The 70,254-nt window shown below is 48.2% G+C and overlaps 2 protein-coding genes across 4 annotated transcripts; one reads left to right on the top strand and one right to left on the bottom strand.

Moving 5' to 3' along the window:
- The first annotated feature begins 10,748 nt into the window (after positions 1-10,748).
- Positions 10,749-35,308, top strand: RAC1 (Rac family small GTPase 1). 2 transcript variants are annotated; one of them, XM_059414386.1, is made up of 7 exons: positions 10,749-11,038; positions 20,188-20,259; positions 24,241-24,358; positions 30,933-30,989; positions 32,488-32,550; positions 33,203-33,362; positions 33,681-35,308. In XM_059414386.1, the coding sequence occupies exons 1-7, from the start codon at positions 11,004-11,006 to the stop codon at positions 33,809-33,811; spliced, it is 636 nt and encodes a 211-aa protein (XP_059270369.1). In that variant the 5' UTR covers positions 10,749-11,003; the 3' UTR covers positions 33,812-35,308. The 2 variants fall into 2 exon arrangements, with proteins under 2 accessions (XP_059270369.1, XP_059270370.1); XM_059414387.1 differs by lacking the exon at positions 30,933-30,989 and having other exon boundaries at positions 10,754-11,038.
- A 2,756-nt stretch (positions 35,309-38,064) lies between these two features.
- On the bottom strand, positions 38,065-69,245 carry DAGLB (diacylglycerol lipase beta). 2 transcript variants are annotated; one of them, XM_059414384.1, is made up of 15 exons: positions 69,049-69,245; positions 67,044-67,195; positions 61,087-61,258; positions 59,733-59,991; positions 57,977-58,099; positions 57,186-57,313; positions 56,098-56,224; positions 55,783-55,866; positions 53,157-53,234; positions 50,256-50,336; positions 50,041-50,168; positions 40,334-40,402; positions 40,178-40,250; positions 38,999-39,249; positions 38,065-38,886 (listed from the first exon to the last, which is right to left on the bottom strand). In XM_059414384.1, exons 1-15 carry the CDS (start codon positions 69,141-69,143, stop codon positions 38,691-38,693), a joined length of 2,016 nt encoding a protein of 671 aa, XP_059270367.1. In that variant the 5' UTR covers positions 69,144-69,245; the 3' UTR covers positions 38,065-38,690. The 2 variants fall into 2 exon arrangements, with proteins under 2 accessions (XP_059270367.1, XP_059270368.1); XM_059414385.1 differs by lacking the exons at positions 61,087-61,258; positions 69,049-69,245 and having other exon boundaries at positions 67,044-67,168.
- Between the last annotated feature and the right edge of the window lie 1,009 nt (positions 69,246-70,254).

Here is a 70,254-nt window from a genome sequence, read left to right as displayed (position 1 = left end):
CCATGGGAAGCCCCCATAACTCTCCGACTGCCCAGGCCCAGACCCTACCGGCCCCACTGAACCTCTGGAGTTATCTTCATCTTACCTAGAAGAATCCAGAGGTAGTAGGTAGACCAGAGAAGAGAGGGGCAGTATTTGATTTAAAGTTTCAGTGGTGGGGCCCCTGGGTGGCTCATTCGTGAAGCTTCTGCCTTCAGCTTGGGTTGTAGTCCCAGGGTCCTGGGATCGAGCCCTGTGTCAGGCTCCCGCTCAGTGGGAAGCTGCTGTTTCCTCACTTGCTGTCTCTCTCTCTCAAATAAATAATTATAATCTTTACCAAAAAAAATAAGGAAAGAAAGAAAGAAAGAAAGAAAAAAGAAACAGCTGGGGATGCCCAGGTGGCTCAGTTTGTTAGGCATCTGCCTTCAGCTCAGATCGTGATCCCAGCGTTCTGGGACTGGGTCCCATATCGGGCTCCTTGCTCAATGCAGAGCCTGCTTCTCCCTCTCCCTATGTCCCTCCCCACTGCTCGTGCTCTCTCTCTCAAATAAATAAAATATTTAAAAAAAAAAAAAACCAGCTGATACAAAGACACTCAGATCTTTCTCTGTCACCCTGATACCATGAAACAAATCTCCCGTATGAAAAATCCCTTCCCTATAATAAGAAGTAAGAAGACATCCTCTATTACCAGAGAGAGGAACATCAAAGCAGAGGGAGCTCTAGAAACAAACCTTGTTACTTTTCTTCTAATCTACTACCTCAGCTTAGAATTCTGCTTAGAATTTCCTATTAATGGGCACCTGGGTAGCTCAGTCAGTTGGGCGACTGACTTTTGGTTTCCACTTGAGTTGTGATCTTGGGGTCCTGATCTTGGTGGAGCCCCCAGGCCAGCTCGGTCTCTCTCTCTCTCTCTCTCAAATAAATAAATAAAATCTTTTCAAAAAACTCCCTACCAATTAAAGCCTCCAAACACCCACTTTCATCATGCTGTCACTCCCTCGACAATTTATTGTCTGTCTAAAATGTACAAAAACTGCCTTCCCTGGTCATTTATGTAGGTCTCCATTTCAATACTGGGCCTCCATGCACGCATAACAAAATGTGGGGTTTTTTTTTCCCCCTCCTGTTTACCCATCTCCTGTAAATTTAATTCTTAGTCCAGCTGGAAGACCCCAAGGGGTAGAGGGAGAATTTTTTCTTTCCTACAGAGCAGGGAAAAGTCTCTCTCAAATCCCTTTCCCCACATAGTCAGGGCCCTCTCCAAAGCCGGCACCATTACCAACTGCTTGTGTCTCCTTGCAGAGAGAGTTTATGCCTCGATAAACATGTATACATAAAAATCATTTATGTATAAATGTCTTATTTGGACATACTTGTGGGTTTTTTCTGCATCATAGGCCACAAATGTCAGCAGACTCTTGCCACATTGTTAGTTAAAAGAGGGCGCTGTGGGAAGTATGCACATGTTAGCCACCAGGGAAATGCAAATTAGAGAAAGCACTAGAAACCCACCAGAATGACTAAAATCTAAAAGCCTGATTTTTTAAAAAAGACTTTATTTATTTACTTGACAGAGAGAGAGAGATCACAAGTAGGCAGAGAGGCAGGCAGGGAGAGGGGGGAAGCAGGCTCCCCGCTGAGCAGAGAGCCTGATGCAGAGCTCTATCTCAGAACCCTGGGATCACGACCTGAGCTGAAGGCAGAGGCCCTAACCCACTGTGCCACTTAGGCGCCCCTGATTTTTTTTAAGATTTTGACAGAGAGAGAGAGAGAGCACAAGAAGGAGGAGCAGCAGATGGGCGCCTGAGTGGCCCAGTGGGTTAAAGCCTCTGCCTTCAGCTTAGGTCATGATCTCAGTGTCCTGGGATCGAGCCCTGCATTGGGCTCTCTGCTCAGCAGGGAGCCTGCTTCCTCCTCTCTCTGCCTGACTCTCTGTCTACTTGTGATCTCTGTCTGTCAAATAAATAAATAAAGTCTTAAAAAAAAAAAAAAGAAGGAGGAACAGCAGAAGGAAAGGAAGAAGCAGGCTCTCTGCTGAGCCGGGAGCCTAATGCAGGGCTTGATCCTGGGACCCTGGGACAGTGACCTGAGAGCTGAAGGCACACACCTGACTGACTGAGCCCCTCAAGGACCAGAAAAAGACTGATTAGAATAAAAACTGAGGGGCCCGGGGCGCCTGGGTGGCTCAGTGGGTTAAAGCCTCTCCCTTCAGCTCAGATCATGATTCTGGGGTCCTGGGATTGAGCCCCACATCAGGCGCTCTGCTCAGCAGGGAGCCTGCTTCCCCCCTCTCTCTCTACCTGCCTTTCTGCCTGCTTGTAATCTCTATCAAATAAATAAATAAAATCTTTAGGGAAAAAAAAAAAAAAAAACAACAACTGAGGGATCCCTGGGTGGCTCAGTGGGTTAAGCCTCTGCCTTCAGCTCAGGTCATGATCTCAGGGTCCTGGAATCGAGCCGCCCATTGAGCTCTCTGCTCAGCTGGGAGGCTGCTTCCCCCTCTCTCTCTCTCTGCCTCTCTGCCTACTTGTGATCTCTCGCTGTCAAATAAATAAATAAAATCTTAAAAAAAAAAATAAATAAAAACTGATAATGCCAAGTATTCGCGGGGATACAGTGTGATGGGAACATGAAATGAGACAGTGAGTTTGGAAAAAAGTCTCAGTTTCTAATAAAATGAAACCCAGCTCTCTATGACCCAGCAATTCTACTTCTGGGTACTTACCCTCAAGTAAGTGAAAATGCATGTCTAAAGAGAAGATTGGGGGGGGGGGCGTCTGGGTAGCCAAATCAGTTAAGGGTCGAATTGTTGATCTCAGCTGAGGTCTCAATCTCAGGGTCATGAGTTTGGGCCCCACAGTGAGAAGGCTACTTAAAACAGTAATAAATAAATAATAAAAGAAAGATCTGGATAAGAATATTCTTTTTTTTAAATTTTTTAAAAGATTTTATTTATTGGGGCACCTGGGTGACTCAGTGGGTTAAGGCCTCTGCCTTCAGCTTGGGTCATGATCCCAGGGTTCTGGGATCGAGCCCCACGTCGGGCTCTCTGCTCAGCGGGGAGCCTGCTTCCTCCTCTGTCTATCTCTCTCTGCCTGCCTCGCTGTCTACTTGTGAACTCTGTTAAATAAATAAATAAAATCTTTGAAAAAAAAAGATTTTATTTATTTATTTGACAGAGAGAGATTACAAGTAGGCAGAGAGGCAGGCAGAGAGAGAGGAGGAAGCAGGCTCCCTGCTGAGCAGAGAGCCCAATGTGGGGCTCCATCCCAGGACTCTGAGATCATGACCTGAGCCAAAGGCAGAGTCTTTAACCCACTGAGCCACCCAGGTGCCCCTGGATGAGAATGTTCTTAGCTCTATCTATCTATCTATTTTTTTAAAAGATTTTATTTATTTATTTGACAGACAGACATCACAGGTAGGCAGAGAGAGACAGGCAGAGAGAGAGGGAAGCAGGCTCCCTGCTAAGCAGAGAGACTGATGCAGGGCTCTATGCAGGACTCCATTCCAGGACCCCGAGATCATGACCTGAGCCAAAGACAGAGGCTCAACCCACTGAGCCACCCAGACGCCCCGATCTATCTATTTATTTTAAGTAAGCTCCATGCCCAGCATGGGCCTTGAACTCACAACCCTGAGGTCGAGAGTCCCATGCTCTACTGACTGAGCCAGTCAGGTGCCCGAAGACTGTATGATTCCTTTTGCATGAAGTTCTAGAAGAGGCAACAGGGACTTGTGAGAAAGATCACAACAGAGATGACTTTGGGGGTGACGGTGGAGACCAAGAAGGAGCACGAGGAATTCCTTTGGGGGACGTAAGACTTTATATATATATATATATTTTTTTTTTTTGCCTTCCTTTATTTTTTTATTTTTTATTTTTTTTTAATTTATTTTCAGTGTAAGATTTTATATCTTGATGGCATTTTGCATCACTGTATATATTTGTCAAATCTCAGGGAATGGTGGGGCGCCTGGGTGGCTCAGTGGGTTAAGCCGCTGCCTTCGGCTCAGGTCATGATCTCAGGGTCCTGGGGTCGAGTCCCGCATCGGGCTCTCTGCTCAGCGGGGAGCCTGCTTCCCTCTCTCTCTCTCTGCCTGCCTCTCTGTCTACTTGTGATTTCTCTCTGTCAAATAAATACATAAAATCTTTAAAAAAAAAAAAATCTCAGGGAGTGGTAAACTTAAGATTTGTACATGTTATTGTCTGCAGTTTTACCTAAGGGGAAAAAAAGGATAATTCGTTTTATGCATGTTGAAGTGTTTGGTGGGGGGTAACTGTTCTGATTTCTGCAACTCCTTTTGAAAGGCAGCCAGAAATTTGATGGTTAAATGGATAAGTAGATACGTGATGAAGCACGTCTAGGAAAATGCTAATTGTAGCATTTAGATGGATATATGAATGTTCACAGCATATTCCTTTCAACTTCTCTGTGCCAAAATTTTTATCATAACATGTGGGAGGAAAGCAAAGAGAAAAAGAGAAGCATAGGGGAGGAGTGTAATGATTCCTTTTTATTACGTCCTTGCTCTGTTACCAGAGCTGAGCTGCTCAAAAGCAGTGCTGGTTTGTCTTTCACTGTCTCTGGCTCTCCACGCTGGAGGAAAGTAGGGAGAAGTGGGCAGGGAAACAGTGTGTGGTTTATTGGCTGCAAAGTTTCCCTGCTCTGAAGTGGGCTGGTCATAAAACAGTCACCATCCCCAGGGTGGGGGTGGGGGACCCTTCTCCCCTCTGCTGTGTCTCATCTCTGGTTTCTGCCTTTCGGTTACTTTGGAATACATGTTCCAGAAGCTTCCTGGGTGTGTGGGAGATAAAATTTTTTTTGAGCACTGACTTGTCTGAAAATGTTCTCATTTCACCCACCCACTTGATCAATAGTTTGGCTGTGAGTGGAAAATCATCTTCCTTGAGCATCTGGAAGGCATATGGCTCACCACTGCAACTGTTGGGAAATCTGACCCATTCTATTTCCTGTTTCCTCAAGACTTGTGTTTTCTCTTTGGAAGCTTGTAGAATCTTATCTGCTCCCATTGTTCTCAAGTTTTCATGGTGATGAACTCAAGGGTGAATCTATTTTCATTCATTGGGCTGGCCCTTTCTGTTTCTAAACTCGAGTCCTTCAGGTCTGCGAAATTTCCCTGAAAATTTTCGTGGTATTTTCCTCCTTTGCTTTGTCTTTGTTTTCCTTTTTTTTTTCTTTTTTAAAAGAATTTTATTTATTTACTTGACCGACAGAGATCACAAGAGGCAGAGAGGCAGGCAGGGGGGGAGGGGGGAGCAGGCTCCCTGCTGAGCAGAGAGCCTGATGCAGGGCTCGATTCCAGGACCCTGAGACCATGACCTGAGCTGAAGGCAGAGGCTTTAACCCTCTAAGCCACCGAGGTGCCCCTGTTCTTTATTTTCTATGACGGGGTATTATTAGGATGATTGGACCTCCCAAGCTTGTTCCCGAATATCCCCATGGTTTCCTGCTTTCTAACTCTCCATGTCTTTAGGGTCCTCTGAGAGGTATTCTCAATTTGGTGGTCCAAACTTTCTGTTGAGTTTTTCCTGCTTGTTTGTTTTTAGTTTGATTTTTTTTTTTTTTTTTTTGGTGGTTTTTTTTTTTTTAAGTCATCTGAATGTTCCTTTTTTTTTTAACAGCACTTCCTTTTTACTCATGGGTGAATTGGCTTTTTTTTTTTTTTTTAATCTGAAGATACTGATAGCCTTTAAAAATTTTTTTCTTTTTTCCTGTCCTGTTTTTGTTTTCCCCGCATTTATTTAGTTTGTTTTGATATCTAGCTTCCACTCTGCAAGTTTTCCTCAAATATCTTTTTTTAAGATTTTTTTTTTTTTTTTAATTTGACAGACAGAGATCACAAGTAGGCAGAAAGGCAGGCAGAGAGAGAGAGGGGGGAAGCAGGCTCCCCACCGAGCAGAGAGCCCAATTCGGGGCTCTATCCCAAGACCCTGGGATCATGACCTGAGCCGAAGGCAGAGGCTTTAACCCACTGAGCCATGCAGGTGCCCCTCAAATATCTTTTTTTAAAAAATATATTTTATTTATTTAGTTGACAGAGGGAGAGCACACATGCGGGGGGGGCAGCAGAGGGAGGAGGAAGAAGCAGGCTCCCCGCTGAGCAGGGAACTCCTAAGAGCGGCTCCATCCCAGGACCCCAGGATCACAACTGGAGCGGAAGGCAAACACTTAAGGGACTGAGTCACCCAGGCGCTCCTCCTCAAATATCTTTTAATCCTCCTGGGCAGGACAGGTTGCCCAGAGAAGAGCTCTCCACTCTCTACCACCCCACCCGAACCCCACTCCCCACCTCACACCCCTCACCCCCCTGAACCCACAACTCTGAAGTAAACTGCCAGCAGCAGCCATGGAGGAGGGGGTCAGGGAGTTTCAGGATTCTGCCCAGACTACCAACCCTTTTGTTGATACTCCCTGGAGAGGAGCCTCTAGTCTTTTATAGGGGAAGCGGAGGTGGCCATCTTGCCTAGTGCAAGATGAAAAGTGATGGAGACTGTCCCTGGCTTCTTCTCAGCTTTCAGGCCATGCTACTCTCCCTCCACCCCAGTTCCTAGCACTTTGATGATCCTCTGGTGTTAATCTGGAGTCCATCAATTTTCCCACTGCTAGTCTAAGTGATTAAACCAGTTTCAACCAGTCAAATCTGTTACAACCAGGCTGTCCCCACATCCCCACCTCCCACATCTCCTTTCTTTTCCATACTGGCTGTTCTAGGATTATGTCTTTTTTTTTTTTTTTTTAATCTCTCTTCTGAAGTTCTAGTGGGGTTGTGGGTCAAAATTAAATTAGGTACTTGTAATTAATCTATCCTGTTAATCTGGAAATGAATACAATATGTTCATTTGCTCATATAAGCATCTCCCCGACCAGGAGGTAGGTTTCCTCATGGCTGGGATCTGTTTGGCTCATTTCACAACAGAATAACTGATCGACCTTGAAAAAAGGAGATATGATTGTTAACCTTAAAAATGAAATGGCCAGGGGGTACCTGACCGGCTCAGTTGTTAGAATACGTGATTCTTGAGCTCTGGGCTGTGAGTTCGAGCTCCATGTTGGGTGTGAAGATCACTTAAAAACGAAATCTTTAGAACACACACACACAATAAAACTGCCAGTTATTTTACTAGTAAAAATGGATTTATTTGGGAATAGAAGTGAATTGCAAATGAGGACACCTAGGCTACAGCAAAACCACAGGAAAGTCCAATAAATGAAGGAGAGGAACACTATAAAAGGAGGAGGAAGTTAGAAGGGGTTGTTTTGAATAAAAGTCCATTAGAGAGAAGCAAGAGTGCAGGGTGTTGATGGCTTTCCATTGACTGAGTTGCAGCACTGGTTGATTTCTTGTAGGAGACGCAACATACACATTTTCTGGTTGGGGTTCTTAATGACTGATTCTTTTCTGTTGCAATTCTTCATTAGGTGTCTGTAATCGACAATTTTTCCTGTTATTGACATTGAGGGATAGGGCTCCCCCTACCATCTGGAGGCCACTTTAGTCAAATTTCCCTTATTAATTTTCATAAATGCATATATACTGGCCATTTGAGAAATAACCATGTAGCTCATGCACAAACACACATGGTGTGATATCTGCTTATTTAGGTTTAATTTTAGCTTTTCTGGCCTGTTTGTTGCCATGGAGTACATTATAAACAGACACTCAAGGTCAAACTTGGAGAAGTTTTAAACTGAGTGTTAAACAAACTCAGTTTTTTTTTTTTTAATTTTTTTTAATTTTTTTAAAAGATTTTATTTATTTATTTGACAGACAGAGATCACAAGTAGGCAGAGAGGCAGGCAGAGAGAGAGGAGGAAGCAGGCTCCCCGCTGAGCAGAGAGCCCGACGTGGGACTCGATCCCAGGACCCTGAGATCATGACCCGAGCTGAAGGCAGCGGCCTAACCCACTGAGCCACCCAGGCGCCCAACAAACTCAGTTTTTACTCAGTATTTATTTATTTATTTCAAATAGGCTTCTTGCCCAATATTGGATTTGAACTCATGACCCTGAGATCTAGAGTTGCCTGCTATACCAACTGATCCAGCCAGGACCCCCAATTCAATTTCAAATCAAAGTTTCTTTTCTTTCTTTCTTTTTTTTTTAGTATTTTATTTATTCATTTGAGAGAGAGAGAACATGAGAGGGGAGAGGTCAAAGGGAGAAGCAGACTCTTCACTGAGCAGGGAGCCTGATGTGGGCCTCGATTCTGGGACCCCAGGATCATGATCTGAGCTGAAAGCAATTGCCCAAGCAACTGAGCCACACAGGAGCCCTCAAAGTTAATTTTCATATGTGAGTTGTATGTTTTGTTGCTGTATAGTCCTTGTATAGTCCTTGTCCAATCTCTTGGACAGTGGACTTTCACCTTACTGATCTAGAGAAATAATGATCTGAATGTGGTTTATGTCATATGTTGGCTCAGAGCAAAGTCCATACCCAAGGCAGCCCGTCATCACATCTCTGGATTCTAGACCTGGTGCAGCTCTAAGACATAGCTCCCTCCAAGACACATCTCAGGGTGGCCCCAAGCCTCTAACTCCCAGGACTTTGTTCTCCCTGTGGAAAACTCTTTTCTTCTCATTCCATCAAGACCTATCAAATATCTTACCCAAAGCCATGTTTCCATTCTCATCTTCTTGATAAAAGACTTTTTAAATTAGTGTGAGTAGAGTTCTTGCTCCCCGATTAGCAGTATATTTGTACCCCACTTACAGCACTGAAAACAGTGGGCGTGGTATCCTGGCAACTATATCCCTATCTGGTTCATTGGCTATCAGTCCATTATGCAACAGCGGTACTCAAATGTTTGTTCAATTGAATTATTGACCTGAGGCCCCACCTGTTTATTTGCTCCCAGTCTAGAAACATGGAGGTAATTATACCAAGTCTTTTATGTTTGTCATAGATTCACTGGAAATTTTTAGGAAAGATTTTATTATTTATTTGAGAGAGAGCACGAGTGGGGGTGAAGGGCAGAGCGAGAGGCGGAGGGAGAAGGAGACTCTCTGCTGAGCAGAGAGCCAATGCGGGGCTAGATCCCAGAACCTTGAGATTATGACCTGAGCCAAAGACTGACACTCAACCCACCTCACCACCCAGGTGCCCCGATTCACTGGAAATTTTTATCAGCAAAGACGACACTGTTGCTCTACACCCTTGAAAATTCAATTCCTCTTCAAGGGAGATCTTTATGAACAGAGCAAAAAGGAGATGTCCTTTGCCCTGGGAACATATTTATTTTAAAATAACTGGAAGACAAAGATGCTTTAAAAACAAAATCAGGGACACCTGGTGGCTCAGTGGGTTAAAGCCTCTGCCTTGGGCTCAGGTTATGATCCCAGGGTGCTGGAATCAAGCCCCACATTCGGCTCTCTGCTTAGCAGAGACCCTGCTTCCCCTCCTGCCCCTCCTCGCCACCGCTCCTCTGCCTACTTGGGATCTCTGTCAAATAAATAAATAAAATATTTTAAAAAAAGAAACAAAACAAAACAAAAACAAAAACAAAAGAACAACCAAATCTGTGTAGAGAACGTCTGATTTCAGAACACTATTACCATACTGAGCAGCAGAGCGAATTCCAGGAACAGAACCCTTATGGGATGAAAATGTCATTGGAAATCAACTCCCCTGGCGGGTCTACTCTAGGAGCTGATGGGCGTGTGAAGCAGTAATTACCTTGGAGGAGGGTAATGCCGGAACAGGTACCAAAGCTTTAAAAAGTGCTCACCCCTGCGACCTCCCTAACTCCATTTTAGGGCGGGTGGTCTAAAGAAATCAAGCGGTAAAGATTCTGGGATAAAGATGCTCAGCCCAACATTGTTTCTCAAATAGGAACAACTCCAATAACACAATAACACAAATATTGGTTAAGGGCCACCGGCATAATGGGAGTGAATAGTAAGTGACCATTAAAAACGTTCTACGCGGCGTGCCCGGGTGGCTCAGTGGGTTAAACCTTGGGCTGGGGTCATGATCTCAGGGTCCTGGGATGGACCCCAACGTGGGGCTCTCTGCTCAGCGGGGAGCCTGCTTCCCCCCACCCCTGCCTACTTGGGATCTCTCTCTCTGTTAAATAAATGAAATCCTAAGGGAAAAAAACAAAAAAGCAAAAAAATGTTCTACGCATGTATTTCTCTCTCTCTCTCTCTTTTTTTTTAATTTGTCGTTACATACATATATAACCAAAAAGTTATATATGATTCGCTCCCACCCCCGAGCATGTGACTCCTGATCTCAGGGTTGTGAGTTCAAGCCCCAGGGTGGGCACGGAGCCAACTTAAACAAACAAAAAAAAAACAGGAAATATACCAAAATATTGGCACCTTAATGGTGTACTAACAGAGCATCATCTCCAGAACTTGGTACAAAGCGCAGGACTAGTAAATGTTCAACGCAGGGGAAACAAAATGCATACGTAAGAGAAGAAATCTCAGTACATTCTTGGCCTAACGAACAGACGTTATCTTTGAAACACGGTACAGTGTGTGGTATTTCCTTCTTTCGAGTTTCAGGTTTCGAATATTCTGGAAGAAACTCATCTTCCTATCACGGAAGCAGGCTAATCTTCGGCCCTTCGCCAGGTGGCACAAAGATGGCGGCCGGCCCGCCCCCGCGCCCCGCCCCACGAGCCGAGCCCTCCCGAGCGCTCCCGAGCGCTCCCGAGCGACCCCGAAGCCAGCAGGAAGCCCGGGAGCCGCGCGGGCAGGAGCGGCCCCGCCCCAAAGCCTGGGAGCGGCGCGCCGGCGCGGGGGAGGGGAGACCGGATGTGAGTGGAGCGGCCATTTCCTGTTTCTCCGCAGTTTTCCCCCAGCTTTGGGTGGTGGCCGCTGCTGGGCTCCGGCTTCCCGTCGGCGGAGGGCGAGGCGGCGTGGACAGCGGCCCCGGCACCCCGCGCCCTGCCGCCCGCAGTCGCGCGCCTGCCCGTCCGCTGCGCCCCGAGTCCGCCGCTTCTCGCGTCAGCGTCCGGCCGCCGCCGCGGCCCAGCGAGCGGCCCAGATGCAGGCCATCAAGTGTGTGGTGGTGGGAGACGGGTGAGTGCGCGGCCCGAGGCTGGGGCCCGGGCTGGGGCCCGGGCTGGGGTCGGGGCTGGGGCCGGGGGCCCGGGCGGGGGCCGGGGCCGGGGCCGGAGCCGGGCGCGCTGGCGCGGGCCGGGAGCTGGCTTCTCCGCGGCGCGGGGCGTGGGGCGCGGGCCGCCACTCACTTCCCTGCGGGACTAGACGGCACGGGCCTGGTTCCGGCTTTTTTTTCCCTTTCTTTCTTTTTCAAATTTTTGCTGGGGGAGGGAGTTGCCGACCGGCCACCGAAGGGAAAAGTGAACTCCACCCTCCCGCCTTCTCTCGGGCCCGCTGCACGCCGGGCGGGGACCCCACCAGCCACCCTCGGTCGTCTGCCCCTCCATCGGTGGGCTTGCAGTTGCCTTTCGTAAGAAAAAAAAGAAAAAAAAAATGGAAAAAAAAAAAAAGGACCGTTTCTGGGCTTTTTACATCACCCTCTCGAGCCCGGTTAAGCGCTTCCGTGTGTCCCGGCGGTCAGGTCCGTAGGACTTGACGAATATATGCCTGGGCTGGTTTGGTGACCCTAAACTGATTGACCACGGGGTATCTTCCGCTGTATTTCGCTGCTTTAAAAAAACATTTTTTTGGGGGGGGGTGTGTGTGTGATCATTTTTGCTCTTTCCGTGGAGAAACTTTTGAGATTCTAACTGCGAGGAGCTGGGTGTGATGAAGACTGTTGTTTTCTCTGCAAGTGGTGTGGTCATTATTTAAAAAAAAAAAAAAAAAAAAATTGGCTTTCGCTTCTTGCATTAGGTATGGGATGTAGCAGAACAGGCTCCCTGAGCGGAGCTGCCCTGTGACTCAAGGCATTTCTTTTCATTACTGTCTGTGGTGGTTACAGGCCCTAGAGGAAGACAAGACTTGGCTTATACAGTTTTTTTTTTTTTTTTTTCTCTCCCAGAAACAAAAATCTCAGTGTAATGCGAGCAAAATCCTGTATCTCAGCAGGGCTCGAGTAGTGTTGAGGGGTAACAAGGAAGCTCCAAGAATTACTATCAATTTCATCAAACTCAGGATGCAACTGATACATTTCTCAGGTCTTGTAAAGTCGAAGGAAGAGTTTTGGCATGGCTCTTCCTTTTCATTAATATTCCCCAAACTTGTCATTAGGGCTGATGTGGCTTTTTTTGCCTCCCATGTTGTGAATTAGCTTATTTAGACGGTCGTAAATTAGACATTCGAAATTGTTTCTGCCGCTAATTCAGATTCAAGGACAGTTGAGCTGATTTTTAAAAGGTGCCCATCTGTATGATTTGTCAGAATCATTGTATGAAACGTTAACACTTAATGGTTCTGTGTGTATAGCTAAAAATAACAACTTTCGCCTATTTAGGAATAGGTATGTTTTTTTTTTTTTTCTTGTCTTTTAAACTCTTCAGAAGAAAGCTTTACTTCCAGTTGGGGCAAAAAATATTCAGCTAGTTAGTTTAATAGGGAAATCAGTAAATTGGCTTAAATGAAGCTTGATTCTTTCGTGTAATGAATTAACGTCTGTCACCTTGTCTTAGGAATGCTCTCACTGAATTTCCTTTAAAAATAAAAAATGCAGAAGCAGTATGCTTAGAGTATGAAATAATACTTTTTTTTTTAAAGTCAGCTTGCTGCCAATTTAGTATCTAACATAGTATGTAATATTGTTAATTGAAAATTTCTGAAACTAAAACATAAGCGTAGCAGATATATTTAATGCTTACAGATTAGGGACTTCTGCTATTCGTATTAGCTTCTTTATCTTAGTCACATACTTGTTGAATGTCTGCTGTGGGATCTGGATCCCTCCTTCAAATCAGGAAACCCTGGGCATATCACTCATCCGCCAGGACAGGGGCCTGAAGTTGAAGTTGGGAGGATTAAACAAGATGCTGGATACTAACTGCCTCGGACGTGCTTGGTCCCAGCTATGTGCGTGCCCACAGCCAGCCTCATACTGTTGCTGTTTCTCTTCCTCTGAGGCACTGCTGGGCTCTCTGGGGAGTGCAAGGCATAAAAAACAATTCTCTAAGTTTTCAGCTTTTTTCGTACTGTGTTTGACATCGATGTAGACTGGGGCTAAGCTCTGTTAGAAGTGGAATAAACAATTTAAGTTCTATTTATTTTTTTAAAGATTTACTCATTTAAGTAATCTCTGCATCCAGTGTGGGGGTCAAACTCGTGACCCCGAGATCACGAGGCACAAGCTCCACCACTGAGCTAGCCAGGTACCCCCTCTAATACTTTCTTTTTTTAATTTTAATTTTATTTACTTAAGTGGGCTTTACGCCTAGCGTGGGGCTTGAATTCATGACCCTGAGATCAGGACCTGAGCTGAAATCCAAGAGTCAGATGCTTAATGGACTGAGGCACCCTGCGCCCCCTCTATTTAAATAAGGGATTGCATATAGCAAACATGACTTCAGTCAGAAATTTAAATACATAATATTACATAATATTCCGTACCAAAAATATTACTCTACTTTTATCCAAACAAAGCATGCTTGTTGATATAGCTGGAATGTTCTTTTAATGAAAAATTGTGATAGCTGTAAATGTGGGTCTGAATTTTGTGGGGCACAGAACTCGGTGCTATGGAATTTGAGACTGTTAAGGGCAGTTTAAACAATAAAGGCAAATTGATTGAAGTTGAATAAATTGCAAGCTTGCTTACCTAAAATACATTCTCGGAAAGTACAGTTAAGAGCTATGTTATAGCTGTATTATAAGTAGGATCAATTAGCTTATATTCTCTATAGATTTTTTCTATGTAGCAGTTAAGTTGGCATTGAGTATAAAATATGAAATGAAATTTTGATACTTTTTAATTCTGCAGATCCTTCTGTTGGTCCTAATTCTGCTAGCCCTTCCTGAACACAGGGTCTGTCACTTTTATTTGGGGGATCTCTACCCCCAAGATTTTCTCCCAGCTTTACTTAGTTAAGACAGCATCTCACATTCAGATATTTCTAAACCATTTTTAGTAGTGTTTGACTTTCGTTGACTGGGAGTGAGTGACTTGAAGCCCCCCTATGTTCACCCCTGATTGGGCTAGTGGTCTCCAGCCCAGTGTCTAATTTAGACATTGCTCTCCAGGAATTTTTTTAGTTGAGTGTGAGAAATACCTTCCACAATGATGTCATCTTTTTAGGAATGTACACCACTTACTTACTCCCCACTCACTTCGATTGAATAATCAGTGAAGGTATGAACCATGAATTAACTGCTTCATGAATTATCTTTGTATTTTTGTCTTGAGGGATGGGGTTCCATATTTTTGACCTGTTGTAAAGGTGTTTGAATTCTACACAGGCTTCTAAATTTGGTTTGTTATTTGACTCTGATCTTGATGGTTAAAATTATACTTAATGTCTTTTTTTTTTTTTTAACATTTTATTTACTTATTTGACAGAGATCACAAGTAAGCAGAGAGGCAGGCAGAGAGAGAGGGAAGCAGGCTCCCCATCCCAGGACCCTGGGATCATGACTTGAGCTGAAGGCAGAGGCTCAACCCACTGAGCTACCCAGGTGCTCCCCCCCTCCTCCATTTTTTTGTTTTTTGTTTTTTTTTAACCTTAAAATGATAATCCTAGTAAAAGTTTGAGGTTGGGTTCAGTAGAGGAGTAACAGTAATTTTTAGAAATCTTAAAGCCACTTTTTATAATCTTTTGCATTAATCATGGAATGTATTAGTACTTAACTACTTTTTTACCTCAGCATCACCCACCAGGTAGTTCTTGTGATTTTAGTCTTACTAAAAAGGAGATGTTTTACCAGGAATCCTGCTACCAAGGCAGTTACCACATGTCATCAGAGGAATATTTTTCCTCCCACATCTTAATATGAAAAGTTTCCCACATACAGAAAAGTTGAAAGAATTACGCAGTGAACACCTGCTACTTAGATTTTGTATATTTTGCTCTATTTCCTTATCCCATATCTTCCCCATTATCAGAGCTTTTTTTTTTTTAAAGGTTTTATTCATTTAACAGAGGGAGAGAACACATACGGGAATGGCAGGGAGAGGGAGAAGCAGGCTCCCCGCTGGTTCCCAGGACCAGGGGATCATGACCTGAGCCAAAGGCAGACCCATAAATGACTGAGCCACCTAGGGGGCTTATTTTAAGAGGATTTGATTTTGAAGGAGAATGGGGGTGATACGTAGTTAGATAAAAATTCTTGTTTTTGAACTCTATATTCTGCAGATCCAAATAGCAAGTACTCCAGGATTAGGCTTGGTGGTTATAGAAGGCAGCAGGCTAAAGACTAAAGGCTACTTCAGAATTGAACTTTTAGAGCTAGCATCTTCAGCCTTGGGGGGTTTTGAAACTATATAGGTTTTTAATTTTTATTGAAGCCTGCGATGGTGATAATGGTTTTCTATAAGTTGATTGTGGTGTCCCCTGTTAGTGACAGAGTATCAGAATTTCAGATTAGAGTTTGTGGTTTTGTAGCACTAAACTACTCTGTTCATGCATTTTCTGAATTTATTCTCTACGTGATTATGCATTTATTGAAGGCCCTGCAGTTGGAGGGTTCCCAAACCCCATTTCACAGGGTAAATTGAGGACTTTGATTTAGGGTCTTTCATTTATGCAGTAAATATGAATATGTATTTAATACATAGAATTCACATTTCACTACATTCTGTTAATAGATCTTTAAGATCTCGGTACTTTCTGAAAAAGTTTTATTTATTTTAGGGTGTGAGAGGCAGAGAGTGAGAGCAAGGGCAGGAGTGGGAGGAGGGGAAGAGGGAGAGACAGAATCTCCAGCAGACTAGCCCTGAGCCCAGAGTCTGAGATCGTGACATGAGTGAAACCAAGAGTTGGATGCTGAACCATCTGAGCCACCCAGATGACCCAAGATCTAGGTACTTTAGACAGTAATATGGGTTTCTTATTTCCTGATTGGAGAAATCTGGTCTTTCAGTCCTGTTAATAAAATCAGTGTATCTTTTTAAATTTTATTTTATTTTTAAAAAAGATTTTACTTGGTGCGCCTGGGTAGCTCAATTGGTTAAGCGCTGCCTTCAGCTCAGGTCATGATTCCAGGGTCCTGGGATCGAACCCTGCACCTGGCTCTCTGCTCAGCAGAGCCTACTTTTCTCTCTCCCTCTGCCTGCCGCTCTCCTTACTTGTGCTATCTCTGTCAAGTAAGTAAATCCTTAAAAATTATTTTATTTTATTTTAGGGAGAGAGCAAGTGTGAGGGAGAGGGTCTCAAGTGGATTCCTGCTCTTAGTGCAGAGCCTGACGTGGGCTTCGATTTTATGACCCTGAGATGGACCTGAGCTAAAACCAGGGGTTAGGCCCTTAACTGACTGAGACACCCAGGCACCCCCTCATCCTCCCCCCGTGTATCTTTTTTAAATGAGTCAGTGCAGAAAGTTCTTATTTTTGAACTTCCTATACTGTATCCCTTCCCTTTTTTTGGGGGGGGGTAAAGATTTTATTTTTAAGTAGTCTGTACCCAGCTTAGGCTCAGACTGACACCCCTGAGATCAAGAGTCAGATCACCCAGGTGCCCTCCCTTACTTTTCTAACATGAGAAGATTAACCATGTTTCCAGAGTTATTGATTGTGCTTCTTAAGATTTGGTTTATAGATTTTGGTAATACTGAGGTCTAACCCCAACTTTTAAAGTTTCCTTAGAGTTTTCCTGGTGGAAAAACCAAGAACATAATAGGAACATAAGTTCGTGCTTTAATCTTGGTTATTTTTACAAGATAGAGCAGGAGAGACACGGGCCAAAAAAATGTACTCATGTGAACTTTGTTCCAGTAGACTCATGTTCATTTGTTAACTTCATGGCAGCTTTCAAAGATTAAAAAGAGGTTGAACTGAGCAGTTAAGTATATAAAATTGGAAACTCCAAAGGAGATCGTAACTTCCAGCGATCCTGTGGCAACATCAGTTAGGGCTGTGACCAGATGTGGCTTCCATCCTCTGTGTGAGGAGCTCTCACTGCCTGAGCCTGTTTACTTTGGCCTGTAGAGTTTGATTGTGGAGTGTGTTTAAAAGGAGTGAATAAGTAACACTAAGGGGAGGTAAATAACCATCTTCTTTTTATCTGTTTTTTTTTTCTTTTCGTCTGTTTTTAAAAACTAAGTAAATAAATCAAAGGTTGGACATGTACTTAATTAAAAAGACAGAATTTAGGGGCATCTGGGTGACTCAAGTCAGTGAAGAATCAGACTCTTGGTTGATCTCAGGTCTTGATCTCCGGGTCGTGAGTTCAAGCCCCATGTTGGGCTTCATATTGGGTGTGAAGCCTACTTAAAAAAAAAGTTCAAAATTTTATTATTTAATAATTTTTTATAGAACTTAGATTTATAGCAAATACTGTAATGGATTGGTTAAAAAAAAAAATTCAGTCAATGTCAGATTATGCGAGTACCTTGAATTCCTTTACAGTTAAATCTTTCCAAAGACGATGGCTCAGCTAAAGATGAAGTTGCAGGATAAAGAAATTTTAGAGTATTTAAAACAAAGTTGGTCATATTTATAGTAATATGGCTTTGTTCTTCATACATATGGAAGAGATTTAGGACGGGCTCTTAAAGGAAATGCTACTACGGCATATTAACCATTAAAACCTTTATAGCTGCTTATTTTTGACATTAAGAGGCAATATGTATTAACATTTTTATACAACATTTGTAATTTTGAAAAGAGGTTCACTGGTGACGGCTTTAGACTCTACTCTTCTCCCTCAGCTACCGCATGTAATCCATGGCTGAGCCATCTTCATCTTGTTCTGCTTCATGGCTGGGAAGCTCTTGAAATGGCCCAGTTCTCTTCCCCCTGAAGCCCCCTTGTTGGTTCACACCACTCTTGTTTTCCTGCCTCCAGCCCCAGCTTCCTTCCTCTGTCCTCTTTCCACACTGCAGTCAGAGGCTGCTTCTAAAAATGCAAATTTAGTGGTTTCTTGGCAACTGAAAATCTTCTGGGACTTCCCAAGTAGGATCAAGTCCCATGCCCTTAGCCAGAAGAGATGGCGGTCTCCTCGTACTTTCCTCCTCGTAGTTTCCTTTGCTGCTTCCCCTTCTTTGTTCGTTAGGTGTACCACGCTGCTTCTGGGCCTGGCCGTAAATGCTCTTGCTTCTGCCTAGAATGTTCCCCCTGTAATGGCTCCACTCCTTCTCTAAGTTTCAGTATACATTGCAGTTTCCTCGTCGGCCCTCCAAGACTACGTTAGATCCCTTTACTGTACATTTCCAGAGTATCTTTTTTTTCTTTTTTTAAGATTTTATTCATTTATTTATTTGAGAGAGAGGGAGAGAGCGAGCATGCTAGTACATGGGCACCAGGAGAAGTAGCCTTTCAGTGGAGCAGGGAGCCTGAAGCGGGGCTCTATCCCGGGGCTCCAGGATCATGACCTGAGCCAAAGAAGCCGCTCAACCAACCTGAGCCACCCAGGCGCCCCTCCAGAGCATCTTTAGTAACACTTACCACATCTGTAATTTTATGCAGTGACTGCATTCTTCCTTTTTTACCTAACCTCACAGATTCCCTGAGGTCTTGGTCATGGCAGGATCTTCAGCTCCTACAGTTCTTCCTTGCATAGTGTACACTTTGTCGGTGTAGATTGAAATAAAATTAATGCTTTCAGAAGTTTGTGACAGAGTTGGTAGTCTTGCATTCCTTTTATAGTTGAGAAAACTAACGTGTGAGGAAGTTGAAACTTACTAACAATTCCAGCCAGTAACTGATAAAGAGCTGGCTCTGGGCTTCAAATCCAGGGTGAGGACGAAGAGATCTCAGCCTTCTGCTCGTACAGGTTTGACATTCTAAGCTTTTAACAAAATGTGTGGCCAGTGAGTCATTTTTGTTTAGAAAGCCTTTAAGAGTTGGAAGCTACTTCCTCATGATGTAATGCTTGACTCCGCAGAGGTCTTTGGGGGTGGGGGAGTTCCAACTTTTAAGCCCTATTTTAATAATAATATGAATAAAACAAGTATTGGCAAGACTGGATGGGCCTGTCCTCTGTCCTAGCTGAGAGGTTTTTGCCTTCAGCTAAGGGTGCTATGAAACTAGAAAAGCACTTAACTTCTTTATGGTGAATCCTAATTCGTAGTAGTTGAGATTGAGCAACAAACTCTTAAAACCCAGAACTTCATTGTGTGACGGGCATGACCTTGGTAAGCCAACAGGAGACCGCAGGGAGAGGGGCTCCTTTAGGGAGAGCATTTAGTGAATCCTTAAGCCAGGGACACAGGCTCTCAGAAGCCCTTGAAGTCACCATAAAAGTGTCATATTTGGAAACCATTTTTGGCTAAGGGTGCAGTGATACTAATTTTTAGGAGATATTGTCATGAAAAAACATTTCGGACAATTGGGAAACTTTGAACCACCATTCTGACCTCTGCCTGATGGTACGCTGTACCCACTACCAGTTGTGCAGGAGGCCCTTCTGTCTTTGGAGGATTCTACACGATTCTTTTCTACTTTTTCCTCTTTGCAGCTGTTTGGAAGTTTATGCCAGCATTCTTGAGCCATTAATTAATATGTCTGGAATATATTTTGTTAGTTGCTTTAAAAGCTTATGGTGATACGGGAGGATGGGGGTTGGGGAGGTGGTAAATGAATACGGATGAATTAAAGTGAATTCTGTGTGGCTCTTTGTGGTTCACAGTTGTGTGTGTAGTGGTCAGTGACTAAGCACTCTGTTAAGAGAGAGCAGTCATTACTGATGCCAGAGGGAAGGCTTTCAAAGGTGGTGGGTTTGAGCTACCACTCCGAGTCTGCAAGATACATTACTTAGCAACCAAGTGGAAGTTATAGAGGAAGGCTGTGTTTGCATATTAGTATTCATCACAATGATTTGAGGATAGGATTGAAGAATCTTGGACGGAAAACTGGTACAGATGTTTACAGGAGAGAATTTCAGTTTAAAAATCTTGTTCCTGTTCAACCTGGGCTTCTTGAACAGCTGTTTCTGACCATGAATGTTCATGAAGGCTCCTATTTGAGAAATTCGAGTTTATTATAAATTTCAGGATAAAAATATGTAGTGTTAAGTAAAAGATTATGGAAACCATTTAATGCTAAGTATTTGGTGTATACTCCTTGATTTTTCTGTTAGTTTAACAGTAATGAAAGGATTATGTTCATGTGACTAAGCAACTTACACCATTTTTTTCTCTCTCTCTAGAGCTGTTGGTAAAACTTGCCTACTGATCAGTTACACAACCAATGCATTTCCTGGAGAATACATCCCCACTGTGTAAGTATGGAGTTAAAACTGTGTAAGTATGGAGTTAAACTGGGAATTAACTTGTCTGTGATTTTTTTTTTCTTTGACCATTGTTTGGCTATAAAGGCATTCTTAATTTGCACAGGAACAGATCTGATTAATTTTCTTTCCAAACATTCACCTAAGTCTAATTATAAGGCATGTACTTGGGCTTTTTAAAAATACATAATGAAAGAAAAGAAAATACGTAATGTAGGGACGCCTGGGTGGCTCAGTTGGTTAAGCTGCTGCCTTTGGCTCAGGTCATGATCCCAGGGTCCTGGGATCGAGTCCCACATTGGGCTCCTTGCTCAGCGGGGAGCTTCCTCCTCTTCCTGCCTCTGCCTGCTGCTCTGCCTGCTTATGTTCTCCCTCTCTCTCTCTCTGACAAATTAATAAAATCTTCAAAAAGTTCATTGTGATGAAACACAGTTTTTTGTTTTTTTTTCTTTAAGATTTTATTTATTTGTCAGAGAGAGAGAGCGTGCGTGCACACAAGCAGGCAGAGCAGCAGGCAGGGGCAGAAAGAGAAGCAGGCTCCCCTCTGAGCAAGGAGCCCGATGCAGGACTCGATCCCAGGATTCTGAGATCATGACCGGAGCTGAAGGCAGCAGCTTAACTGACTGAGCCACCCAGGCGTCCCAACACATAGCTTTCTTTTTCTTTTCTTTTCTTTTTTTTTTTTTAAACACATAGCTTTCTTAATTTTTTTTTTTTAAGATTTTATTTATTTATTTGACAGAGAGAGATCACAAGTAGGCATAGAGGCAGGCAGAGAGAGAGGAGGAAGCAGGCTCCCTGCTGAGCAGAGAGCCCGATGTGGGACTCCATCCCAGGACCCCGAGATCATGAACTGAGCCGAAGGCAGCGCCTTAACCCACTGAGCCACCCAGGTGCCCTCTTAATTGGTTTTTAGACGTTCAGGAAACAAAGTTAACTAACTGATGTATGAAGACTGGGTAATGTAAGAGTTTTAGATAAATTTGGCTCTCCGGACTCTATGTGTGAAGGATCAAGGAACTGGAACGTGAAATAGGCTGTTAGATTGCAGTTGGCCTTTTCTGGCAGGGAATCAGATGGCTGCAGGTCGCTATTGAGTTATCAAGCTGTGGAATTGAAACCTTGGGTGTGTGTTGGCGGTTATGGGAGGACATAATTGGCTACTGAGCTGCTTATTCCGTCTTGGCAACAGAATTGGGTGGGGATGGAAAAGTCCTTTTCTGATGCTGGGGTTACTAGGGAGTCCCGATAGCCAAGCCTCATAACGTATCGCCCTGTGGCCATGCTGTCAGCTCTGTCTGGACGGCTGCCATGCAGGTGGAGAGGAAACCGTGCGGGTCCCACATGTGTTGACCTCCTCGAGCACAGCACAACACGTACTTTGAGGAGGTCTCCAAAGTTTCCTAGAGGTGGGATCATAACTGCATGTTCTGGTTTTATGGCAGGGACTTCCCTAATCTACACTTACGTAGAGCTAAATCATTACCTGTTATCAGTGACTTTGACAATACCTGGTAACACCACTGGTGCTATCACCACTGGTCGTTAGGTGTCTCTCTCTTTTTTTTTTCTTTTAAATTTGCTGTGTTAAACATCATTGCACGTGTCTTTGTGCACCTGTGATTGATTTTTAGAAGTGGAATTGTGTCAAGTCAAAAGGGAATGGTTGTTTAAGTTTTTGGTAGATACTACCCAGTTGCTGCCAAAAGGCTGTCACTTGGACCAGCTGTGACTAAAGTGGCCCCCTCAACTTGGACTGTGGGGAACAGGTATTGAAAAAAGTTATCTTCTCATTTGCATTTCTGATCCAGTGAGTTTAAGGTCCTGTGAATGTTCGCTGTCCGTTTGCAATCTTTGAATGGCCTGCAGAAATCCTTTGCTTGTTTTTGTACCGAAATTTTTTCTAACTGATGGAACTTTTGTACATAAGAAATATGAATCTCTCTGTCTCATTTGTCATTGAACTTCGTTATAGGGGGCCTTTTGCCATAAAGAAAGTTTGGCATTTTTATGTGAACATGCCACTCCACCTTCATGGAGTTTTAGGTCTGTCTTATGAAGGCCATTCCTGGGGCGCCTGGGTGGCTCAGTGGGTTAAGCCTCTGCCTTCGGTTCAGGTCATGGTCTCAGGGTCCTGGGATTGAGCCCTGCATAGGGCTCTATGCTCGGTGGGGAGCCTGCTTCCCCCCACCTCTCTCTGCCTGCCTCTCTGCCTACATATGATCTCTCTCTCTGTCAAATAAATAAAATCTTTAAGAAAAAAAAAGACCATTCCTACTTAAGTGATGCAAAAATATCCTCTAGTAGGTTTTCTAGATTTTTGTGTCTAGAGTTTTCACTTTGTGGCTAAAGTTTGAATTCATTTAGAATTTTTTCTTTCTTTATATAGTGGGAGGCAGGCATCTGATTCTGTTACTGTTTATTGAATAGTTATTATTTATTGAATATAGTTTATTAAATAATTTTTCCTTTTCTCATGGAAGCAGAATTGCAAGATGTGAGGCTTTTTCTTCATGAGATCTAGTTGTCATTCTGTTCTGTAAGCCACTTTGGAGGCTTGCTCAGACCTTGATTTTGCTGTTGCAGTGTAGCAAGACCCTAGGTTTAGTGTTGAGTGTATGCGAAAATGAATTCTGAATTGAGAGAGAGCGATGTGGCATGAGTGGGGGTTTGGGGCGGAGGGAGAAGCAGATTCTCTGCTGTTTGGGGACCCCAACATGGGGCTCAGTCACACGACCCCCCCACCCCCCCGGGATCATGACCTGAGCTGATGGCAGACACTTAACCAACTGAGCACCCAGGTGAGCGCCCCCTGTCCCCTTTTTTTAATGTCCACCTTATTTTCCGCCTGTCAGACAGGCTTTTGGGTTGTCTCTTATCATTAACTGTTTTTTGCATGGCCCCTTCAAGTTAATTTAAGTATGTGTGTAATTCGGTGCACTCCCTCTGGAAACGTTACACTAGAGGTTTTCAAATCACATTTGTTTTGTGTTACCATGGCACTTTGGTAGCAGGCCTGGATGACCAGGTGACTGATTATCACCCTGCACTCAGTGCGGGTGTTCTGGAAGCACTGTGGTGTGGCTCTGTGGTGTGGCACCTGGTTGAAGAGGAGTCTGATATGTACATGAATGAAGTCAACAAGTGGGATTTGAAAGAGGGCCTAATTTTATACTTTCTTTCTTCCTGGGGAGAAAAATGCTTTTTTTCTTTCTTGCTTTTTCGTGCTTTTCTTTTTTTTTTAATTGATTAATTACTTGTTTATTTTTATTGGACAGAGAGAGCACAAGCAGGGAAAGGGACAGAGGGAGAAGCGGACTTCCCACTGAGCAGGGAGCCTAATGGAGCAGAGCTCCATCCCAGGACCCGGAGAACATGACCTGAGCCAAAGGCAGACACTTAACCAGTTTGAATTTAAATAAGGCAAAGACGGAGCCACCCAGGCGCTGCAGGAGGAGAAAAATCTCAATTTTCTCTTTATTAAAAGCAAAGGTTGGGGCGCGCCTGGGTGGTTCAGTGGGTGAAGCCGCCGCCTTCGGCTCAGGTCATGATCTCAGGGTCCTGGGATCCAGCCCCGCATCGGGCTCTCTGCTCAGTGGGGAGCCTGCTTCCTCCTCTGTCTGCCTGCCTCTCTGCCTACTTGTGATCTCTCTCTGTCAAATAAATAAAGAAAATCTTAAAAAAGGTTTTCGGTTGCTTGACAGTAACTTGTTCTAGTTAAACGGAATAGCTTGTCCTTTTGTTTCTTGGGCGTTTCTCCAGGTGCGTGTTTTTCTCCTTACACCACAGTCCGTTTTCCCTCCACTTCTTACCTCCTCATGCATGTGTGCTGGTATATCTGGCCTGGCAGCCTCCAGGCCACTCCTGGCCTTGGCAAACCTCCGGGACCCTCCCCACAACAGTAATTCAAGACCGCAACCTGTGCCTAATGTTCTGGGGCTGTGGACTGACCGTGTTTTCTCTCCTCTGCAGCTTTGACAACTACTCTGCGAATGTTATGGTAGATGGAAAACCGGTGAACTTGGGCTTATGGGATACAGCTGGACAAGAAGATTATGACCGATTACGTCCCTTATCCTATCCGCAAACAGTAAGGATCACGGCTGATTTTTAATGCGTCCTTCTGAATGTATAATTTTGACTATAGGTGCAAATCACTTGTGGGTTTGCTTACACAGTCGGCGCTTGAACATGCAGGTTTGGTCTGCAGAGGTCCACTCAGACCAGGACTTTTTTCCATAAATACATTACAGTACTGTGAGTATATTTGCTCCTCAAGATTTTCTTAGTAACATTCTTTCCGGCTTACTTTAGTGTAGGAATGTGGTGGGTTTTACACTTAACGTGCAGAACATATATTTTTTTTTTCTTAAGATTTTTATTTATTTATTTATTTGACAGACAGAGATCACAAGTAGGCAGAGAGGCAGGCAGAGAGAGAGAAGGAAGCAGGCTCCCCAGTGAGCAGAGAGCCCGATGTGGGGCTCGATCCCAGGACCCTGGGATCATGACCTGAGCTGAAGGCAGAGGATTTAACTCACTGAACCACCCAGGCACCCCTGCAGAACATATATTAATGGACTGGTCACGTTATCAGTAAGACTTCAGTCAACAGCAGGTGTTTTATTAAAAAGTTTTCAGGGAGTCAGAGTAATACCTGGAGTTTTGGGCTGCATGGGGGGGCGCGGCAGTGCCCTTACCCTCCTGCGTTGTTCAAGGGCCAGCCGTACTGCCATCTTTTGGGTGTATTAAGTAGTAGCACGGTTAAGTTCAGTAGTTGAATGTCCTAGATGCAGACCAAGGATTTGTCTGTTTCCTTTTTAGCATTACTGGTTACTGAGTGTGGTGCCGTGTGTTGACCTGCTCTTATCACAATTTCAGGACCACCGTATGAAATAGGTCCTGTGTTATTCTTGCAGACCGGTTTCAGTAGGAATTAGTTGCAAGGTCAGTTTGTTTTGTGACAGTTTGGTACCACGGAGCTTTTAAAAATCAAGTTAATGACTTGTCTTTGGGTTTAGCACATGCTCATCTTTCTATGGCTTTAGTACCTAAATCATCCTTTTTTTTTTTTTTAAGATTTTATGTATTGGGGCACCTGGGTGGCTCAGTTGGTTAAGCGGCTGCCTTTGGCTCAGGTCATGATCGCAATATCCTGGGATGAGCCCCACATCCGGGCTCCCTGCTCAGTGGGGAGCCTGCTTCCCCCTCCCTCTCTGCCTGCCTCTCTGCCTACTTGTGATCTCTCTCTCTCTGTCAAATAAGTAAATAAAATCTTAAAAATTATATAAAAAAAAGATTTTATGTATTCATTTGAGAGAGAGACAGTGAGAGAGAACACAAGAGGGGAGAATGTCAGAGGGAGAAGCAGACTCCCTGTAGAGCTGGGACCCTGATGGGGGACTTGATCCCGCGACTCTGGGACCATGACCTGAGCTGAAGGCAATCTCTTAACCAGCTAAACCACCCAGGCACCCAGTGCCTAAATCTTCAGTTTTGTAAAAATATGTCCACTGTGTCCAGTCAGAAAAACTTTGAGATTAGCTTTGCTTCCATTCTAGACAACTAAATGATGTATATACCAAAGCGAGTCAGGTCCATAGCTGGTGAAAATACACTTAGAAGCCCTTTTCTTAAAATAAGCACTTGTCTTGTTTGTACCATTTGCTTATCTTGTTACATGTTTGTTCATCATTTTAACAGTAAAGACTTTTAAAGAGACTCGGTGACTCAGTGGCCGAAGGAGTACACACTAGAGGCAGTGGAGCGAATTCTGCGGGTTGAAATCCCGTGCTCTCGCCTCCTAGCTCTGTAACCCTGGCAGGTTTCTTCACGGTCCTAGTCATGAACTGTTTCCTCATAGGATTAGATGAGCGGTCTGTGTAAAGCACCCAGAACAGTCCAGGCACATCACAGACACCGCAGTGCGGGTGCTGTGAAGAGCTGCAGATCTGGAGAGCTCTTCGGGTCAGTGTGGATGGGGCCTAGTGAATGGAAGTTGCTGTACGTGCTCTCAGCAAGCCGGGAGGACCAGAGAGTCAGGGTCAAGGAGACATCCTGGAGAAAGCAGGCGTTGACCCTTGGGTGCACATCACGGTCTTGGAGGGTGTGGAGGTGGGCATGGGGTGCGTATTAGCGTTGGTGAAAACAACCAGTCATTTCCAGTCTACCCCCATTTTTTTTCCTTAAACTTCCTATTTAGTAGTGATAGTCTTAGACTTATTTTTTATTTTTTAGATTTATTCATATGAGAGAGAAAGAGGGTGAGAGCAGGGGAAGGCAGAGGCAGAGGGAGAGGAAGAATCCCAAGCAGACTCTGTGCTCAGCACAGAGCCCGAGACCTGAGAGCACAATCTGAGCCAAAACCAAAAGTCAGAGACAACCAAGCCACCCAGGTGCCCCTAAACTTAGTTTGCGCGTGCACAGATGGGGGATGGGGCAGAGAGAATCTTCAAGCAGACGCCCCACTGAGTATAGAGCCCCTGTGTGGGGCTTAGTCTCATGACCCTGAGATCACAACCTGAGCCAAAATCAAGGGTCGGGTGCTCAGGACCCTAAATGGACTGAGTCACCCAGGGGCCCCTCCCCCTTCTTTAGTTTTAAGCTTTTGAGTACAGCTTGTCTATGCAGTAGTCACTGTCTTTTGTATTTATTTCCTCCTGGAGGAATTACCGGATACAATCTCTTTAAGCTGTGGATCTTTGGGATTGTCCTTTAGCTGAATTACAGTAGCGGTCCAAACAAAGACCAGAACTATAAAATGGGAGGGCTGAGTGAGTGGTATCTCAGTTAATCTCCAGCTAAAAATGACCCAATGGATGCTTGATAATTCTGGATTTTCAGTGGATTTGCTAACCTGTTGACTGGTAGAATAGGAGTTTCCAACCCACTGGATATATCTGGAAGGGCGGGGTGTCCTTTCTGAGAAATGAGAACCACCTCCTGTGACTCAAGGGGTCCCGGCAGGGTGGGGCCTTTTTCTTTGAGGGAGTCACTCACAGTAAGTCAAAGGTGACTTGGCCATATTCCCACTCTCTACCGAGAGAACAGTAGGTCCAGTAACAGACCGAAGCAAGCCACAAGGTATGGGGCCTGACAGCCAAGGGGGTGGGGTGTGGTCCTTCTGGGGCAGGACTTCTAAACTCTTCATGTCCCATCTGTGTAACGTGCTGTTTTCCTGTCAGATACTTGGATGTGTAAAAGGGGGTATGGCATGATTCTTGCTCAGGTGCCTCCCACACAGGGTATAACACCACACACCGGCATAGGGGATGTCGTGGTGCTTAGAGCAAAGAGGGGAGAGCAGCAATCTGGAAGTGAAAGACTTCCTTCTGGACTCCTTTGGGGCTGAGAAGGTTATCTTGACTCCTGGGGGATAGGCCTGGTGGTTCCGGGCTGCCAGAGGGGACCCCTTCTGAACTTGGCACCAACTGAACTTGGTCTCCGGTTGTTGACTCTGGTCTGCAGGCCCGTTTATGTGGCTCTTCCCTGACTGGAACCCGAAGGGCCCATGGGCGACGGCTTCCCCAGATCTCCGCTCTGACGTTCTGTTTCCTGCGGTCATTTACGCTGCTGTCCTTGTTTGTGGGCTGGCTCCAGGAAGCGAAGTGGGATCTGTGTAAGGCATCTGTTTCTACTTCATTCTCTGAAAGATGGAGTAGAAACTGTCCTTCACAGTTCTGTTTTTGTCAAGTAATCATTTAGGCTCTTCTATCCTTGAATAAATTACCTTTATACTCTCTTTTTGAAAATACCTTGAGTTCTGCACCCACACCTTCCGTGGCCTGCTCTGCATCGCGGTGTGCTCCGTGCAGTGCTCAGGCGCAGCGCTGTGCATCATGTCCAGCCCACCGTATTTGCCTTCTTGTTCCTGGATTTAGTGGTGTGAGTGGGAACCTGTGTGACTGGCCAGAGTCACAACCTGAGCTCTGTGCGGGTCTCCGAAGCTCACGTTGCCCCACCGGACCACTGGCCGCTGACACACTGGGCCTCTTGTCTTCTGGCCGAGCTTAGCTTGGCTGCTTTGATTTTCAGATGGCTTTCTACTTTGTTAAGTTGGCTGTTACCAGATCTGTGTCCTCCAGCCGGAGGTCACTAGGAATGCACCTGTGGCTAAACCAGATGGGGTTTGCCTCTGTGTCCCTAGCTAGACACACGCCTTGGAGGCTCTGGGGTGCGTGATTCCCGTGAGGGCTAGAGGAGGCGGGGCTTGCTCTGCATGGGGTGCTGGCGGGAAGCAGGGTAGTTTTAGGGTGCTCTAATCCATCTCCTCCAGAAGGTGGGGATGAAGCCGGGCTGGAGCTGTGACTGGGGCCAACATGGGCTTGTGGGCTGGGAGAGGGGGATGTTTGGTGTTTCTGCAGTGTGCACAGTGACCGTTACCTGTGCTCAGACAAGACTGTGGTCTTCTCTTTATTTCTTCACTTTCGGTCTCATTTCAGCCTGGTCAGTAGGACTTAGTCTGGCATCAGCATCCTGGGAGATCGTCCCGTCCCACGGGAGCTTGCTGCAGCCGAGCCGCACGCCACGCTGCGTCCTGGGGCTTGGGCTGCCCCTCTCTGTGGCGCTTGTTTTCTTAGCTGCTCCCCATGGATGCCACAGGCACCGTGTCTTTGCCTCGTGTGTATCCTGCTCCTTTGCCTGGGTTTGTAGAATGCCGGTGGTGAAAAATGTTCCAAGCCTGGAAGGAAAACCAGGTTGGAAGGCCTATGGAAGAAAGGAGAGGCGAGAGCAGTGCTGGTGCATTGGGAGCTGGGAGCGGCCTGCTGTCCCCGGATGCCCACTGCCGCTCTGCCGCGAACTGGCCCGGCTCTTGCTGATGCCCTCCACACACCGGGGGGCGGCGGTGGTTTGGACCAGCGAGAGGAGCAGTGATAAAGTCTCTGCAGGCGCGGTGGGAGCCTGTGTGGTTAGGAGTGCCCTGCCAGCACAGGGAAGGCGGCATCTCAGCCGGAGGAAAGGTGAGCCTGTGACGCAGGACAGCTCTGGTGGAATGAAGAGGCTCCAGGACAGGCGTAAAGAGCCGCACGGACTCCGCAGGGTGTTGGGGTAGAACGTAAAGGTTGGAAGGAATTGCTGCTGGAAGAGATAAGTGTCAGAAGCCCATTTTATTTGTTTTTAATTTATTTTTATTTATTAGAAGTGCTAGGTTTGTTTTTTGTTTTGTTTGTTTTAGAGGATGGGGAGGGGCAGAGAGAGAGAGAGAATCCTAAGCAGGCAGTGCGGAGCCTGATGCAGGGCTTGATCCCTCGACCCTGAGATCATGACTAGAGTTGAAACTGAAAGATGCTTCACTGACTGAGCTACCCCGGCACGCCTGGAAGTATTTTTTTTTTTTTTTTTTTAAAGATTTTATTTATTTATTTGACAGACAGAGACCACAAGTAGGCAGAGAGGTAGGCAGAGAGAGAGAGGAGGAAGCAGTCCCTGCCGAGCAGAGAGCCCGATGCGGGACTTGATCCCAGGACCCTGAGATCATGACCCGAGCCGAAGGCAGCGGCCCAACCCACTGAGCCACCCAGGCGCCCCTGGAAGTATTTTTTTAAAGCCCTATTTTGTGTGGGGGAAGGAGGAGAAAGGAACAGGCAGATGGTCCGGTGTTAAATGTAGGATGCAGAGCGTGTATTTTCATCAAAAAAGATGTTCTTAAAATTGAAAGGGGCAGAACAGATGTGGTTGGAGGATATTTTGAATTGAAGCTGCGTTTTCGTGGCCGATGCCCATGAGTCTCTGTGTCACAAAGATTTGGCTTCATGTCAAGGCCTCAGGGGCACACAGCTTCAAAAGCAGCTGTAGATTAAACCCGGATAGTTACAACAACTTTAATATTCTCAGAATTGTAGATCAGAGAAGCTTGAGTGAGATGAAATTAAAGCAATTCTCTTGTCCATCTGTCTCTTCGAAGAACTGCAGGTTTCTGTGTTGCTTGAAGAGCAAGTCTTTCAATTTTTGTTGGAACAAAGGAGTGAATTGAAAGCACTGTGGTAAACACTAGAAATGCTGTCCCTTCTGGGCGGTCCCATCCAGAGAGGTGGGGGCCGGGGGGGTGATGAAAGGTCCCAGTGTGGCAGTGCTGTTCAGTCCAGTAATGCAGGACCCCAAATTCAAACCGCCCTCCCAGCATTTCTGTACGGGAGACTTGAGGCCTTCACAGCTCTCATACCTGGCCGTGCTTCTGGGGCACCTTTCCTCTCAGAAGCCTGTTTTTTCAGACAGGTGCTTCTCCCATTTGCGGTGGCTTTGGCTGGGCATATGTCTCAGAGCTTGGACGGAGGTCTTTGCCAAGTGTGCCTGTTGCTAGGGAGGACCCGCGGCGGCCCACGGACACACCTTCGCTAACATTTCATGACTGGCCGTGACCGTGTGCTTCCTCTGGTGTGTTTTATCTTCTGCTGGACGAGGAGCCCTCTGTGCTGCTGGGGTAGAGAAGAGTGGCTCCCCCCAGCCCCCCAGTATTTGCCTGACCTCGTGTCTCCACCATCATTGACCTTCACAGGGTTTGGTGGAGGGTTTGGTATTTGGCATCGTAGGTGTTAGATAATCATCCGCTTTCAGATCGTTCGGGAAGGTTGAGACAGGATTCTGATGGAAAAATAATGGATTATATTAACTTTTATTTTCCTCACTTTTTACTAAACTGAAACAAAGTTCTCATGCATTACTAGGTTGCAGAAACGTATGGTAAGGATATAACGTCCAGGGGCAAAGACAAGCCGATTGCCGTATGTAAAACTTTCAGTCGACCTCAGTTTCAAGCTCTATCTGTTCTCTCGTTCACTTAGTTCTCCCAGGATTTCCTGTTGAGCCTCACGTTCCTTGAGTGTTCTGTATTTAATTCACTCAAGGTTGGGTTTTGCTTGATGAAATGTGCTTTCAGTAGAGCGAGACAGTTTACCCACTAGCTTGAAATAAAGCGGTTTGTGAACTGCTCGCTCCCCTCCCGCCGAGGGAAAGCAGGAGCTCCCAGAAGGGGCCTCTCCGGGCGGGTTGGAGATGGAGGCATGGAGGCTCCCCCCCGACCCCGGAGCGCATGCTTGAGCCGGCGTGGGACTAACCGTGGCTGCCGGGGGCTCCCCCCGCTTTGGTGTCCCGGTGCAGCGGGCCTGTCTGGGGCGTGGCTGTGGTGCTGGTGAGCTAACCCAACCTCGCTTGGAAATGATGGAATCAGGTGCCCAGATGCCACAGTGATTCTTGGACAAGCCGGTGCATGCGCTAGCGTTTTTAAAATGTCATTTATAAAAAGCTGTTGTGTGGGATGTTTCTCTCCCTTTCCAGGTACGAGATACCAGCGGGATAATTGCAAGTGTTAGCTTGGGAACTGGGTACATTTCACAAAGCAGCATAGTGGCCTTTTTCCGGGAAAATGTCTTAAAAACCTAGCATTTTAGAAACTCTTAGGCAATTTTGAATACAGGTAAATATTTAAATTTGACTTTTTTACGTACAGAATGACGAATGGCTTGCAGTCAGTCAGAAATTCTTCCAGGCACTTCCTCAGCACTGATCTTTCCTTTGAATCTCTGCTTGGGCCGCGGCGGCCCCACCTGCAAGTCCTCCAGAGACCCTGCGTGGGCTGGAGGAGCCCCCAGCCGGGAAGACGCCCCTCCCGGGCTCGAGCGTCCTCCTGCATGGTTGGCTGTGCTCGCAGAGCCACCAGCCGCACCCCACTTTGTGCCAGGGACTCCGGGGGCAGTTCTTAAGGAAGCAGTTTAATAGCAGCCCAGGGTAACTAAACGTTATTGAACATGCACATGGGGAGCTTACGGAAAAGCACGCCAGTGGTAAATGGTTTTAAAATAGACTGTTTTTTGATAAACTGAGACCACATTTTACAGAAATACCGGAGTGTGGTATCTTGACACTTGGTTTTGTCCCGGTATATAAATAGGGCCATTAAGTTCCCAGTGGGAGTTGGGAATGATGTTAAAGAAGCCTCTCAGGGGTCTGGTTTGAGGCCTCCCTGGATTCAGTAAATTCTAGCACATTCTAGTAAATCTTCTCCCCTCCTCTCACAAGTAACTGGCTGCTTTGTGTGCTGGCTCTGCTTTGGGAGCCTTCTGACAGAATTGAAGGGGAAACCGGGGAGTGAGCTTTAGACACAAGCTGCTGGTACATAATACGCGTTTTGTCTCATGATTGATTCCCAACAGCATTTACAAAGCGAAGTACACTCGTCATTGTAAGACCATTTCTAAACGCCTCCCTGTTTCCTTTTTGTAGGATGTATTCTTAATTTGCTTTTCTCTTGTGAGTCCTGCATCATTTGAAAATGTTCGAGCAAAGGTAAGTGGGGAAATTTTAGAGAAACATTTTGGTTCATGATCTCATTCCATTCTCAGGAGGTAAAAATACTACTTAGTGATAGGAGTTTTAATTATTTAAATTGATCTTGTAATTCTGACTTTATTATGTAGAGTCCTGAAGTTTCAGGGTTTGATTGAGGAATGCTGTGTGCCTTGTTAAAATAATGAGCACTTCGGAGTCCGGCTCATCTAATAAGAATGGTGACCAGGACTTTGCACTCCTGGATCTCACATACTCCCTAGTGAAACATGATGGGGCCGGATGTCCTTCAGTTGGAATCAGGGACGTGTTCAGGGGTGGTCAGGGTGGCAGAGCTTAGACCTCCGCCCAGTTGACTCTGCTGAATAGGAAGGATTCTCGGAGATGATCTAAGAACTTGACTCGTTTTACCAAACAGATCGTTGTTTTGGGAGGGGGCCCTTCCCTTCCCTTCTCCCCTTGCTCTTACTGGTGAGCAGAGCCTCTGCTGTAGGCTCGCTGGTCTCGGGCCCCCAGCTTGCTAACCGAATGCCGATAGGTGGGCTCATGGTTCTGGAAGGTTGCAAGGGGGTGAGCGGGGTGGCTGACTGGTGGAGGATGCTCATTATGGAGGGAGTGTGTTGTGATTTTTTTTTTCCTCTCTCCCTTTTAGTGGTACCCCGAAGTGCGACACCACTGTCCCAACACCCCCATCATCTTGGTGGGGACTAAACTTGATCTCAGGGACGACAAAGACACGATTGAGAAGCTGAAGGAAAAGAAGCTGACTCCCATCACCTACCCGCAGGGTCTGGCCATGGCTAAGGAGATCGGTAGGACACCTGCGTTGTCACATCTGCTTTGTCTGTGCCTTTATTTCTGGGGCAGAGATGGGAGTCCAGTCTGGGCAAGGAGAGCGCGAGTCTTTCTGACTCCAGCTCTGTTGTCTTCTGGGGAGCCAGCCAGCCAAGGCCCTCGGGGTGAGCCTTAAGGAGCTGGGGCGCACCTCAGGTGTTGCTCTGCTGCTCCTGGCGGGCTGGCAGGAGGCAGGGCCTGGGGAGCCGCTCCCTGCCCTCGCGGTGGCCGGAAGGGCAGGCGCGTGCTTGGCGGGCCGTGGCCCCGTGGCAGTACGAGGCTGTGTTTCTCGGCAGGTGCAGTAAAATACCTGGAGTGCTCAGCGCTCACGCAGCGAGGCCTCAAGACAGTGTTTGACGAAGCGATCCGAGCGGTTCTCTGCCCCCCTCCCGTCAAGAAGAGGAAGAGAAAATGCCTGCTGTTGTAAATGTCCACCCGCTCCCCCCACCCCCGCCCTGTCCCCCTCGGAACCTTTGTACGCTTTGCTCAAAAATGGTGGAGCCTTCGCACTCAATGCCAAGTTTTTGTTACAGATTAGTTTTTCCATAAAAACCATTTTGAACCAATCAGTAATTTTTAGGTTTTGTTTGTTTAAAGTGTAAGACTTCAAACTTTCACATTATATTAAAATTTAGCCCTAAAATGGGAAGCTTTCTTAAAGCCTTATTTTTCAAAAGCCCCTATTCTTGCTCAGATTAAGAGTTGCCAAAATACCTTGCGAACTAAGTTGCGCTGTTGTGCTGAGAACACTAAGCACTAAACCGTTCAAGACCTGTGTCTTTCAGGAGAGCCGGCATCCCCGGTTTGCACCCGCAGACGCGCGCTCGTTTGCGGTAGGAGGTGGCCCGGCCTGGTTCCCGGGCTGCCGCCCCGCCGCCCTCTGACCCCGCGCCGCCCGCCAACACTGTACTGTCAGTCCTCACGCAGTGAGTGTAGTGACTCAACTCTTCAGGTCCCTCTCTTAGATTTTGTAGTGAGACTTTTTTGGAAAGAGTTAGTGTATTCGCTTTTGCTGAGATTTTGAACAGAGCCCTTCCGCCCACGTCCCTCGGGCCGAGTGTCCACTCCGGCCGGGGGTGCGCAGCACGTGGGGCGATCAAAGAACGAAGACAGTATTTTGACAAAATACGGAGATTAATTTACACTACATTGTACATGTCCTAATTAAACTGAGTAAAAGTGTCACGGGTAAAAACATTAAAGGTTAATTTCTGTCCAGTGCAGTAAAAGATGAAGAAAGGTCGGTATTATCACTAAGTGTTTTAAACTTTTCCTTTTTTCTTAGACCTACCATCCCTCCTAAAATTGGGCATTTAATTCATCTTTGAACTGGTCGTTCCCATAGTTGCTCACTTAGCGCTTTTCTTAGAGAACCCCTTCTTATTGAGCAATATGCCTCCTTGTATTATAAAATCTTTCTGATAATACATTAGAAATTTTTTTTGTAGATTAGTAAAAGTGCATTCCTGTTTCCTTGTTACTTTATTCAGAGCTAATAAGCGCTTTCCTTAGTTTTCTAGTAACTAGGTGTAAAAATCATGTGTTGCCGCTTTATAGTTTTTGAAATATTTTAGATATTCCTAAACTATGAACTTTCTTAACATCACTGTCTTGCCAGATCACCAGTACTGTACCCTGACTAATGCTGGCCCTCCCTTCTGCCTCACCCCCCTGGACACACACCTCTCGCTCTGCCTGACCACGTCCCCTCGGGTCTGTGGGGTTCCGTGAGCCCGTGCTCGTGCTAATCAAGTTCTGTACAGCTTACCCGCTGGCAAGAATACAAGGTTGGACCTCTCAACCACTAGAACAACATTTTTTAAATTGACAGTTGCAGAATCGTGGAGTGTTTTTACATTGATCTTTTGCTAATGCAATTAGCGGTATGTTTTGCATGTATGACTTAATAAATCCTTGAATCATATGACTGTAATACTTGAATTCTTGAGAGCTCGAACAACCTCCTGGGGTCTGTGTTCCTTGTCTCACCTAAAAATCTTGGGCCACGGGAAACCTTCATTTCTAGGGCTTGTTTTTCTTGCGCGGGGACAGGGAGGAGCTGGAGGAGTCTGCAAGCACTGGTGCGGGTGGGGGCACGCTGGTTTTGCACCTGTCAGATGCTGGGGAGATGGGGACGTCCACCCTGGGGCGTGTGTGTGCACAGCTTAGGCCAGAGCTCTGCGCTGAAGAGGCAGATGCTGGGAGATAGGAGGCGGCGGATTTCTAATCAATCTAATTAATTAAGATCCTTTCTAGAGCGTGAAACTGTACTATGAACTTGTCATGTTAGAATCAGTTTTCTAAATTATCCTTTTTATTAACCTGAAGATTATTTTTGAGTATTTCTTAAAGATAGGCAGTTTAAAGATCATGGAGTTCTCAAGGCTTGCTACAGCAGCAGCCTTCTCCCTTCACAGCCTTTCTGAAAAGCAACCAGTTTGAGTCCTTTTAACTCATCTTTGCTATCTCCATATGCCTGACTTTTTTTTTTAACCTATTAGATCACCAGTTTGTTACGAAAGGATAGAAAGTGAACAGCCAGATGGAAGAGCTGCCTAGGGCCAGGTATGGGGGAGGGGGACGGAGCCTCCACGCCCTCTCCGGGAGCCCCTCCCCAAATCTCCACCTGCTCACCCACCTGCAAGCTGCACCCTCCCACTCCCCATTTTTGGGTTTTATTCCACAGGCTTTGTTGCACAGTCCCACTCACTAAATGGCAGTTTATCTGATTCAGTTCTCCAGCCCCTCCCCTCCCTGGGGGTCTGGCTAAGTCACTTGATTTCTGGTTGCATTTTTCATTTTCAGCTGTTACCACAGATACTCTTCTGCATGGCAGCCCCCACCCCCCAAACAGTTTCCCATTCCCTCAAGAGAATGATTTGGGTCGTTATTTAGCGTCTGTGACCGATTGAATATTCCTAGCTCAGTCCTGGAATAACAGAATCTGGCTGCACAACTTTTTGTTTCTTGTCAGGGATCATTTGTATTTGATTTGCTTCATTTCCTGTGCGCTTCATGATTCAAGCGAACCTCCATCTGCAGACTAAATCTCTCAAGATGTCAGCATGTGTTACGTGTTTCACTGATTTTCATTTTCCTAAAGTCTCAGAATCCTCAGGCCACCACTGCCTGATGTGTTTGTTGATCTTTAGTACAAATCCTCACGGCCAGTGTGGGGCTCGAACTCACGACCCTGAGGTCAGGAGTCACACACTTGATCCAGTGAGCCAGCCAGCTGCCCCGACTCCTTTTTAGTTTGCCTCATCTTGACCACCACCTCCAGGAGCTTCCCGAGACAGAAGCGTGTGGTAATCTGTTTCTCAGCCCTTGTGTCTTTGAAAATAACTTCATTCTCTCCTGGTCTTTTCTGGCTGGTTGGAAATCCCAGGGCGGAGATCAGTCCCCCTCAGTTTGGAAGGCAGCTCTCAGGTCCTCCTTGGCCATTTCCATTGTGTGGGGTGAATTTTTGTTGACAAGTTCTATGGGACTGTCGCCCTGGCTTGCACGTCCTGGTCTGCTTTTCTCCTTTGTGCCGGGTGGGCTCTGTGTGCTGCCATAGCTCTGCGCCACCCACAAGCTCTGCACTTCCACCTGTCCTGCTTCTAATTTCCAGGCATTCTTGATTCTCCACTTTCCAGTCTCGGCATCAGTTTTGTGGTTGCGACACTTTCTCTGTTCCCAAGCTCTAAATCTAAGTAGTCTGTTCTGGTCCCATGTTTCAAGTGTGCCTGCCAGGCCTTGGCCAGTGCTTAAAGGTTCAGAGTCCGCAGAAGCAGATTGCAGGGGCACCTGGGGGTGCAGGTGGTTAAGGGTCTGACTTGGTTTCGGCTCACGTCACGATCTCAGGATCCTATGAGTGAGGCCCTGCGTCAGGTTCCACGCTCAGCATGGTCTGCTTAGGATTCTCTCTCCCTCCACCCCTCCTCCTCATGCTTGCTCTAAAATAAGTACATCTTAAGAAAGGGGAGGCAGATTGGAAACTGGGCACCGCAGGTGGTGGCAAGGCGTGTCCAAGATCTTTGAGCTTTCTGCCACTAGGAACATACAGGAATTGTGTTTAGAAACGAAACTTATAGCAACCGTCGCATTTCAATCACAGTTTTTTAAAATGGCCTTTGCAGGTACTCAGATTAAGGTGGTATTGGTGTGAGGGCTGAGAGGCCCTGAGGGAGGGGTCTCCAGAGGTCAGGTTGCCCTGGACAATCTTCGGGGGGAAGGGGGGTCTGGCATCTTCTCCAAGTGTGGGAAGCCAGGAGCGTCATCCCCTTGCCTCCCACTGCCCTGCTATCCGGGCCCCTCCCCCAGAGCAAACCAAGGGCCGGACTTCCTGATTCCCTGCTGCGCTTGGGGGGGGGGGGGCAGAGTTGTAAGCCAGGGTAGCTGGGCCCTTAGTCTGTTTACCTCTAGTCAACCCACGTTCCTTTTCTTCTTTCCCCATCCTTACGGATTTTTGCTTTTTAAGAGATCCATTTAGTGTCATTTTCTGGCACTTCGGTAGGGTTAAATCAGACGCCTGTGTGATCTTCACCCTTTAGCCCAGAGCTCCAAGAAAGCTTAAGGCTTCATTTTTGTTGTTTACAGTAGACAAAACTTATAAACAGGATTGCTACACAACCAGCCAGTAAAACAGACCTTTTTGGAAACATCCAGTGGATGAGTACATAACTGTCCAGACACGAATGACACATGTAAGTGCTTTATTAACTCCCTCTGAATCCACTGGCTGACCTCCAAAAGCCAGTATATCCTGTGCAAATGAAGCAGTCAGCTTGATGTGGAGACTGGCGCGCTCAGGGGCAGGGGTCCTAATTCCCAGCCCGACCTCGGGGCCACCCGGGAGAAAGCCTGTGTGCGCCGTGACAATGGAGTACACAGGTGTGTGCAGCCAGGAAAATCCCGTCTGCAACGTAAACTGCACATCTGTATCCTTGGTTCAGACTCCTCTCAACAGTGCTAAGACCCTGAAGACCCCATCAGTGAAAAGGTGGCAGCAGAGGTGGGAACGCATCTGAACCTCGTCTTGGATTCCCACCCTTTCCTGGGACAGTTCTCAGATCACTAAGGAAAAGCCCTGGAGGTTCCCGAAGCTTCCCGTGTGAGTCCCATCCTCTCCGTACTCTCCTGACAACTGGCTCTGCTAATACTGGGATCAGAACGACTTCCCAAATGAGCCCGTGGTTTAGAGGACCATCCAGTTCCTACCAGTGGACATCCGAGGTTCCGGCATCATGGGAATCTCTCTGATTTTGTCGGTCAAGAACAGAAGCGGGAGTCTGTCGTCATTCAGCAGCTTGCGTGAGGCCCGGTTACACCACATCCACGTTCGAGCCGCCTCCAGCGGGGCAGAAAGCGTAGCCGGCCTGGCCCGACACCACGCTGTCCAAGGCTTTCATCAGGATGTCCGGCATGTGGTCTGTCAGCATCTTGGGGCCGATGAGTATTTTGCTGAACTGTGATTCATGGGACCACCTCGCGCTATACCGAGCAGCGGAACGGCAAAACCTGGGAAAGACAGAGGTGAACGAGCCGGGCGGCCCTTTAGGCTGAAACCTGTGTGATTCCGACCTGCGTGGACCGAGCCCCGGCAGCTCCTGGCCGCGCTGCCCGCACTCACCTCCCTGCCGTGCCCTCCTCCTCCAGGTGGATGATTCTGCCGGGAGGGTAGAGAGGGGGGTACTTGGTGGGGGACTCCAAGGGGGAGTCGCTGGAGAAGCTGTAGGTCGGGGACCCGTGCGACAGGAGGCTCTGCTCCCCCAGAAGCGGCTGTGTCAGGTCTCCCTGGGTGCCCCCGTCCAGCTCCGTGGGAAAGTTCTCCGGGCTTCCTCCGAACAGCTCATACCAGCACCCGTGCAGCAGGATCTGGTACTGGCGGACAGACCCGAGAAGGCAGCCTGCTGGTCACTCGGACCTCGGCCCCTCAAGCTCGTGCTGGGGGACAGTGACCCTCAGAGCTCAGACCGGCCATCTCTAAATCGTGGATCTTACGGGCGGGAATGTCAGGGGCCTCAACTCCTGTGTCTCCTGGGCCGTGAAGCCACATCAGACAGGAAGCAGTACGAGAAACCAAACCCTGCCGACTCTGAGGAAAATCACCCTCATTCTTCTCAGACAGTCCTGCCAACCAGCTTTACTCTTTCCCTTAATGACACTCATTAATTTTTTTAAGAACTCTGAGCGGGGAACAGTTGGTAAGGAGAAGCTTATTTTAAATAAATTTTTTTGAGGAGCAACAACCAAAAATGTCAGAAAACCGGTTAAAAAGTGAAAATCCCTTCTAAAAACTTCATATCCACTGCCTTAGGGGATATATCCTCGCAGAATCATTTTTAAATCTGCCCTTTAAAAAACCTTTCACTACGCCATGGCTGTCTTTTTCTAGTGGTAAACACAACCTCCGGCCACCACTGTTAACGACTGCAACAGCCCCCGGTACACCTGTACTTGGATTTCTTAAACTGTTTGGCAGATCTGTTTTCTCAGCGTTGGGACCAAAAGCATCAAAATACTGTTGGTCACAAGACAGGCTAACAAAGTACGACAGATAGCAAGTCCCCTCGCTAGGACAGGGAAGGTTCTACTGGAGGCTTCTCACTGTGGCATCCCGTGACCGACCGAGCGCGTGCCGCCTTCGGCATCGCCTATGGGACGCCAGGCCCAAGTCCGCACAGAGGGCGAAGCGCTCCAGGCAACAGCATCCAAGGCCCTGGGCGAAGAGGCTCGGGAGCTGGAAGCACCTCCCCGTGGCCCGTCCAGCCTCAGACCCCCCAGATGCGCTCCCAGGCCCCCCACTTACCTTGGGCTTGTTGCAGTGAGCGATCACTCGCAAAATTCTCTTCTTCAGGTCTTCCAGGTTAGTCACACTTAACCTGTTCGGCAAAAGACCAGATGGAGGCTCAGTACTCGGTGTCTCGGCCGCCCCGAGCCCAGACAAAGCATCCAGCGGACTCACCGGGGAATGACATCCTTGCCGAGGACGAGTGACACGATGAAGGTCTTAGAGTATTCGTAAAGGGATTTGCTGAAATTTCAGAAAAATAGAAATTAGGGAGGTTTTAGGATTATACTGCCCCACAAAGAACTCCAAAGAGAAATCAAGTTACTCTGCCAGGTCAGTGAGGAAAGTTTCCAGAGAATAAAACTGTTCTCTTCCCTTTAAAGGGGATGAGAAGTAAAACAGACATACTCTGATCAGAGAAACTTATCTGCCAGATTCTAGGAAAGCCACAACCTCCACAGTCAGATCAAGACGGCAGATCACGCCTGTGCTCGTGTCCTGTGACCCAAAAGCCCCGCTCGGGGGACTCGCAGAGACGCGCTGGGCCGGCGGTAGAATGAGGCAAAAGGCTCTTCACCGCAGCTCTCACTGCTCGTCACAGCAGAGGCTGGGAACGCGAAGGGCTGTTTGTGGAGAGCAGTTCAGGGCACAAACCACGGCCCGCCCGCAGAGCACCGAGTCCTTCACGGCTGCCCTGTGCCCTGTGGGGCGACCTCGGGATGTGTGGCCAAGTCAGAAGAGCCCAACACACACGGGGTCAGGCAGACGCTGCCTTTACCCAGGAGGCGGAGGGATGCACAGGTACAGACACACTTGCTCTCACATAGAACTAAGTGAGGATAATGGAAAGCTAAGTCAAAACCTAATGCCTGCTTGAGGGAAGGACAGAGAAAGGGAGATTACTTATTTATTTATTTTTTTTTAAGATTTATTTGTCAGAGAGGGAGCGGGAGAGAGAGTGAGCACAGGCAGACAGAATGGCAGGCAGAGGGGGAAGCAGGCTCCCTGCCGAGCAAGGAGCCCGAGGTGGGACTCGATCCCAGGACGCTGGGATCATGGCCTGAGCCCAAGGCGGCCGCTTAGCCATCTGAGCCACGCCCCGAGAAAGGGAGATTTCTGAGTGTACCTTGTTTAAAGAGTTGTCTGTGGAAACATGTCATTGTTTTACAGAACTGAAAATGAAAACAAAAGCAATTCCTAAAATCAAAAGCCAAATGAAACAAGCCCAACAGTGCTACTACCAGAAGAATTACGTCAAGTGACGACAGCAACAGAAACGTGGCTGCACGTCCCTAGCGGGGCTATCACATAAGAACTAAAGCAGCTCCAAAAAGACCCCGCACTGCCTGCAGCAGTCACCGTGAAACGGACCCCCAGTTCGTGCACACGTGTGCACACGCGTGGCTGGGTGGGCAGATTAAACACCAAGTATGTAATCATGTAATTTCAGTAAAAACCCTGATCTTTAAGTTGAAAGTGTCAACGTGAACTAAAGACACATTTTCTCTTTGAAGTAAGAACCGTTTCCGACCTCAACCCGCAGGAAAGGCCTAGAAACCGTGACCTGCCTGGTGGTGAGGAGACACCTGGTATCTGGCTTATGGTCTCTAAATACCACTTCCCACTTGGAACAGCCGACACCGTGTGGAGAAACGGTGGAGTCTGTGTACCGGCACAGCCGACCGTCAGACCCCCAGCCTTGTGTCAGGGTGAGAAGCCTAGTTGGAAGGGATTCCCGCAGGCCAAAGACAAGACAGTGTGAACACGAAAGCGAAACTGCAAGGGACTGAGATAGTTGAAAATTCCTGTCGCCTCTGGAAGCTGCTGGAACACCAATCCACTACTCAGAACGCAGCTAAAGAAAGGGAAAGACTCACGCATTCATGTGTCTCCAGCTTACGTGGTGAGAAATAACAGACCAGAGTGACCGACTACTTGGAAGAAAAGTACTTTCTGATCTTCAGCTACTGAATGCAGAAAGAATGACAGACTATCAGCATTTTGCAGCCTCTACTAGAACACGTATCTTTCAATTAGTACTGCCGACGACGTCACAGAGACCAGCAGACGTGCCTCCCTACACGGTGCGGCAGGAACCACACACCGTGGCCACCACATACTGTTGTCAAAAAATTGACCCTGAGGGGCGCCTGGGTGGCGGGTTGTTAAGCATCTGCCTCCGGCTCTGGTCATAATCCCAGGGTCCTGGGATCGAGCCCTGCATTAGGCTCCCTGCTTGGTGGGAAGCCTGCTTCTCCCTCTCCCACACCCCCTGCTTGTGTTCCCTCTCTCGCTGTCTCTCTGTCAGAGAAATAAAATCTTAAAAAAACAAACCAACCTGAATCGACCAAATCCCTAGACATGATTACCATTTTCTAGGACACCAGCCAACAGTACAGAGGAACATGTTAAATGACACAGTGACTATCCAATCCAGAATGTGGATTCTCCAGAACTAACCTGGTTTCAGAAATAAAGAGGGAACTGAACTATCTATACATTAGAGGAGAATTACAGAACTTCCATATCTATGGATCCCCTGTACACATGCCATTAAATTTGATTTAAAAACAAAAATACAGTTCCAAGACAAATGCACTATATCCAATCCGAGAACCCTGTCTGGAATTTAAAGAAATCTACTGTAAAACATAAGATATTTGGGAGAACATACTGGAATCAAATTTTAAGTGCTCTATGCTTTACACACATATTAGGATAGCTACAGATGAAATGACAGGTCTCATTTGCTTCAGAGCACTCCGGCCATGGGGATCTACGGGGTGGGTACAGTGGGGTACGTGAAGATTGGTCAAGTTAACAAAATGACTGAAGCTGATGAAATGGTGGCTTATTACACTATTCTCTTTACTTCGGTTCGAATTTCTAATTTTTGTATAGGAAAATTCCACCATAAGGCAACAGTTTTAACATCATCATAAGCACGAAGAATCAGTTAACTAGTAAACACATCTAAAGAACTATCCAAATTCTAGCACGAAAAGCAGAGACATAGAGGTATGAATGAGAGGTTGGAGATGCAAAATGAGAACAAGGGGGCCTGATGCTGACGGGAGGCTCTGAAAGTGGGAGCGCAGAGGCAGTCACATGTGACGAGGCCCTCACAGATCTGAGACTCTGAAGCTTGCTTGAGCAAGATATACCGACACTGAAGATCATACACTTACGAATGAAGCAAGCATCCTCGTAACCTGGATGCATCTTAGTGAGTAAAAGAAAATGCAACACAATCCTGTATATCGTAGGATTCCATGTATAGGACATTCTGAGAAAGGCAAAACTATAGTGACAAAAAAGGTCCTTGTGCACTTGGGGATGGGTGGAAGGGACCAACTGCAAAGGGACACAGGACATCTTTTCTTAAAAATTAATTAATTTGTCAGAGAGAGAGCGAGCACAAGCAGGCAGAGGCAGAGAAGCAGGCTCCCTGCTGAGCAAGGAGTCCAATGCAGGACTCGATCCCAGGACCCTGGGATCATGACCCAAGCTAATGTAGCGGCTTAACCGACTGAGCCACCCAGGTGTCCCTGGACACAGGACATCTTAATGGTGATCCTATCAGCCCCAAAAGGCCAAAGACAAAGCTGTGATACATGAAATTAGTTTACACAGTAAAGAAAAAAAAAAATCACTGTGGATGAATTATAATAAACAAGTCTACAAGGCTATTGGCTATAAGATCAAAACACAAATTTCTAGGGGCGCCTGGGTGGCTCAGTGGGTTAAGCCGCTGACTTCGGCTCAGGTCATGATCTCAGGGTCCTGGGATTGAGTCCCGCATCGGGCTCTCTGCTCAGCAGGGAGCCTGCTTCCTCCTCTCTCTCTGCCTGCCTCTCTGCCTACTTGTAATCTCTCTCTGTCGAATAAATAAATAAAATCTTATTTAAAAAAAAACAAAACACAAATTTCTATGAGATTGATATATGTCAGCAAAAGATGTGTAAGACTGGAGAAAATCATAAAACTTAAGTGAAAAGATACTAAAATTAAAGAGGCCCTGAATATCTGAAAACTGATTTCATGTTTAAAGGTGAAAAAAACAGCATCTGTCAGTTACCTCCAAACTGAACTAGAAAATAAAGGCAGCTGGAAGAATTCTAATCTGTTTATGGAACTTGCAAAATTGATTCTAAAATTGGCATGGAGGTGTGAAGGGCTAAGAGCCAACATGGTCTTTCAAAAGTAAAAGGCACAGGGATTTGCACTACTAGATGCCAATACTTCGCCTTAGCAGTAGGGAAAGGGCTAAGATAATGGGCGGTGTTGGGAGTGGGGGATGAAACTGGATCCCTGCCTCACACCACACAAAAACACAAAAGGATTACAGACCTACATAAAGTTGAAAGGGCAGACTAACAGCTGTTAGAATAAAGGAAACAAGCTCCATATCCTTAGAATATAGAAAGGTTTTTGTTTGTTTTAAAGTCAGCACAATCAGGGGAAGCAGCAGGCTCCCCAGTGAACAGGAAGGCTGGTGCAGGGCTCAGTCCCAGGACCCTGGGATCAGACCCGAGCTGAAGGCTGACGCTCAACTGACTGAGCCTCCCAGGTGCCGCATAGAAAGATTTCTTAAATAAGAAACAAAAATCCAGGGGCGCCTGGGTGGCTCAGTGGTTAAGCCGCTGCCTTCAGCTTGGGTCATGATCTCAGGGTTCTGGGATCGAGCCCCGCATCGGGCTCTCTGCTCAGCAGGGAGCCTGCTTCCTCTTCTCTCTCTGCCTGCCTCTCTGCCTACTTGTGATTTCTGTCAAATAAATAAATAAAATCTTAAAAAAAAAAAAAAAAAAAAAGAAACAAAAATCCAAAAATCATAAATGAGAAGACTGACAAATTAGTGTTAAAATTAAGAAATGGTGACCTGAAGACAGGACTCAAGGAAAATACAAAACGCATCAAGGAATGGGAGAGCATATTCGTGACACATCCTTGGAGCCACAAAAGAATCGATTACAGAACACACGTGTTCAGAAACCAGTGACCCAACAGAAAAATGGCCAAAAAGAACAAAAGCGGAAATACAGCCAATAATACGTGGAAAGAGGCCCGACTTCATTAGCAATCATGGACATGCAAATTAAACCACAATGAAACATCACCACACACCAGTCGGACCAGCAAAAATCTCTTATATCTGAGCAACTGTTGGTGAGAATGTGGAGCGTGGTGGACTCACATACACTGTGGGCGAGCATACACTCGCACAGCCGCTCTGGAGAGGGAGCACGTGCACACGCCGTGACCTACACCCGGAGAGGGTCCACACAACCGCCGTGATCGCCAGTGACTCAGACCATTTGTGATCGATACAGGACGGAATATAACCAGAATGGACAGAACCACGTCCTATAGGCATCGAACATAATGTGGACGAAAAAAGGGAAGTCACAAAATAACAATTAAGTACTATTCTAGCTCTATAAACTTCAAAAAAATAGAAATAAAATTTCAAAGCCATACAAATCCAAACTATTCTGTGGAGACCTGCGTATAGGAGGTACAACTACTTTTTAAAGCAAAGGAGGAGCCTGCACACCGATCAGGGCGGTGACAATCCGCGGACAGGAGAGGATGCGTGGGGAATTTCGCAGGCACTGACTCTCTCTCCACGTGGGTACAGAGCTGTGTGTGTATTTTCAAACGAGCCTCATTAGGTATACGTGGCAAAACCTCCCACTCTAAGTGGACGATGGGTTCTGACAAAGGCACAGAACTCCCAGCACCACCCCCAAGAAGAAGGGCATGTCTATCGCCCCCAGGAAGCTCCCTGTGTCCCGTGCCCATCAATCCCACTCCAAGCCCAGACCACCACTGGTATGCTTTGTCATCATATGCCTCTGTTTTCTGGAAGGACATATAAACGGAATCATACAATAGGTCTTTGGTGCAGGGCTTTTTTCAGACAGCAAAATGCATCCAAGCTGTATGGATGTTTGCTGGTTAGTCTCAAAAATACGTTCTATGTTAATTGTTCCACAATTTATAAATTCAGTTATTTTTTTAAGAGTTACTCATGTCTTTTCACATGTACAAGTATGTATTTTAATATAAAAAGAACTTAGTGGTGCCTGGGGGGCTCAGTCTGTTAAGTGTCTGCCTTTAGCTTAGGTCATGATCCTGGGGTACTAGGACTGAGCCCCACATAGGACTCCCAGCTTAGGGGGGAGCCTGCTTCTCCCTCCCCATGCCATACTCTCTCTTGAGCACATGTGCTCTAACAAATAAATCTTTAAAAAAAAAAAATCTTAAAATTTTAAAGGTACACCAGTATTTATATGTAACTGACTTGTGATAATGAGAAAAATTAATGTAAATATCCATCAGTAGACTAAAAATGCCAATCAGATGATAGAATACTAATAAGCAACTCTATAAAAACACGTTCTCAAACATATTTAAGGATATAATGTATACAGAATATTATGTTAATTTATAAAACACACACATGGGGGCGCCTGGGTGGCTCAGTCATTCAGCGCCTGCCTTCGGCTCAGGTCGTGATCCCAGGGTCCTAGGATGGAGCCCCACATCGGGCTCCCTGCTCAGTGGGAAGGAAGCCTGCGTCTCCCTCTCCAACTCCTCCTGCTTGTGTTCCCTCTCTCGCTGTCTCTGTCAAATAAAATCTTAAACACACACACATGCAGCAGGAAGTAAAAAAACCTAAATAGTTACACTGGTGAATTCCAGGTAGAAGAGTTTCGCTCTTTCCACTTTTCTATATTTTCCAAAATTTGTATGATGGATATGAATTTCTTTTTTCCTTTTTTAATTATAGCACAAAGTTCTTTTATAATCAGGGCAAAAGATTATATAGGATTGAGTAGGAAAAAAAATGTACCTTTCAAACTTAAAAAAAAATCAGTAAACAAATTCAGTAAATTTGTGTAGGGCACAACTCAAGAGACATCACTTGCAGGTTCAGTTTCAGACTGCTGCAGTCAAGCAAAGCGCACAGCGGGGAAACTGAACTGTTTGCTTTCCCAGTGTGTATAGGGTATGTTTACAACACAAGGCCGGCCGTCCACTAAGTGTGCAGTAACGTGTCTAAAAAGCCAATGTACAGCTTTCAGCAAGTCATGATCACGGATCCCAGATCAATATAATAAAATACGAAATAATGAAAAAATTTAAAATGTTGCCAAGAACTATTAAATGTGACAGAGACAAAAAGTGAGCAAATACTGTTGGAAAAATGGCCCCGAGAGACTTGCTTTTAAGGCAGAGATGCCACAAATCTTCAATTTACTTAAAAAAAAAAAAAAAAGCAAGCAAGCATTACCTGCAAAACACAATGAAACAAGGTATGCCTGTGCAGAAATCTGTTCCTTTTATAAACTAATAATGAGCTATCAGAAAGAAAAAGAAGAACGCAATCCCAGTTGCAACTGCCTTGAAAAAATACAACGGAAGAAATCTAACCAAGGAGGTAGAGACCTGTACCCTATGAACAGGAAACCATGATGAAAGAAACAGAAGACACAGATGAACGGGAAGATGTTCTGCGCTCACGGGTCGGCCGAATTGATACCGTCGCAGTGTCCACAACAGCCAGAGCCACCTGGAGTCCGGGCAAACCCTATCAAACTTCCAATGGCATTTTCTCAAGAAATAGACCAAATAATCCTAAAATTTCTGTGGAACCACAAAAAGCTCTAACTAGCCAAAGTCATCTCTCTTTTTTTTAAAGATTTTATTTATTTGGCAGAGAGAGAATGAGCAGGGGAGGGAGCAGAGGCAGAGGGAGAAGCAGACTCCCCACTGAGCAGGGAGCCTGCTGTGGGACTTGATCCTGGGACTCTGGGATCATGACCTGAGCTGAAGGCAGACGCTTCACCAAGTGAGCCACCCGGGCGCCCCAGCAAAGACATCTTTAGGGGCAAAACAAGGCGGGCAGCCTCGTGCTCCCGGACTTTGAACTATGTTACAAAGCCACGGTAATCACAGCTGTATGGTCCTGGCATAAAGACAGACACGGAGCCCAGAAACACACCCAAGTCTCTAACAGAGGAGCCAAGAACCCGCGGAGGGGAAAGAACAGTCTCTTCGACTGACAGTGATGGGAAAACGGAAGCCCCGTGCAGCAGCATGAAGCCAGACCCCCCACCTCACATCACACGCGCAGAAAGAACTAATGACGGGTTAGAGACCTGAACCCAGAAAACTCCAAGAAGAAAACAAACAGGCAGTAGGCTCCTTGACACTGGTCCTGGTGACAGTTTTTTGGATTTGACCCCAAAAGCAAAGGTGACAAAAACAAACATAACCAAGAGGGGCTGCATCCAACTGAAAAGCTTCTGCACAGCAAAGGAAACCCCCAACGAAATGAACAGGAGGGAACGTGTGCCTACCCCGACACAGGGCTGATACCCAGAATACAGAGAGAACTCACACAAGCCAACAGCAAAAACCAGTAAGACTCAAAAACGGGCAGAGGATCGGACAGACATTTTCCGCACAAAGACCCGCACACGACCCACGGGCATGAAAAGGCACGTGACATCACTACTTGGCAGGCAATGCAAATGAAAACCACAGTAAGGGGCACCCGGGTGGCTCAGTTGGTTGGGCGTCTGCCTTCAGCTTGGGTCATGATTCCAGGGTCCTGGGATCGAGCCCCGCATCGGGCTCCCTGCTCAGCTGAGAGCCTGCTTCTCTCTCTCCCCCTCTCCCTGCCGCTCTGCTTACTTGTGCTCTCTCTCTAGCTCTCTGTCAAATAAACAAATAAAATATTTAAGAAAAAAAAACAACACACAGTAAGATCTCCCCCCCAACCCGTCAGCACAGGTAGTATCAAACACAAGAACAAAAAAGCCCCGCAAACCAAGAAACGTCCAGTGTGGGTGAGGACCTGGACAACAGGGAACCCTCGTGCGCTGCTGGGGGAAGGTAACTCGGCGCAGCCACTGGGAAACAGTACGGACGTTCCTCAAAAAGAGGGACGTACAACTACCGTATCATCTGGCGATTCCACTTCTGGACACGGATCCAAAGGGAACAACTCTCCTGACCTAAACAGCCGCCCGTACCCGGCGTTCACCGAAGCACCATCTCCAGTAGCCGGGACCGCAGCCCAAGTGTCAGCTGGCACTAAGTGTGGATGTGCACATACATACACAACGGCCATCAAATCACGGAAACAGGCCAACGCAGAATAAAGCAAAGGAAATCCTGCCATCTGCAGCTACACAGATGGACCCAGAGGGCATTATGCTACGCAGAATAAGACAGACTTATCTTTACAAATACTGGAAGACCGCACTTACATGTGAAATCTTAAAAAAAAAACAAAAAACAAAAAACAAAAAACCCAAAACCAGAAAACGAAGCTCGCAGATCTAGAGAATGTGGGTTGGTGGTTGCAGAGGTAGGGCTTGTGGGACAGGAGAAGGGAGTCCAAGGGCACAAACTCCTGGTTATTAGTAAGTCACGGACACCGACAGGGACAGAACACACAGCACGGCAGCCACAGTTCACCTGCTGGGCTGCGCGCCTCGAAGTTGCTAAGAGAATAAATCTTCAAGGCTCTTACCACCAGAGGAAAAGAAACCTCCGTAACCAGATACAGTGGCAGATGTTCGCTTCTCGGTTTCTTGTAATCACTGCACAATCTGTACAAATACCAAATGACTGCCTGTGCCCCCGACACGAACACCAAGCGCATCTCCGTTTACAGAAAGATCTCAGCCCCGCACCGTCTAGGGAAGCAGAGCTCCGCTCAGGGACCTGCGAGGGCCTCTTCGGTCTGTCGCAAACCCAACCGCGCTGGAAACAAACGGAGGCTGTGGAGGAGAGAGCGCGACGGAAGCCCAGGGGCGAGCAGTGCGGGGACTGGCATTCGCCCGCGGTGCCCCGACGGCACGCACCTCAGCAGCCCCCTGGGCGGGGAGAAGGCGTAGCAGCGGACCTGCGGGTAGGAGCTCCGGAGCATGAGGGCCAGCAGCGCCGCGGCGCCCGCCCCCAGGCTGTGGCCCACCACCACCAGCCGGTACTCCTGCAGAGAGAGAGGAGCGGCAGCGTTAGCGGAACACAGCGACCCGCAGCTGGAAGACACACAATCAATGAAAAGTCAGAATCTCACGGGAGCGATGCTGAACGCTTGGCTCAAAATCCCATCATTGACGAGGCGCTGGTAAACGTATCTGGCGGCTTGAGAAATCCCCTAGAAACACAGATAAGAGAAGGCGGCCATTGGTCGTCGGACAGGACTAGGGCATGCGTGCTTCTGTGTGTCCCCAGAGCCGAGGTGAGCATCAGGGATCAGCAGCCGTGGGTACTGCGCCCCGCTGTGTTCCCGGTCCCCAGCGCAGGGCCGGGCATGGAGCGGGTGCTCCATGACTGGTTCCGGGGACGGAGGAAGGGATGACATCCACAACACCTTTCCCGGCCAGTGGATCTTTCTACGGCTTTTCTGTAGCTACACGGTATCCTGCCGTATGCGCTGACCACACTTCTGCCGAGTCCCGATGGCCGGTCCGACCTAGCTGATAGAGGACTGATCTTTCAACGTGATGTCAAAACAAAAAAGCTCTGAATTGGTAATAACTGATTAAGCGTCCAGTTCCCACAGACACAAAACTAAGACCATGGAAGCAGAGTTCTAGGAAGGCTAGGTTTTAGTTTAATTTCAAAAAATATATAAAACAGGGGACACCTGGGTAGCTCAATGGGTTAAGTCTCTGCCTTCAGCTCAGGTTATGGTCCCAGGGTCCTGGGATCAAGCCCCACATCCTGCTCAGCAGGAACCTGCTTCCCCCTCTCTCCGTGCCTACTCATGATCTCTGTCAAATAAATAAATAAAATCTTAAAAAAAAACAAACAAACATAAACCCTAATAAATACAGCCGTCCTAAGAGACAGGCTTCCTGAAAATGAAGCCATCTCCACGGACGAGAGCGCCCTCCGTGATGAGACAGGCCTGCCTTCTCTCCCGGCACAGACTGGGAGAGATCCTGTGCTGAGACAGGACACGCGGGACTGCCTCGAAAGCTCCTGCAAATTCCCGAGTCGGTGACTACCGAGTTCGGTGTGAGAAGGCCGAGTCTGGCTGCATACAAGAGAAGCTAAGAGGAGGTTCGACGGGTTTCCATCTGCACGGAGCACCTCCTGACGGACCAGCAGGCTTCCCCAGCCTTCCCTCCGGCCAGCAGTGCAGCCGCCTCCCACCCCCCACAGGGACCTACTCCGGGACAGGTGGAGCCAAAGGTGACCTGGATACAGCAGCGCCGGCAGGAGGCCCTGCGTGCGTCACACACGGGGAAGGCCAAGACTGCGTTCAGTGGCACCACTTTGAACTCACGCCCTCAGGCCTGACCGGGGCTGCAGAAGGCCAGGCCCAGAGCGCACAAAGCCTTGACCTGCGGGCGGATTCTAAGAACAAGGCCACAGCCCAGCCCACGGGATCCTGACGCGAACGTGCAGCCGGCTACTAACTGTGTCTGTGAGAAAGTAAGACATTTCTTTGTTTTTCTACACACATGCCCTGTAGTGACACAGGGCTATTCTGTGACGTGAGGCTCATCAACAGAGTTAAGGGTTGATGGGAAAGTTCACATGCCCGGGACCGTCCCGTGGCTAACCGGTGGCAGAAGGAACATACTGAAACTGCCCAGCGGGACACGGGGGCTCTATCGGCTACAGTCTGGTTCTGACACATACTTTTGCAAAGATTCGGCATTTTACTTAAAAAATGATCATCACACAAAACACACACTGTGTATAGAGCAGCAGCGCCCCCGCCTACACCCCAACATCCCTCCCTCTCCCCGGAAGGAGCTGCTGTAACTTCCAGGGCTGGTCCTTCCCTCGCACGTGCAAGCACTCTGCTCTGCCCGGCCACCGTGGGACACTGCCCGGTGCCCAGCAGGACAACCGGAAGCATCAAAAGCCAGCAAGGAAGCAGCGGCGAGCGCGCGGAGAACAAGGCCGGACTGTGCGACCACAGCCGGGGCCTCCGTGACTCGTCCCAGGCGCCACCAGCACACATGGGGACTCCGCTCCCGGGCAGCGTCCCCGGAGCATGGAGGCAGGGACCCAAACGGCTGTTCCCAGCCACAGCCCGGACATGGCCCCCGCGTCCATCTGCGTGGTCTTGGCACACGGTGGGGCGTCCAGCAGCCAGCAGGGGAAGGGGACTCTGACACATGCTACTGCCTTGGCTCGACCTCGAGGGAATGGCTGGTGAGAGGACAGGTGACACCTGACTCCGGTTCTGGGAGGGCCCAGAACAGGCACACTGGGGGGTACTGGAATGGCGGGTCCCAGGGGCTGGGGGGCGGGCGGGGAGGAGCGATCGAGGAGGCTCTGACTGCAGATGGTGGTCGTGGGGACACAGCTTTCTGCATGTCTCTGCTGTCACAGAGTCATATACTTAAAAAGGGTTATGATAATCAACATCATGTTATGTAATTAAAATCCTATTAAAAAACAACTCTGCCCCTGATTGGCCATTTCTGTCCCTGGAAGAGACTTGAACCCCGCGGCAGGCACAGGAAAAGCGAAAGGAGAACTTGCGTGCTGTGACACCGGCAGAGGGAACCCACCAGGCGACAGGGAAGTGCCTGGGGTGCCTGCCACTCTAGAGGCGGGAGGGTCTGGGGGGGTCTCCTGGGCGGGGGGGCCCCGTGCTAAGCTGCAGCTTCTCTTCTCCATGACCACAAACGACTCCCATCAAGGGGAGAAGAGCGTTCAACCCGGGTTCAAGTGCCAACGGACACATTCCAATTATCTGTGGCCTCTGGCAAGTCCCCTGATGGCTCTGAACCTGCTCCTTCCTCTTAAGAAACCAGAGCAACCTCGTGAGGCTGCCATGAGGATTTCTACGGAGAGAAGGAAAAGCCTTACTGTGCACAGCACCGGGCAGCTGGTCGCTACCTGCCGTGTGGTTAGCACCCCCGGGAGACCGTCAGACTTGGAAAAATCCTGACCCCCTTGAGGTTTTCCCTAATGGAACATTCCTGAACACACACCCCAGGGCTTGTACCTTGTGTGCCGAACAGTCTTGCACCCCACACTCTAAGTTGAGGGTCTCACTCTCCGCTGACAGGTCCGTGAGGATGTCCTACAAAGAGTGCATTGGAAGAGGCTGTTGGGACGAGCTGTGCACAGAGACCGGCGGGGCAGGTTCCTCTGAGGGACCATGGAGCACTACGGTCTCCTGGGTCAGACCACTGAGGACTGAACCAGACACCTGACCTCAGGAGGGAAACCCAGGCAGCCAGGAAACTCCTGAGGGACCCACCATAAGCAGCGGGTGTGTGACGCGGCTAAGGCACACCTTCTGCCTTTCCTCACTGCACACCTCTTCTGAGTACTCAAGAAGCACAGAGCCCTGTACCTGGGTTTTGAACAAAGTATGGTTCCTATCCTCGAGGGACTATCAAGAGCTCACAGAAACCTAAGGGAGGGTAAGAGATTCATGGGCGTGGGGGGGTGCACTACAGAGCTGGGGTGGGGGTAGACTTCCTGGAGGAGGTAGCATCTGAGCAGAAGATTTAAGGAAAATCTTGCTTTCAGGGAACAGGGACAGCAACCCCACCCAAGGGGCCAGGAAGACCCAAGGCAGAGAGCATCTGAGCACAGGAAGCAGACAGAAGGGCAGACACATGGGTGCTCAGAGGGGCCACTGGCAGAGCCCAAGAGGCAGGTGTCCCCCCAGGACCCAGAGCAGCTAACCCACTGGGGAGTGGACCCCATAACTATACCCTGCAAAGCTTGGGGGGACTCTGGCATACTGCAGAACCACTGGCAGGCTGAGCTCGGGGTAGAAACCAGAAAGGCAGGCTGGGGTGAGGTCACAAAGCACCAACAGAGCTGTGATAAGACACATGAATTTTCTATTAAAAAGTAATGGGGTGGGTGCCTCGGTTGCTCAGTTGCTTAAGCATCCGCCTCTTGATTTTGGCTCAGGTCATATCTCAGGGTCGTGAGAGTGAGCCCAGTGTCGAGCTCTGTGCTGAGTGCATAGCCTGCTTAAGATTCTCTCTCTCTTCTCCTTCTGCCCCGCCCTCCCCCACTCACAAGCTTGCTTTCTCTAAATCAATCAACCAACCAATCAATCTTGGGGCACCTGGGTTGCTTAGTTGTTAAATGTCTGCCTTAGGCTCAGCTTAGGGTCCTGGGATTGAGTCCTGCATTAGGCTCCTTGCTCCGCGGGAAGCCTGCTTCTCTCCCTCTCCCACTCCCCCTGCTTGTTTCCCTTCTGTCACTGTCTCTCCTCTCTGTAAAATAAATACAATCTTTAAAAAATATTAAAAAAAAAAAAGTAACAGGGTGGGGTGCGCCCAAGAGTGGTTTTTAAGAAGCAGTGGTAACATCTGACCCATGGTCTAGACAGAAAGACCCATCTGTGGACGGAACAAGGACTGACTGAGCAGATAAGAGACCAGAGACAGGGGGCGCCTGGGTGGCTCAGTGGGTTAAAGCCTCTACCTTCGGCTCAGGTCATGATCCCAGGGTCCTGGGATCGAGCCTCATGTCGGGCTCTCTGCTCTGCAGGGAGCCTGCTTCCTCCTCCTCTCTCTCTGCCTGCCTCTCTGCCTACTTGTGATCTCTGTCAAATAAATAAATAAAATCTTAAAAAAAAAAAAAAAAGGGACGCCTGGGTGGCTCAGTTGGTTAAGCAGCTGCCTTCGGCTCAGGTCATGATCCCAGCGTCCTGGGATGGAGTCCCATATGGGGCTCCTTGCTCCGCAGGGAGCCTGCTTCTCCGTCTGACTCTGCCTTCCACTCTGTCTGCCTGTGCTCGCTCTTGCTCGCTCTCTCTGACAAATAAATAAAATCTTAAAAAAAAAAAAAAGAGACCAGAGACAGGAACCAAGGCAGTAAACTGCTTCCCAGGCGTGTGGGGGTGGGGGAAGTGGTGCCGCAGGCGGGGCCACAATGAGGGCCACGGGGCTGCGAATGGGGAGACAGCCAGAGAGATCCGGGCAGGAAGCCAGGAGAAAAAGCAAGAATAAGTCCATGCTTCCTTCCGGGGCCAGCTGGGGGAGGCTGCAGAATCACGAGAAGTGGGGGCCAGGGGAGGTGAGGCATCTGCTTTCCTCGGTGCCTCCGGCAGAGCCCTGGGCAGGTGCGGGGTCCTGGCCAACACCCAGAGTGGTCACCAGGTGGCCACCTGGCCGCAGGAGGCCAAGAGCTCCTACTGTGGCGTCTCACTACACTTTCTGGGTCATCAGGGAAGTGAGGATCAGGAAACGAGACTGAGGAATGGCCAAGAACAGACCAGAGAGCACGACACAGGAAGAACGTAGCCGCCCACTCATCTGCGGGGGGCAGGGAAGGCGGGGGCGGGCAGGCGGGACATGGCTCGCTGGCGGGGCAACAGGGCTACACAGCGAGTTGGGGGGCGCCTCTGGAAGAAGTCCTCCATTGGGGAACCCAGGCCTGCCACTCTGTTTCTGACGCTTCTCAGTGAAAAGAACCGAATCCAATAATTTCTCCAAAGGCAGCATGTAACAGCCCCGGGTCGGCTTCTCCACTTTCTATCCTGGTCTTTTCTGCTACACCTGCTGCTCTAACTGATGAGGACTCTATCCCCTGTTCCAGCAAAGGCGGGTCTCCTGGCACCCCACCCCTCGTCCCGGGGCCTCGAGCACGGGGCTCCTTACCTGCAGAGACATGGTTCCTCTCACCGCTACCACGACAGATTCCTTCCTGTGGTCCAGAGCCACTAAAAAGGGAAGCTCGTAGACCTGAGGGTGAGGAAAGAAGCATGAGTTCTGGAGAGTGAGAGCACGCAGCTACGGGGCCGAGTTCGCGCCGCCCAGCGTCTCTAGCAGCTGGGCAGTGGTGCTGCTCTCCCACAGAAGGTGGGCCGCCTAGAACCCACGGCGGTATCTCTGGGGGAGGTAATTTATAACTTCCGCCACACTCCCAAAGGACCCCAGGACCCCAGAGCAGTGGTGAGGCACCGTTGTACCGACCTTGTCATGAAAGCTTATGTGAATGAAATCCCTGTACTGCAGGCCCGTCGTGTGCAGGATGGAGCCGAAGTGGCAGTGCAGCCGGTCGCCGCCGACCAGGTCGTAGTCCGTCGTCCTGCTTCTACAACTAAACACACGGCAGATGTGTCAGTTACGGTACTGAACAGGGAGCCTCACCCCCACTGTCCCGTCTCCCCTGCACACACAAGAACCAGAGTTCACTACGCTCAGCACTTACTCTGGCTCCCGAATAATGGCCTTTACCATTTCTGGGCACACCTGTTACTAGAGTTCTGAGTTCTAGAGTCGTGTTCGTGTTTTACATAATCAAAATATAAATTTTATATATATATATATATATATATATATATATTTCTTTTTCCAAAAAATAAATTATATTAAGAACAAGAGACTCTCAAATCTCCAGGAATGGGGCAAACTGGCATCTTATTTGCTGATACGACGGAGCAAGAAGTGCGCAATGTTGCTTCTGGGGAATTCCTGCCAAAGATGTGTAACTTGACTCTAATCCGGAAGAAACCATCGAATACAAATTGAGGGCCATTCACAAAATACCTAGGTTAAAACGCAATGCAATATCAGCCTCACACAAGACGTAAAACACCGAGGAGCTGTGCCAGACAGACACCAAGTGTGATGCATAAGCGTCACGTGGAGGAAACCTTGCTCTGGAGGCCACTCCTGGGACAAGCGTGAAACCGTGACTCCAGAACCTAAGTGAGTTCTTGCTTAATGCTAGCTATGCTGGTGCAGAAGCGTCCTGAGCATGTGCAGAAGGTCCTCGTTCTCAGGAAACATGGCGGGAATGGCAGGGGGTAAGGGGTGCGCCCTCTGCCGCTGGAGTTTCAGCAAAGCAACGGTGACACAGCACATGTGACCACACTGAGTCACAACTGGTGGCTCCAGATAAAGGATCGATGGGTGTTCCTGGTACTGTGCTTGTGGTTTTGAAATATTTAAAACAGAACATTTTTGGAAAGGGGCAACGAGATTATTTTTAGAAAGTACAGCGAGGGCTCGGAGGGGCACTGAGCAGCATGACCGCGGGGCCGGGCGCGCCCACCCACCAGTCCCCGCCAATCTTGCAGAGTCCGGTGAAGGGGTTCCGGTAGACGTAGAGGGGCCATCCGTAGGCCGCGGCTGCAAACTGCATGTAATGGTGACAGTTGGCTAACTCGGTGTCCAAATCAGCTTCCTGGAAGAGAAGAACAACAGAACCCATCACGGACGGGACCAACTCACGGAGATCATACCCTGAACTCCAACTCCTGATGACACCCCTTTCTTTCCTCGTTGAATAGACCTCAGGGGACTTCCACAGGGAAAACTCGTCCTGGAACACCGAACGAAGACAGACCCTGGTTTTATGGGACTGCAGCCAGGACGGTGGACGTGAACAGCAAGAACTCCTACTACAACTCCTGTGGCCCCTGTTGGAACAAGCCAGTGACGGAGCACGAGGCGCGTGAGGACAGCAGAGCACCAGGCCCCTGCACGACATCCACTCAGGTGCAACCTCCTTCGGAAGCATCAACACCTGCGGCAGGAAAACTCCTCCAGCAAAACCCAACTGTTTCTGCTCCCTCGGCCCAGAGAAGAGAGCAAACGCACCCAGGGAAATCAGGCCCATCCCAGAAAAAACTTTTGCTGTACAGATTTCAACAGTCAATTTCCTAAAAGAAAATGCTTTAAAAATACAATGGATGGTGAAGCGGCCAGGAAGCGACCACAGCCAGCACAAGCCACACATCACATTCCAAGCCAACGGTCCTGAATTCGCTGCGGCCAGTTTGTTTTTTGAAGATGTATGAATAGGAGTAAATGTCGAAACCTGATAACCCAACAGGAAGGGCCTTACCTGGGGGGGACCTGGGGAATGGCTGATCACCTCATCTGGCTCCTGGCTGTTCCTGATGTTGTCCTGTTGCTGATGGAGAAGGGTGAGGCCCGCCGCAATGTCGCTGGGCACCAGATCTGTGTCCTGGATGAAAACAGTGTCTTGTTTTCACTGGGATGGCCTGAGTTCCTTAAAAGTCAGTTTATTTTTTACAGTTCACACACATGCACACACAGTTACACGTAAAGATGTTCCTTAAGAGTATTTTCCTTTCAAGATTTCATCTGTCTATGAGATTGATTTTTACAATCCTGCCCTCAGACAAATCCACGGGAGAACAGAGAAGTGCTGCTGAGCTCTTATTTTCAAATTTTATTTCAAGTTACTGTAACTACTTAACTGACTTTACAGCTTTTGTAGAGTTGGGAGCAAATGGATAAGGAGTTCACCATCTTTGTACTAAATGGCCAATTTTAGCCCAAATTTAGACTCTTGCTCAAGATGCTGTGGTTTTGTCCCAAGAGTCCCTGTTAGAGATTTAAGAGACTGAACTTAGACTCTGTGGCTACAGCAAGCCTCCAAAAGAACCTCAGTCAATGAAAGCAGCAGGGGGAGGTCTCCTGTGCCCGCCTTCCCCTTGTCTTTCAGGCAGGATCTGGAGCAGCAGGAATCCTCGGCTGCCTCTAGCCACTTCCGGTCCGCAAGGAAGCACCAGGCACTGGCCACTCGGCCTGAGCCACCGGTTCTTCCAACCGTCTTAGGCCCAGACCAGAGCACTCCTTGAAGGTTAGTTTAGGTTAGTTTAGGAAGAAAACACTTCTCCAGTCCCTGGATGTAGGCGGCCGCCTGGGGCCAACCTACAGACCAGAGCACTCCTTGAAGGTTAGTTTAGGTTAGTTTAGGAAGAAAACACTTCTCCAGTCCCTGGATGTAGGCGGCCGCCTGGGGCCAACCTACAGGCCACCCTGGGCCGCACAGACACAGACACCAGAGAGGCAAGGAGGGACCAGCAGTCACGCAGGACGTCATGAGAACTCCTCTCCCTTCCCTGGTCTCAACACTGAACACAACAGTTTCCCAGAGAACAGTACTGTAAAACGCTGGATGTGAAAGAAAATGAGTGTTCCCGAGTCACTGAAGAAACCGCTCTGGAATGACGACGCCTGCCCATACGGTAGTAAGACACTCAGGAGTAGAGTCATCTATCACATCTACCACGCTATGAAGTAGCAGACGGGGCCTGACAGCTCCCTGGACACACGGCACCGCCCGCACCTGGCGCCTGCAGAGGGGACCAGCCGGCAAATCGGCCCCACAACATGCAAGTTCCATCGCGGAACTCCTTAAAAATGAACTAAGAGGGCACCTGGGTGGCTCAGTGGGTTAAGCCTCTGCCTTCGGCTCAGGTCATGATCTCAGGGTCCTGGGATCGAGCCCCGCATCGGGCTCTCTGCTCAGCAGGGAGCCTGCTTTCTCCTCTCTCTCTGCCTACCTCTCTGCCTACTTGTGATCTCTATTTGTCAAATAAATAAATAACATCTTAAAAAAAAAAAAAATGAACTAAGAATCGCGACAGCATAACAAACAGGTGGCCACACCAGGACGCAGCGGCCAGGGAGATGGGTCCGCGAACGCAAGGCCCTGCGCTAACACCCCAACCCCGCCATGCCACAAAGCACACGTGTGCAAGACCGCTTCGGCATGAACAGAGAGTATTCATGTTAACATGAGACATTTACTGAGGAGAAAGAGACGAAAGCAGACCCCTTCAGCTTACTGAAAAGTAGGTTGAGAAAAGCTCTGCCGTACTCGAAAAAGCTACTCGAGTATGGTCGTCCTTCCCGATGCAACAGCACAGCAGCTTGATTCTGGTTTCCCACACGCTTGTAGCGGCTGTCTTGAGGCCATTAAGTAATTGGCTGGACTCACGACTATCCAGGTGGTTGGGGCCTGCGGAGGGATATGGAGCCATTTTCCCCCCGAGGGGGTCAAAGACGATGATGATGGTGACTACGGTGGAGACGATGATAACCCAGCTGCAAAACAGAGAGAGAAGGCGTGAGGACCCTGGGTCCCACGTTCAGATGCGGCTCTCCCAGAACCAGGTGGAGGTGAGCGACTTGTTTTTTCTAGAAAGTTCTTTATGGGCCTGTGGCTGACCCTGGTCCCACAGAAGTCAGAGCCTTAGAAGTGAAGACCACAAAAGAGAAAAGGGGGTGCCTGGTAGGCAGAGCTGCAGCCTGGACACGGAAGTAGCTGGAACCTGTTCTCCATGGTCCACTGGCCACGACCCAGGCCATGCTTGGTAAAACCCAAAGAACTTTGCCCCATCATGAGATACTCTGATGGGTTTTTCATTCATACCTTCAGGGCACAATGTGCCAGACATCATGGTTCACAAACACGTGCACCACAGGACAATGCACCTCTGTGCAGGGACTCTGCTGCCCCTGCACGTGCGGCGTGGGAAGGGCAGCGTCAGCACGAGTCTCCAGCAGGGGAAGTAACTAGATCCTTCCTACGACTGCGAGCCTGGAGACTGGGAAAACCCAATCCCACCCATTAGTCCCTCACAATTCCTGACACTTTGTTTCTTCTCATCCTGCCTTTAGTTTTTGCCCTTGATTTGGTCTTTGGGTTTTCTTCCTTCTAATAACAGAAAGAGTGGAACAGAGAAGAACAAGAACCAGCAAGAAAAAAAATGTGATCAATAAATGTATTAACGGGAGATAAATGATTCCTTACATATAAATACATGTCTCAATTTTTATGATTGACTCAAAAAGGTCCAGTTTCAGGGCACCTGGGTGGCTTAGTTGTTAAGCATCTGCCTTCGGCTCAGGTCATGATCCCGGGATTCTGGGATTGGGCCCCACACTGGGCTCCCTACTCAGCAGAGGGCCTGCTTCTTCCTCTCCGTCTGCTGAGAGGTCTGCTGCTCTAACTACTTGTGCTCTCTGTGTCAAATAAATAAAATCTTAAAAAAAAAAAAAAAAAAGAAGTCCAATTTCTAACAATTTGAGGAAGCCCGCATGATATCGGGCTATCTGCAGTGATTCAGAAAAGTCTATTTCCTTACATCTCAAATGCATCTGAGACAAGAAACTGAAAGAGAAGACGGAAGACCTCACCTGATGACAACAGTGGCAATGATGCCATTCACCACTGTCTTGTCACACTGAACGTCGTCTGCTATCCAGGCAGCCCCCAGAGAAGCCCAGACCATCTCTGGCAGAAAGAGCGCTAGGCGGAGGTAAAGCAGCTTGGACATAGATTTCCGTGGTCCCGGATTACAGATGGTTCCTAAAACACAGAAGATACTCAAACTGGGCACCTGGCTTCCTCGGAGACTTCCTTTCCACAGAAACAGAGGGCGGAGAGCATCCGTTACTACTGTAGATGGTTTCTACTCTTCATTGGAAACCAGTGCCGAAGGCTGAGAGCAAGTGACCAAGTGAGGGGTGGAAATAGGGCAAAAGACTTATGACTTATGAGGGTTTCAAGAGACTCCAGGGTTCTAACTGGGATGGCCATACAATCATTGCCCAAGCTGGGATGCTTCTGAGAGAGGAAGGAGGGGCTGCGAATAATTATGCTGGGACATCGGGCAGAAAACAGAACTGTCCCGGGCCAGCAGAGATACAGAGATACACGGTCACCCGACTCTAGAAAATAACTCTGCCATCTGCTCAAGATGGATGGCGTTCAGGCACCACGTGAAACACTTAACACCCATTATTCTGTAATCCTCACAGCTCTGAAGATAGTTACCGCCCCATCTTACAAATGAGGAAACTGAGGCTAAGAGAGCTTAGTAACTATTTTCTAAAACATAACCCAAGAGGTGCCCGGGGGAGAGGGTTGATTAAGCCTCTGGTTCTTGGTTTTTGCTCAGGTCATGATCTCAGGGTCATGAGACGGAGCCCAACCTCGGGCTCTGCGCTCAGCGGGGGGTCTCCCTGAGATTCTCTCTCTCCCTCTCTCTGCCCCTTCCCCCACTCTGTCAAATAAATAAGCAAAATCTTAACAACAACAACAACGACAAAACCCCACAATCCAGGTCTGCATGGTCCCGGCTCTCCAGGTCACCAGGGTCCGCACTCTTGGAAAGTGAACAATTCTGACACGTGGGAACACGTGGAGAAACCCAAGACACAGACGCCACCTTTTCACCGTGTGTCTCCCACAAACCCAAGTGGCCTACTGAGGTCTGTGTGCTTTAATTCTCCATGTAAAACCTCAGCTCTCTCCCTCTGGGAAAAGGTGTGATAAATACTAACTGAAGTGACACAAAAATGCCAAATGATTAAAACAAAACAGTGAAAAAAACCCACAAAAACCCAAAACCATGAGTGAAGACAATCTTAAGATGTAAAGAATGATCTGGTGAGGAAATAGCTTTTTTTTTTTTTTAAAGATTTTATTTACTTATTTGACAGAGATCACAAGCAGGCAGAGAGGGAGGCAGAGAGAGAGAGAGAGAGAGGAGGAAGCAGGCTCCCTGCTGAACAGAGAGCCCAATGCGGGACTAGATCCCAGGACCCCGGGATCACAACCTGAGCCAAAGGCAGAGGCTTTAACCCACTGAGCCTCCTAGGCGCCCGGAGGCAACAGCTTTTATGTTCCAAGAATCACCTTCCATTAGACTGGGTAACTAATTAGACTCATGTTCTAAAGTTTCTGTTTGGCACAAAGACAAAATATAAGGTAACCAAAACAACTCTCTCTCCCTGAGGGGCTAAGAGTGCGGGCCTAAAATCCCCGGGCCCCACCCACAGCCTGCTGCGATCAGCCGACCACCCCCACCACCCCCACCCGCAGCAGGGAACCCCGGCTGGGCCGGCCCCCAGGGGCCCGCCCCCAGCAGCACCCACAGCGCCCGGCCCGGCACTCCAACACCCCGCGCGGGAAATACAGTTGTAAATAAGGAAGCGGAAAATGGAATTCTAAGATTCCAAAAAGAAATAAAGATACTGCAAAAAACCTCCTTTCTAGTCGAGCCCGCCGATGAAAACATGGTTATTTACTTAGATAAGAGCTCTTCCTCACAAGGCAAGGAGGGCCCGGCGAGGACCTGCTGCTCCCGGGGTGTGGGGACGCGGAGGCCCCATGACCGCCGAGCAGAACCTCCTCGCGGAACAGACTGCGGCGCCTCTGGGGCTTCACCACACAGAGCCACTCATGAGAAGACCACAGAAGGCAGGCCCGTGTCACAGCATCTGGGCTTTAACGGCTCTACACACTGCCCCAACCTTCCCTAGCGGGGGACGAGCACGGAGGTGACGCAAGGAAACGGCCCAGAATCCGCATCAAACACAGCAAACGGCACACCCTGGAAGCTGAGGGTGCTCCGCCATGAAAACGGGGTAGTCGTGAGGCTGGACCTTCCTTAACTAAGCCTCCCCCATGGTAGGAACAACAGGATTTCACCAGGGCGGTGAACACCAGGATTTCACCAGAAACCGCAGCATAGCTTCTCCCCAGCTGCGCCGCACTGATGACCGGGAGAGAGAGCAGCGCATGCGCCTCAGTGTCCTGGATCAAGATGACCGAACCCACATGTGCCCCCTGCAGCTTGGGGTGTCTCTCCGAGAGAGTAAGACCAGCCCAAAGCTACGTAAACATGGCCCTCCAGCACGAGCGACAGGTTAATTACTGAGACGCCTCACAGAACAAAAGGGGCAACAGAAGTTACCCACGTATCAAGAATAAAATTAACAAGGACGCCTGGGTGGCTCAGGGAGTTAAGCACTGACTCTTGATTTTGGCTCAGATCATGATCTCAGGGCTGGCCCTTAAACTAACGTGATTCCTAAAATATTGCGTTTAGTTCAGTTGTGGCACCTCTTGCCACAAGTAAACAAAAGTTGAAAAACAGGAAGGACCCAGGACATGCCCTGACTCGGGGACTGAAGTGCAGCGCTGGGCCAGGCGTCCCGGCTCTCTGGCTTCTCACAACTCTGCCCTCCTGTCTGTCAGCTCATCCTGGCTGTGAGTGGAGATACACCAGGATTTCAGCAGCTCCTCCCTCCCCAGAATCACCAGGCTGAAAACACTGTATTACTTCTGCGTCTTTCCTTGAGGATCAAGACTCCCCAGAACCTTCCAGAAAATTCCTGAGTTTCACTGGCTCCAGCGGGGTCACATGTCCGTTCCGGAACCAGTCACTGACATGGGAGGATCATTCCTGAGCTGGGTGGGGAGCTGGCTTCTCTGACACCCTTACTTCATATGTGAGGGATGGGGAACGTCCCAAATAAAACTGGGTTGTTTGGAAGAGGCTGCTGGACGGGCAACCCACCCATAACACAAACTGCTGGCACATAACGCCTAACACGTACACCATCGGATGTTTTCTGAGCTCTGACCGTGAGTGGGAGACAGTGCAGGCCTTACACAAGAGCTTAAGGGGAGGAGCCTAAGCAAACACGGCCATGAATGTACGTGCTCCAACACCACCAAAAATATCTGAAGAAAAAATACTCAAGGAAAAAAACCTCACATTCCTGATTCAGATCTGAACACTGAGTCTCCTAACCAGAACAGGACATGAACAGAAAGGACCAAGAGATGAGACAATGCCACAGATGAAGTGACACCAACCCAAATACTTCCCCTTGCAGAAACTCAGACTTCACGAAAGGCTCCACAGCGCTGGGGCACCTGGCTGGCTCAGCTGGTTAAGCGACCGACTCTCGGTTTCAGCTCAGATCATAATCTCAGGGTCGTGAGATCAACCCCTGCACCGGGCTCCGCACTCAGTGCGGAGTTTGCTTGAGGTTCTCTCCTTCCCTCTGCGAACCCCCACACACACTCTAAGAAACAACAAAAACACAACATTAAAACCACAACTTCACAGTGCTAAAGCCACAGAATAGGGACTGACACGAACAGAACGGGGATCTTCTTTGCTCTAGACATTCATGCACACATTTTTGTTTTCACGGGCATGCTCAAACACACAGCGCTCTCTTTTCCATACATATCTCTTTAAGTGGGCACATGCCCCCACCTCTTAGACATTTTTAAAACCCCGTGGTCATTCTCATGAAATACTCGGCCACTAACATTTCTCCATCACGCCCCACAAGCTACCCCCACTTTTCAGTTTCAGTTGGTTATGCACTGCCGAGATCACGACTACTGCCCAGTGTTGTCAGCTCTTCCCAGTGCTTTCATCATCATCTGGAATGTGTGAGCCTGCCTCCCCCAGCCCCACTCAAGCAATGATGAAACGTGCTGGAGGGGAGTGTGCCTTTTAGCCCTGCCTTTGACTGCCGAGTTTTTAGTTTCTAATGCACCACAGTGCTCAGCTCCTCCTATGAACCTGAGCACTCACAGGGAAGGCTCCCAACATTTTCAGCAAAGTGACTGCGAAAATTGTAATACGGAGAAAAAATTATCATTAAGAAAAGATGAGGGGGGCGCCTGGGCGGCTCAGTGGGTTAAGCCTCTGCCTTTGGCTCAGGTCATGATCTCGGGGTCCTGGGATCGAGCCCCGCATCGGGCTCTCTGCTCAGCGGGGAGCCTGCTTCCATCTCTCTCTCTCTGCCTACTTGTGATCTCTCTGTCAAATAAATAAAATATTTAAAAAAAAAGAAAAAAGAATAGATGGAGGGCGCCTGGGTGGTTCAGTCGTTAAGCATCTGCCTTCAGCTCAGGTCATGACCTCAGGGTCCTGGGATCGAGCCCCACATTGGATTCCTTGCTTGGTAGGAAGCCTGTTTCTCCCTCTTCTACCCCTCCCACTTGTGTTCCCTCTCTCGTTGTCTGTCAAATAAATAAATAAAATCTTAAAAAATAAAAATAGATGGAATTGTTACTGAACATTAATAACAAAGGACAAATAACTCAATTTAAAATGAGGCCAGGGGCGCCTGAGTGGCTCAGTGGGTTAAAGCCTCTGCCTTCGGCTCACATCATGATCCCAGGGTCCTGGGATGGAGCCCCACACAGGGCTCTCTGCTTGGTAGGGAGCCTGCTTCCCCCCACCCCCACCTACTTGTGATCTCCATCTGTCAAATAATAAAATCTTAAAAACAAACAAACAAACAAAAACGGGGAAAGGATCTGAGTAGACACATCGTAGATACACGAATGGCCAGTAAGCTACGAGAGGATGCTCACGAAGGAACTGCAAAATCACCACCTCAGAGAGATCCACCAGGAAGGACGGCTAGGATCGGGAAGTCAGACAATCGTAAGCGCTGCTCACGATGGGGAGAAACCGAAACTCTTTATAAACTGAAAGAGAAATGGTAGCTGCTTGGACTCCAGTCTGGCAGCTCCCCAGAAGGTTAAACATGGGGTCACCACATGATCTGGCCATTCCATGCCTAGGCACACATCCAAGAGAAATTAAAACCTCTGTCTGTATAAAAACACCTATGTGAACGTTCACAGCAGCTTTATTTGGAATAGCCCCAAAGTGTTAATAATCCAAATGTCCACCAACTGACAAATGGGTAAGTAAAATGTGGCAAACCAGTCAATGAAATTTTTTTTTAATTTTTATTTATTTGAGAGAGAGAGAGAGAGCGCGAGCATGAGTGCCCAGGAGCAGGGGTGGGCAGGGCACAGAGGGAGTGGGAGGCTCCCCGCTAGGCAGGGAGCCTGATGTGGAGCTGGATCCCAGGACCCTGGGATCATGACCTGAGCTGAAGGCGGATGCTTAGCCAACTGAGCCGATATTATTCAGTCATAAGAAGAATGAAGAGTTGACACACACTAAAAGATGAATGAACCCAGAAAACATGCTAAGTTTAAGAGGCCAGACCCAACAGCCACATAGTGGATGACTCCACCTGTATGACCCATAACAGGCAGATCTACAGACAAAGTAGGTCAGCAGATGGCGAGAGCTGAGGAAATTGGGGGGAAATGAGGAGTGATTGCTAACAGGCATAGGATTTCTTTTTGGGGGTGAGGAGAATGTACTAAAATTGTGTGAAGGCCGCAAAACTCTGGGAATATACTAAAAATCACGGTCTTGGATGCTTCCGATGGGTGAATTGTACAGTACACGAATTATATCTCAATAAAGCAATTAAAAAAGAACAGGTATCAAAGAAAAAAGGCTACCCTATACCTTTCATGCTGACACACGTGATGGCGGCCACTGTACATATAATAATTGCTAGGAGAACAAGAAGAACGATCAAGTAACTGCTGAGCAGGGCACCGCCTGTACAGTCCAGCTTCCCTCGGTGCATGAGGTACAAAGTCAAAATGCCAATCCACCTGCCGAGAGATAGGGAGGGTCAGAAATGGAAACCAAGGTACTACATTATAAAACATTACAGAGGGCGCCTGGGTGGTTCAGTCATTGGGAGGGGTCTGCCTTCGGCTCAGGTCGTGATCTCTGGGATGGAGCCCTGAGTCGGGCTCCCTGTTCAGCAGGAGGCCTGCTTTTCCCTCTCTCGCCATGTCTCTGTCAAATAAATAAATAAAATCTTCTAAAAAAATTATTTTTAATTACAGAAAGAAATAAAAGGAGTTAATATATTTTTTTTAATTTTAATTAAAATTTTTAAAAAAGAGTTAATTTCCCAAGGCAAGGTGAAGTTTGCTTTGGAATACAATTTTCTCCAATAAAAGATGTACTAAGAAAAATAATAAAAGATCTACTAAGTCAATTAAAGAGTGTGACTTTTTTTTTAAAGCCAATTATTTATTTATTTATTTATTTATTTTTAAAAAGATTTTATTTATTTGACAGAGAGAGAGAGCACAAGCAGACAGAGGCAGCCAGAGAGAGAGAGGGGAAAGCCGGCTCCCCGCCGAGCAGAGAACCCGACGTGGGGCTCGATCCCAGGACTCCGAGATCATGACCTGAGCTGAAGGCAGAGGCTTAACCCACTGAGCCACCCAGGTGCCCCTAAAGCCAATTTTTTAAAAAATGAGTTTTATACTTCCTGTGCTTCCACGATCGTTCCTAATTCTATGCCTGCTCTCATACCAAAGAGGCACTTAATGCCGTAAGCAGGCAACTATAATGCGGGCTGATGAAAAACAGCTGCCCTACCATGACTCAGAAATACACAAGTGTAAACCAACAAAATGCAGGCTTGCTAAAATATTAACAAGATATGTTTATTTCTGGGGATTAACAAGGAACTGACAATCACACACTGTCGTCAGCTGTGTGTAATGCAAAAAATGTAATGCAAAAAACCGGGAGGTGGTAAATCAAGATATGCCAAGATGTTCCACAGGGAACGCTGATAATCTTGCAAGGCCACGTACTGCAGACTTGCTATCTTTTGTAATTCAGTACAAAACAAGGAAAGACAGCACCAAAGGGCTGTATTTCAGGAAATGGCTGAGCAGCATGAAGGATTCAAGCCCAGGTGTGGAACTGGGACTAGAGAACATTTTATGCTTTTGTCAGTTTTGTGATATTAGGACTGTGGGTCTGGAAATAACAATGGGAAATAACCTCAGAGAGACCCCGCTATGAAAACTATGAACTACTGAGAAGCCGCTTCCAGGATTTCACGTTTTTATATTCCTTTCCCCTCAAGAATGCACTCTTCGATTACAGTGGTGCTGTATTTATTCCCTGCTCAGCCCTTCTGGGGGCAGACTTGAGGAGCCCAATTCCACTTCCCATCGGTTGCAGACTTTGTGCCAAGCCTGGCTGCTCCTCAGGGAATTCAGTTCTGGAGCGACAAGCAGGCTACTATTTCCCATTCTTTCCTCTGGTTGACCCTGCATGCCCTGAGTTTCCATGCCGAGCGCCGTAATAATGCCAAGTGGCTGCTCCTGGCTCCAGGAAGCTGATCCCGAAGGGCACGGCCTTTGGTCCGTAACCACGTCCCGGAGGCTCCCGGAGCCAGGCCTCCGCGCCGCACGCGACAGGGGCCGACCTGGGGGTCCCGAGACCCGGCCTCAGTGTGCCCTCCCAGAAGTGGGCAGAACGGCTGCACGCACGTCCTCGGAAGCTTCGCGCGGTGGAGAGGCCCAGACGAGGGAACGTGGGCTCCGCGTCCGCGCGCACAGACCCGGCGACACGGCCGCTCCTCGCGGGCGGCTGGAACCCGCTCCCTCCGAGCCCCGGCCGCCCGCCCGGCCGCCCAGCCCGCCGCCCTTACCACACCACTCGCAGGGACAGCTCGAAGAACCCCGGGAAGACCAGGTCGTCGCTGGCAATGGCCCAGCGCCGACCGAAAAGCACCATCCCGGGCATGGCGGAGGCCCTGCTGCCCGGCCTCGGGCCGGCCCTCCGCGCGCCGGTAGCCACTGGGTGCCCCGAACCCTCCCGGATCCAACGCCAAACTAACTGCGACTCAGCGCAGGCGCGTGCGAGGGTCATGAGGTCCAACGCACGCGCACTGAGCCCCGCGCCGCCGCTGGCCCCTCCGCGCCTGCGCAGAGACGCTGACCCGGATGGCGCTGATCAGCGCGGTGGTTGTTTTGCGTGTGTGCGAGGTCCTTTCTGATAATATTCCAGTTTTGTAGATAAGGACTCTTCGGGGCCCGGAGGAATGAACACCCCAGAGATCCACGGGTGGTGATGGCCAATCTGTGGGCTCCTTCCAGGTCAGGAGTGCCGCGTTAGGACCCCTCTCGAGTTCAGGGTCTGAAACCACCGAGCAGCTGGGCTGGGGCGTGGGGAGGAGCCTTATCCTCTAAGCGTAAGGCACTGAGTACTTAGCACCTGCACTCTGCCCCAGCCCAGTCCGAGACCCCTTCGTGCCTGCGCGGGTCTCCCCACTGCGCTCCGTCATTCTGCCCTGCTTCCCGCCAGCACGCCCCCCCCCCCTCCCCCCCCCCCCCCCCACCCCAGTGCGTTTCCCCTGCGGCAGCCGGAGCAACCTGGTTGAACCGTCAAAGCAGCCCCATCCTCCGCTTAGGATCTTGCAAGGCTGCACTTTTGTGCATGAGATTGACTGGGTTACCATTCTCTCTCCATCCCACTGCTTGCCTCCACCCCCCACCCCGCAAATACATCAAGCTCATTCTCACCCCAGGACTTTTACATTCTGTTTCCTCGGCCAGGGATGTTCCTCTCCAGTTATTTCCATGTCTCTGTCTCAGGTCATTCAGGGCTCAGCTCACGTTGCAAAGAGGCTTTCCTTGGCCACCTTATCTGAACAGCACACCCACCAGTTCCCATTCCCTACCCCGGCTTCAGTTCTCCTCCTGATACTTAATCACTCCCTGACATTGTAGCATGTTTATTACCTCTTTCCTTCCACCTTAGAGTGTAAATTGCATGAGCAATTTACCTTGTCCGTCTTGTTCACTGCTATGCACATAATAGAGCAAATTACAGGCACATATTAAATACTTGATGA

This window comes from Mustela nigripes, chromosome 11 (assembly GCF_022355385.1).
Source record: "Mustela nigripes isolate SB6536 chromosome 11, MUSNIG.SB6536, whole genome shotgun sequence".
Classification (NCBI taxonomy): Eukaryota; Metazoa; Chordata; class Mammalia; order Carnivora; family Mustelidae; genus Mustela; species Mustela nigripes.
This window is presented reverse-complemented; position numbering and strand designations above follow the sequence as displayed.

Coding starts and splice junctions, on each gene's coding strand:
- RAC1 (XM_059414386.1), top strand. CDS start 11,004: ATGCAGGCCATCAAGTGTGTGGTGGTGGGAGACGG. Junction 24,359..30,932: donor CCTTATCCTATCCGCAAACA/GTAAGGATCACG, acceptor ATGCATTACTAG/GTTGCAGAAACGTATGGTAA. Junction 30,990..32,487: donor GCAAAGACAAGCCGATTGCC/GTATGTAAAACT, acceptor TCCTTTTTGTAG/GATGTATTCTTAATTTGCTT.
- DAGLB (XM_059414384.1), bottom strand. CDS start 69,143: ATGCCCGGGATGGTGCTTTTCGGTCGGCGCTGGGCCATTGCCAGCGAC. Junction 56,225..57,185: donor TGCAAGATTGGCGGGGACTG/GTGGGTGGGCGC, acceptor CCGTGTGTTTAG/TTGTAGAAGCAGGACGACGG. Junction 39,250..40,177: donor CTCACTGCAACAAGCCCAAG/GTAAGTGGGGGG, acceptor TCTGTCCGCCAG/TACCAGATCCTGCTGCACGG.